At 33.0% G+C, this 59,685-nt stretch overlaps 5 protein-coding genes across 6 annotated transcripts in view; 3 read left to right on the plus strand and 2 right to left on the minus strand.

The window, feature by feature from the left end:
- The window catches only part of LOC141672528 (uncharacterized), a 4,638-nt gene extending 3,978 nt beyond the window's left edge, over window positions 1-660 (plus strand). Inside the window, exon 5 of the mRNA XM_074479145.1 lies at window positions 1-660. This exon is cut by the window's left edge and continues 1,862 nt beyond it. The gene's annotated coding sequence lies outside the window, so the exon portion shown is untranslated.
- A 12,116-nt stretch (window positions 661-12,776) lies between these two features.
- On the minus strand, window positions 12,777-15,034 carry LOC141672703 (uncharacterized). The gene is made up of 4 exons (XM_074479350.1): window positions 14,928-15,034; window positions 14,160-14,740; window positions 13,638-13,978; window positions 12,777-13,553 (listed from the first exon to the last, which is right to left on the minus strand). Exons 1-4 carry the CDS (start codon window positions 14,980-14,982, stop codon window positions 12,941-12,943), a joined length of 1,590 nt encoding a protein of 529 aa, XP_074335451.1. The 5' UTR covers window positions 14,983-15,034; the 3' UTR covers window positions 12,777-12,940.
- Window positions 15,035-31,715: 16,681 nt separating this feature from the next.
- LOC141672624 (uncharacterized) lies at window positions 31,716-34,614 on the plus strand. Its single transcript, XM_074479276.1, has 5 exons — window positions 31,716-32,280; window positions 32,407-32,966; window positions 33,052-33,234; window positions 33,329-33,533; window positions 33,641-34,614. Exons 1-5 carry the CDS (start codon window positions 31,758-31,760, stop codon window positions 34,417-34,419), a joined length of 2,250 nt encoding a protein of 749 aa, XP_074335377.1. The 5' UTR covers window positions 31,716-31,757; the 3' UTR covers window positions 34,420-34,614.
- A 1,601-nt stretch (window positions 34,615-36,215) lies between these two features.
- Window positions 36,216-38,142, plus strand: LOC141670395 (codeine O-demethylase-like). Its single transcript, XM_074476214.1, has 4 exons — window positions 36,216-36,546; window positions 36,666-36,913; window positions 37,337-37,664; window positions 37,766-38,142. The coding sequence occupies exons 1-4, from the start codon at window positions 36,316-36,318 to the stop codon at window positions 38,000-38,002; spliced, it is 1,044 nt and encodes a 347-aa protein (XP_074332315.1). The 5' UTR covers window positions 36,216-36,315; the 3' UTR covers window positions 38,003-38,142.
- A 5,150-nt stretch (window positions 38,143-43,292) lies between these two features.
- On the minus strand, window positions 43,293-54,948 carry LOC141671059 (NAD kinase 2, chloroplastic). Of its 2 annotated transcripts, XM_074477149.1 has the most exons (8): window positions 54,526-54,937; window positions 46,882-48,801; window positions 46,557-46,678; window positions 46,324-46,465; window positions 46,020-46,244; window positions 45,841-45,915; window positions 44,082-44,183; window positions 43,293-43,769 (listed from the first exon to the last, which is right to left on the minus strand). In XM_074477149.1, the coding sequence occupies exons 1-8, from the start codon at window positions 54,751-54,753 to the stop codon at window positions 43,566-43,568; spliced, it is 3,018 nt and encodes a 1,005-aa protein (XP_074333250.1). In that variant the 5' UTR covers window positions 54,754-54,937; the 3' UTR covers window positions 43,293-43,565. The 2 variants fall into 2 exon arrangements, with proteins under 2 accessions (XP_074333250.1, XP_074333251.1); XM_074477150.1 differs by lacking the exons at window positions 43,293-43,769; window positions 44,082-44,183; window positions 45,841-45,915 and having other exon boundaries at window positions 46,027-46,244; window positions 46,386-46,465; window positions 54,526-54,948.
- Window positions 54,949-59,685: the final 4,737 nt, after the last annotated feature.

The following is a 59,685-nucleotide window of genomic DNA, read 5'->3' on the forward strand; positions in this document are numbered from 1 at the left end:
CTCCCTATAACAGCTTTCACTCGTGACAAGCCCCCAGGTGTAGCCCGAAAGGACTTTAAACTGGATGCTGGATTTTTTGCAATATATCTAGTGAACCCCGACCCTAAGCATTCACACGTGATAATAAGAGTTTTTGGAAGTGGAGATGATTATTCAGAGCATGTAAACCATCCATTTTTCAGTCCGGACGGCGGGTCCATTGTCGTAACAGCAGATCTTGCTGGCATTTCTGTTGATCCCATCTCACTGCCTCTTGTGGAGCATTCGGCCAGGGTTTATGGAGACATTTTCAGTGTGGACATCGACAAGAATGACATTAACAAAAACAAGGATGTGAAGGATTTCAAACGCATTACACATACTAGATATGAGAACTCGACGGCTACTTGGACCATGTTTTCAACAGATGACCCGAATGCAGCATGGAATCTGCAATTTAAAGGAAAGTACACCCCAGGGTGCCCTCATGTACCTTCTAGTGGAGCTGAAAGTTGGCACATGACTGGCCACCTCTGCATCCCCAAACGCTGTTGTTAATTGCAGGCCAGCCTGTCTTGGTTTCTCGATATCCCGCTGTTTAATCGTTTACTCCTCTTATATGCCGGTTTCATGTCTACCACCCTTATTCGAATAAATATGCAGTTTCAATGTAAAAGCTATGGTTACCTTACTGTTTGTGCAATTTGCTGTTTGTTTCAGACATCATCTATGCAGTATCTACTCTTTTTATATATTCAAATAAACTTGTGTTTTATTGATAAGGAATTTCGGCTTTTCTTTGGAAAGAAATAACAACACCTAGATCGGCCTAGCTAGAGACTAAGTAATTGGCGCCATTGCCCTGATAATTGAGACAACATAATAAATAGAGATAAGAACTAGGCGATGGGCCTTCATCATTATCCTGTCGAAAATTGACTGAACTCTCGAAACTCGATCAATCAATTTGTGAAGAATCAAAGATGAAGTCGAGGAATCTAAAAAGAAGAAATAGATAAGAAAGGAGTAATTTAGGGGGGCGTCTTGAGAACTTTGTAATAAATCAGAAAGCGGACTCTCTAAGAACAGAGAGAAGCAATATAGCTAGCTTATATGAAATATATATGTCTCTCTATCTTTTTATTTTAATGAGCCCTCACACCTAGGGTGCATGTCACAGCGGCACGAGAATGTCGAGGGTATGTCATGACGTCAATTAGCGAGGTATGTCTTTTCATGATTCGGCATGCCTTTTTACTAATTTTTTTTATTTCTTAATTAATTATTTTAATATTAAAAATATTCAGAAATAACAAATATAATTTTAAAATATTTACATATATTTTTATATCTAAAATGTTATTAATTTAAATGAGTATTATAAGTTTATTTGGTTGTTACTGTCAACTAACTTTAATTTTATATTCAAATTCATTGTATATTAATATAATATTTATTTATTAAATTTTATTATATTTAATTGATAAATGGCATGCCATTTGGGCATGCCTTTTGACAAAAAAACATGCATATAGGCATACCTTAGGGTAGTATCGTAACAGGTACCCTACTCACATGGCCTATGTGAAAGTCATTAGTCTTTATCACTAATATATACTACTATTTATATTAACACATGCCATTGTGATATAGTTCTGCCAGTGCTGCACGAAATTACAAGAACTCTAAACGGGTCGATTTTGTATTTGTCATTCAAGTACATAAAACAGAAATATACACGACACGAAATATTTGTGAGATCTAGTATCAACTACACATCCAGTGACTTGCATTGCTTCAACCATATGATAGTTTACTCTGAAATAAACCACAAAGGTTGAAGTTCTAAGCTTCCAGCTACATTTATCACAACAGAAAAGAGACATTTCTGTTTTACTTTCGAAATAAATTTACTTTACAAGGCTTAGAACGAAAATGAACATTGTAAGTTGTAACCAGAGGAAATTACTTAGCACAATAAACAGGCACAATTCTGCAGTTGCTCAATATTGCCACAAAATGCACCTCTGCTTCTCCAAATGACACAGCTCCTAGGAAGTGCGGGTGTGGGTGTGCGGTGCAGGGCACAGAAATTTGGTAAAAATAAAAATATGGGGATTTGGATGCGGGGATACGGCAAAAAAAAATAAATAATATATATTATATATAATATTATAGAGATATCTATGATCCAAAAGTAGCATTTTGATTAAACAAAGTAGTCAAATAAACAAGTTCAACGTCCTAAATAGCAATACAGAATTCAACATCCTTAATAATTAAAAGACAAATAACTAAAAAAATTAAGTCATCTTCAATCATCATAACCTCCATCTCCGTCAAATGAAAGAGTAGCTATCTCAAGCTCTTCAACACCATCAAGTGGATCAAATCGATCACCCCCAATATCCCACAACTTTGTCTCTCCTTTCATATATAGTTCATTCTTTCTTGAAAGGATTGTAAGATTGGTATGGACATAAACCAAGTCTTCTGCCCGTGATGGTAGAATCTTATTCCTTTTAACCGAGTGAATAAAAGAATAAGTGCTCCAATTTTTTTCACAACAAGAAGAAGAACATGGTTGTCCTAATAACTTACAATCTATTTTTTTGAAGATCTGGAGCCGAAGCTCCATGAATAAGCCACCACATCCTGGGATCCTCGGTGCCTCTATCCTCTATAGAAATAGCACTATCAAAGATATCTATATGTCTAGAAAATCTAACAAACTCCGCATTCACAGCTTTTCTTGTGTCCCCATCCGAAAAATATCTTCTTATGCATTTGTTTCGTTCCACAGATAACTAAACATCTAGATGAGGAGGTTGGCGGGCTTGAGCCCCATTAAGCCATGCGACATTATAATACCTACAAATAAAGTGAGAAATAAAATTAGTAAAATTAAAGTGTTAAAGTTGTGAATGTTGCATTTGCATAATATTTAAAAGTTATGAGTTTACCTTTTATTGAGCGAATGAGCTAAGCAGTGAAGTAGTGAAGAGCTCTTATTTCATCTATCAATGAGAATGGCATAAACTATATCATAAAATGGGGACTCCTCAAAATGTTCTTTCCTCTCGTGCTTATATATGATGCTCTTCACTTTTTCAATCATTTCATCCCACATATCATATATCAAGTGAAGTGAAGGCTAGTTCGTGTCTGCAAAACGAACCATAACATATATAGGATCTGTAAACTCAAGAATATAATCAACTTGATCCCACCATAGTTCATCAAGAATTGACGTCCTTGTGAGGGATGCTTTGGCTTGATCATACTCACGATAAGTGCTCCACTCCTTACTAAGCACCAATCTCTCTAAAGCACGTTTCAGAAGTTTTAGTCTTTTGAGCATAATGATTGTTGATGCAAATCTTGTTTCAGCAATTCCAAGTAGCTTTAAAGGTGCAAAATTGTTGAACATTGTAGCCACCATATTGTGATTAAGAATGAAATTCTTAATCATTAGTGATCTATCGGCCACTTCTTTAATCCCATGACACTCAATGAAAGCATCTTTATTAGACTGAATATTAGTGGGATCACAAATATTCTTCAATGCCAAGTTGAGAGTGTGTACTACACTTGGAGTCCAGAAGATGTGAGGAAACTGAGCCTCAACAAGCATGCCCAAAAAAATAAATAAACATAAGCAACATAAATAGACATACAAAATAACATATCAAAAAATGGACAATTTATTTGACTCTTTGTTATAGTACCTGCCGCCTTGCAAACAGGAGCATTATTAGTTATGACTTGAACCACATGTTGAGCTCCCACTTGCATGATGACCTCTTTGATTAAGTCTGCCATGCAAAATTTATCTTTCACATTTCTTTCACAATTGACTGCTTTTATGAACATAGGACCAAGTTCAGTGACCGCCATAAAATTTATCAGAGGCCTTCTTTGAGTGTCACTCCATCCATCGGAAACTATAGTTACACATTTTTCCTTCCATGTTGTCTTGATGGGATCTAACAATCTTTCAACATGTGCCCTCTCCTTCTATAACAAGGTAGTGTGTAAAGCATTGTAAGTTGGAGGAACATACCCAACAAGATTGAACTCGGAAGCCATTTTGTATGATTTTATGTGATGTGGATTTCTAGCATAATGAAAAGGCAAACCCCCGGAATAAAAGTCCCTTGTAATCTCACTATCCAATAGTGCCCGTATCTCCATTTTATATGCTTTGTTGATTGGATTATTTGGATCCGCAACCCTTTTTTGTTTCTATAGGTTGCCTCTTCTCAATTGGTCCCCACTGCAAGATTGAGTTTGAGTTGAAGAAGGTAGAGAAATATCTATTGGTCTCCATCTTTCTTCCAATTCCCTTTGAAACTCTTTTAAATGTTCGGAAGTGACTTTTGCATAAACTGCAACTCTTTGCCCTTTAATCTTTAGCAAATGTGCTTTTACCCTTGAATAAGAACCCGTAAATTCATTGTTACAAAAATTGCATCTGATTGTTGTATTTCCACCTCTTTCTTTTATTTTTGCAACTTTTGTAACATGCTTCCATAAAGTACAACATCTCCAGATTGTTGGCTTAGAGAAACTCCGGCACTTGTAGCCGAATTTGTGGATGAATTAGACTCCATGACCTGGAAAAATTGAAGTAGAAAATGAGTCATTGACTCACCTGCCTAGAGCCATAATTAAAAAAATAAACAAACAAGTTTCCAAACAATACACGTTACACAGTCAATCATGTTTACACAATTGTACAAACAAAACAGTATATTATATATACAAATAAAATAGTATAACAATATTAATTAATAAACAAATAAATAAAAATTGAATTAACAAATATAATTCAAAAAGTAACAGGGGTCTTATTCCTTGGAGTTGGTAGCAACTAGCAGGTCACGTGGACACCCACAAACCAAACACTTCACCTAGACACACAGTACTATGATGGTATTATATTTAACTTTTTTAATTTCTATTCTAGTTTCTATTCATCAACAGGTCAAAAACTCAAATAAAGCTGAGTGTCACACTCACACAAAAATAAAACTGAAAAGTGAAAACACAGTTTATACTTTATAGTTTATACAATATACATACACATACAGGCTACCCGCTATAGTCTATACATACAACTATACAATATATACATACAACTATATACCTGCCTATGCCGGAGTTGTGACGGAGAAGACGATGAAGATGAAGTCACGGTTGCCAATCCTCTCTCGCCTCACAAGTCTAATTAGGGTTGCTCCTCTATTAAGATGAAACACACGTAAGTGTTTTTTATGTAATTGAAAGTAAAAAAAATTTTACGAAATATACCCTTCCCGGACCCTCCTTCCTGCACCACTGCGAATCTCGTCTGCCAATTACGAGGATATGCCGCTTGGCGCACCCCTTGTGCACCCACGCGCACCCCCGAACGCACCCGCACCCCCGAAGCTTTTAGTGCGCAGTGCTCTAGGGGTAGCGAACCCTTGCTTCTTAGCACAGCTCCTATCTACAAATTCAAACTAAGTACGTCACTTACCAAGCTAACTCATAAATACATAATCTATGACATTGAACATAAATGATAGAAGGGGATTATTTTTCATCCATATAAAGTTTGCTAAAAAAAATTATATGGATGAAATTTTTTTCTCGATGAAGACTCAGAGATGAGTTTGCAAGATGAGATGATTTGTTGATGAGCAGCGCAGAACAAGTAGAGGAACTACAAACTAATAAATTATCAACATCCCCCAAAGTAAAGATGCATAATTGTCTCTAATTTAACAATTTTAATTATTTATTTTAGATAAAAATCGGATCACCTTTCATATTTTAATCCAGCTACAAACTAAATCATCGCAACGTTTTCAAGTTTGCAACTCAACTAGATCAGACGGTCGAGGAAGAGTAGCGGTTGATAAAAAATAGTGGTTGGGCTATTTGATGAATGTATGAGATATGGATCAATTTTCTTAAAATTGCTCTGGACTGAGTTGCTCTGCGTTGACATGTTCGCAGCAGTGTCATTGAGATTGCGAGGAAGAGTAGGCTGAAAATTGACCATGATGATAGAGACTAGCACTGGAAACCTGATATCATGTAAAACTTAAGTATCTTATTGATACAAGTTGTATATATTGATATAAATGGTACATGTTACAGCTGGACATTTATAGGAGTAAAATGATAAATACAATAAGTGATAAGATAAGATTTAACTAAATGATAAACTAAAGAATCACTATATAAAAATAACTAAAATCTAGTTTAGTGATAAGGTTCGTGGAATGTAAGATATGAACTCTTCCAATCTGTTGTTATTGAGTGTGTCGTGTCCATATGTGAGTTGGTAATCCTTACATTACATAAAAAGGTTGAGTTTATGTAGCCAATCAGAATAGAGTAATGTGAAACACTCATGTTTAACTTTAAGTAATCAGGTAATCTACTATTTAACAGATCTAAACTATTTTATTATTTTCAATAATTTTTATACCAAAAAACAATTTACAACTTCATATTTGAAATTGACATTTAAAAAATCAAGTTTGAGTTTCTGTAGCCAGAGCCAATCAGAATGCAGCAAATGTGACGCACTCACGTAATCTACTACTAAATTAGTCTAAATTATTATTATTTTCAACGATTTTTATACCAAAAAAATATTTTACAACTTCCTATTTTGAACTTAACATTTTAAAAAAATCCTCTGTTGAGTTTATGCTATTGAATTATCAGTTTAAATTAAAAAAATAAAGGTAAGTAATCAAGTTTTATTTTATAACATAAAAAATTTAGAGCTATTATATAATATTTACAATTTAATATACAAAAACCATTACTTATATTATATAATCTCATAAATTAAAAAAGTAAAAGGTAAGTAATCAAGTTTTCTTTCAAATAATATTAAATTTAGAACTAATATATAATATTTACATTTTAATATTCAAAAACCATTACTTTTATTATATATTGATTTTGAATAATTTTATACTAAACAAATTTTTGCAACTTCATATTTTGAACTTAACATTTAAAATCTGTAACTAAATATTATGAAAAATAACAAAATTACAAAATTTTGCAACCTCATATTTTGAAGTTAACATTTAAAATCTATAACTATATATCATTAAAAATAAAATATACCAAAAACTATAATATAATAATCTCATCATAACTTTAAAAAATATAAAATATAAAATTTAGAACTTATATAATAATTACATTTTAATATCCAAAAATATAAAACATAAAATTACATTTGACTATTAAAAATAGTACAACACCTAAAATTATATGTACTATAATATATAAATATATTTATTTATATGATGAACACTCATATTTATTAGAATCATGTAGTCCAATATTTAAAACTCAATTTGATTCAAATATATAATAATTTTGAATAACTTTGTTATGTAATTCTCTAGAGATCTCTATAATATAGTTTTAATTAAATTGCCACCGGCTATGAATTATTTTTATATTATACATTTAAAATATTATTATTAATATTTTAGGATAGAGACATAAATATCTCTTAACATTATTCACTCTTACTACTTATTAGAGTCATGTAGTCCAATATTTAAAACTCAGTTTGATTCAAATATATAATAATTTTGATTAACTTTGTTATGTAATTCTCTACCGAGATGTTTATGATATAGTTCTAATTAAATTGTCACCACATACATACATAATACATAATATTTCAAAAATATAAGCAGTTATGAATTTTTTTTAATATAATATACATTTAAAATATTATTACTAATATTTTAGGATAGAGACATGAATATCTCTTAAATTTATTTCAAATTTCAAAATTAGAATTCCAATATACAAGATAAGTTCACATGTGCACAAAGATTTCACTCATAAACATTTTAAACTGCTTTGAAATGAGACTTGAGAAAAAACACAATACTTATAGCTTTCACAAATGGATCTCCATCAATGGATGGTCCAAGCCTCACTCCATCATCATCAGAAGATTATCCTTTATTAAATCATGTGAAAAAATTAAGCAGTACATAATTCAAAACCTACTTTTATACATGATCAGTTTTAAGTGGCAGTTTCAAATGTTACTTTCTCATCACAGAGTTACCTGAAGATAACAAGAAGACAAATAGAATTATAGCACCAAATATTTGGTCAAGTTCTTTTATAATTTGTATGAATTTTAAATTATTATGTCACTATTATTCACCAACATTATCTTTCAATTTTTCATTATCTTTCAATATTTCTTCTTATTTTCTTAGATTCTGTTTTAAGATTATTTCTTTAGTATTTTTGCACTATGTTGTAGTTTCTTAACAAAATTGTTCAATATCTCCAAATGTGCTTAGTACAACAATTTTAGGACATAATGTTCTTTGTTTCTCATTTTTTAAGATTATCGCATGTAATTTTAATTATTAATCTTAAAATTCTTCTATTAATTTTGAAAAAAATAATAAAATATATTTGTAATGTTATACAACTTAAGAATATCTCGGTTTTCAAATTACATGCCATAGAATTGTATCAATCATGATAGAAGGTAATATGTATTATTACTTTATCAAGAAAAAATATTTTAAAACTCTTCTGCTATTTATTAAATAAATAAAGCTCACTACAATCTTATATTTTTTTATATTGAGATTAGAAAATTGACAACTAAATCTTAAGAACAATGTAATTGAATTAATATACGTATAATACGATAATATATCTATATATATATATATATAATATTTGTGTTAAATTTAAATAACTCAATTATCATGTCATATAATATTTATTTTATTTTAGGTGGAAAAATATTCCTAGCCATGCTCAAAAATGCAAATAATTAACACTTACCCTTTCATTGGATAATAAAAATTATCAAGTTCATAAATGTTTATTATATTCTATTACTTTTTAGTACTAGTACAATCCATTTTATTATACATGCACACTCACGTATCTCTTTAAATTACATTTACTTAATTATTTGCTTAAAATTTAAACTTTTAATAATAAAAATGAATGAATTTGTTTCCGCATGCGTAGCACTCAGTTTTAATTTTAAGTAATCAGGTAATTTACTACTAAACAGGTCTAAACTATTTTATTATTTTTAATGATTTTTATACCAAAAAAATAATTTGCAACTTCATATTTTAAAGTTAACATTTAAAAAATCAAGTTTGAATTTCTGTAGCCAATCAGAAGGCAAAGAATTCCATCCAATTAAGGCAAATAATTCTATCCAATACTGTGGGCACTCTACTACTAAAGCAGTCTAAACTATTATTTTTTCAATAATTTTTATACCAAAAAAATATTTTGTAACTTCATATTTTGAACTTAACATTTAAAAAATCCTCTCATATAAAAGTTGAGTTTATGCTATTAAATTATTTGTTTAAATTAAAAAAATAAAGGTAAGTAATCAAATTTTATTTCATAACATAAAAAATTTAGAGCTATTATACAATATTTACATTTTAAAATACAAAACCATTGTTTATATTATATAATCTCATAAATTAAAAATGTAAAGTTAAGTAATCAAGTTTTATTTCAAATAATATAAAGTTTAAAACTAATATATAATATTTACATTTTAATATTCAAAAATCATTTTTTTTATTATATAATAATTTTGAATAATTTTATACTAAACAAATTTTTGCAACTTCATATTTTCAACTTAACATTTAAAATCTGTAAATATATATTATGAAAAATAACAAAATTACAAAATTTTACAACCTCATATTTTGAAGTTAACATTTAAAATCTGTAAATATATATCATGAAAAACAAAATATACCAAAAACTATAATATAAAAATCTCATCATAAGTTAAAAAAATATAAAATTTAAAATTTAGAACTTATATAATAATTACATTTTAACATCAAAAAATATAAAATATAAAATTACATTTGACTATTAAAAATAGTACAACACTTAAAATTATATGTATTATAATATATAAATATATATTTTATTTATTTATATATATGATGAACACTCATATTTATTAGAGTCATGTAATTCAATATTTAGAACTCAGATTGATTCAAATATATAATAATTTTGAATAACTTTGTTATGTAATTTTCTAGAGATCTCTATAATATAGTTTTAATTAAATTGCCACAGGCTATGATTTTTTTTATATTATACATTTAAAATATTATTATTAATATTTTATAATAGAGACATAAATATCTCTTAACATTATTCACTCTTACTATTTAATTTGATTCAAATATGTAATAATTTTGATTAACTTTGTTATGTAATTCTCTACCTAGATCTCTGTATATAGTTCTAAAATATAGATCTCTACCTAGATCTCTGTATATAGTTCTAATTAAATTGTCACCACATACGTACATAATACATAATATTTCAAAAATATAAGTAGTTATGAATTTTTTTTTTTAATATACATTTAAAATATTATTACTAATATTTCAGATAGAGACATAAATATCTCTTAAAGTTATTTCAAATTTAAAAATTCAAATTCCAAACTACAAGATAAGTTGATAAGACAAAGATTTTTATATAATTACACATGTGCACAAAGATTTCACTTATAAAAATTGTAAACTGTTTTGAAATGACACTTGAGAAAAAACAGCACAAAAAAATGGACCTTCATCACACAAAGTCACAAATGGACCTCCATCAATGGATGGTCCAAACCTCACTCCCTCATCATCTTAAGATTATCCAAACTCACTCCCTCATCATTTTAAGATTATCCTCTATTAAATTATGTGAAGAAATTAAGCAGTACATAATTCAAAACCTACTTTCATACATGATCAGCTTTAGGTGGCAGTTTCGAATGTTATTTTCTCATCACAGAGTTACCCAGGGGCGGAACAGAAATTTAACATGGGGGACCAAAATCAAACCAACTCTTTTGAAATCGACGGGGATGATTTTCTGGACCACAAAAGGGAGCCAAGATCAATGTATGCTTTCCTAATTAAATCTTTTTTATTTGGATGATAAGTCTCAATTTGTTTTCGCAAACCCGGAATTGAAATCAATAATTTCATCAATGTTCTCAGAATCAATACCTTCATTAACAATCTCTGGATTTTGAGGATTTTGCTCGGAGTTTCTGTTTATCCCACCAAAAATCAGAGGCTCAACTCCATCTCCAGTTACTTCAATTGAGACGGCAGAAGGTTCTTCATCTTCACAAGTAGTTGTTTGCTTCTTTTTGGGTTGAAAATAGGATGTAATCTCTTTTCTCTTACTCATATTTACGGATTAGATGCAAAGGTAGAGTAGATAAAGAGAGATGATATTAGGGATTTTAATTTTGTAACTTGTTGTATAGTGTGTATTGGGGGTTTTGGGACCGGAGCAGAACAATTGAACAAGTATGTTCTGTTTTTAGACTTTAGTTTTAAGCATCTTTTTTTGTTTCAAATTGTACTATCTTTATCTTATATGTTTATTTATTAATTATTAAGATTAATGAACAAATTTCATGATTTCCATCTAATCAATATTATTTTGAATGAAATAATTAACAAAATCAATAAAATTTTGTATAATCAATTCTCAATTTCAATTTTTTTTTTAAATCTAGGGGGACCAAAAAAAATTTTGATAGTAAATTTTAAAATTTTATAGAGTTATTCCGCAGTTGGCGGGACCGGGCTCCTTCGGTCCCCCTAATTCCTCCCCGGAGTTACCTACTATAACAAGAAGACAACAAATAGAATTGTAACACCAAATATCCTAATTCCTTCCCGGGGGTTACCTACTATAACAAGAAGACAACAAATAGAATTGTAACACCAAATATTTGGTCAAGTTCTTCTATAACTTGCATGAATTTTAAATTATTATGTCACTAAAATTATTATGTCACTATTGTTCACCAACATTATCTTTCAACTTATCTTCTTTTTTTCTTAGATTCTGTTTTATGACTATTTCTTTAGTATTTTTGCATATGTTGTGCTTAGTACAACAATTTTACTACATAATGGTTCTTTGTTTCTCATTTTTTTAAGATTATGGCATGCAATTTTAATTATTAATCTTAAAATTCTTCTACTAATTTTGAAAAAATTATAAAAATATATTTGTAATGTTATACAACTTAAGAATATCTCGGTTACAATTTAAATTACATGCCATAGAATTGTTCTAATAGAAGGTAATATGTATTATTACTTTATCAAGAAAAATTATTTTAAAACTCTTATGCTATTTATTAAATAAATAAAACTCATTACAATCATTTTTTGAACAAATTTAAGGTTTCAGCTTATGTTGCAGACTATACCACCGTCATTGAAGTTATATTTTTTTATCGTGAGATTAGAAAATTGATATCTAAATCTATGAATAATGTAATTGAATTAATGTACGTATAATACGATAATATATATATATATATATATATAATGTTTGTGTTAAATTTAAATAACTCAATTATCATGTCATATAAATTTTTTTTTGTTTTAGGCTGAAAAATGTTCCTACACTTTCACTGAATAATAAAAATTATCAAGTTCATAAATATTTATTATATTCTATTATTTTTTAGTAACAGTACAATCCATTTTATTATACTTGCATACTCACGTATCTCTTTAAATTACATTTACTTAATGATTTGCTTAAAATTCTATACTTTTAATAAGAAAAATGAATGAATTTGTTTCCCGATGCTTAGCAAGGGCAAGGTACTGGCAGATGTAATAATCACAGACAACATGTCAGTAGGTTAACATATCCATCTAACAGATACCAAAGATAATAGCTTGCATTCGAAGTTGGAAGAAACCATTTATAAAGTAGATGTAATACAAACATAAAGTACAGGTAATATTGTTCGCAGGCACCACATGGGGTCCGATGGATTTTTGAAATGCAAATACAGAGTGGAAATTATTTGATTGCCAAGATTGCACAATCATTATTGTAGCAGATGCAGTGATCAGTATGGAGTTGCTGAATCGATAATGTTTTGAATGGACATGAGAGCCTGAATGGCAATCTGAATCTGGAAATTAAGTGCTCCGGAGATGGGACCGATTGGATCAGCGAGCATCTCTTCCTTGACGTCCTCAGCTGCTGTGGGCACCGGCTCGCCCTTTACAAATGATTCGCATTGCTTTTTGTATGCTTCCATACGTGGAGTTGCAAACATTCCTGTCGACTTTTCAGTATCACCTCTTGCAGCAAAACGTTGACGTTCGTGGGAGAGCTCGGCAGATAGGATTAAAGCACGACCAATCTTTTTGTAGTCTGCAGGTGATTGCAAGATTATCAGGATGTGTTGCAGCTCTTCTTTTAGAAACTCAATGAATTTGTTAATCCCGTCGATTTCGACATCCTCAAGAAAGTTCTGGGCTTCAACAATCTTGTTTTTAGCACCATCAAAATTTTCTTTATCAGCCATGATTCTAGACTCTTTAATCATCTCTGCAGTCTTGATACGACTGGCCTCAACACTGACTTCCTCCCTCTCTACAGGTGTGGATCTTCCAATGCGCTTTACATTTGCCAATATAGGAGGGGATTTTAATACCTTCGTATTAGTTTTATTCCTGCAAACATCAGCTTCCATAAATATCCAGTTGAGTAAATCAAATGATGTATAGAGAGTTTAAAGTCAAAGAAAAAGTACGCACATGTACTTGTAACTGATTTTAAGGACTGGCAAGGTCACCTCCTTGTCAACCTTAGGGAGATCAAGTTCAACAATAATTTTTCGCATCTCTTTGTCGTACAAGTTACCGAAAGATATAGTCACAGCAGGTTCAGCGTCTGTGTTCCCCGATTGTTTATAGTCTCCTGCAAACACAGTCGTGACTTTCGTTTTGTTTTGTGGCGAGATGACTAGTTTCAAATCCTGAACAGACAAGGTAAGAAGGCCGCCCAAACACTGGGCAAATGCAGCACCCAGCCCATCAGTGTTTGGAACATCAGAGAACGTTCCCCCTTTACTATTTTTTGCGATGCTATTTAGCACCTATTAAACAAAATAAATCAACTGCCAGTGTTAGTCCACAAACTATCTAAAAAAGAAACTAGTAGTTTACTGATCATACTACAGGCTACTGAGTAAAAATATTCATTACCAAAAGTTAATTTATTAAAAATACAGAACAAGTGTATAATTTAGCACAATCATGCAACCAAAGCCTACTTACATCGGCCATTTTTTTAGGATCTCCTAGAGTATTTGTTGCTGTCCCAAAACCGAATGTGTACACAGGCACATTCCCCACCTCAACCTTGGTAGGATCTGCACCTAGGTTGGGCTCACCATCCGACATAAGCATAATGCCAACTGAACGTCCATCCTTGTATTTGCGTTCAGCAAGCACTTTCAAGCCCATCTGAAGGCCGGCAGCGATGTTTGTCCAACCATCTATATGTAGGTCATGTTTGACGAGTTGTATGTAATGAGCCTTAGATTTTTCATTCACCACTCGCAATCCGCATAGCTTGTGGGCTTCAGTGCCGAATGTGACGATTGATAGACGATCAATAGGGCTCAGTTTCTTGATGACAAATTCCATGGCTTTTTTCAGTTTTTCTAACCTGTCGTTGTTCTGCATGCTGCCACTAACATCTAACACAGTGACAAGATCAAGCCCGACCCTTTCTTTGTTCATTCCTAACCCAGTCAACTCCACCAGCACGCTCAACTTGCTTTCATCCACAGGTGCCATGGCTGAGTTGATGATTTTCAACTTTGCTTTTCCCAACGTGAACGAATCATCGTTTCCTATAAAACACAAACACAACTAGTTAAAATCCTAGTGGAAACTAAAGTAGTAAAGTACAAATTACATAGCTACAATATGCTGCAAGAACACAATAAGCATAAAGTAAACCAATTATACATTCGTATGATTCTGATGATCAGATAGTAAAGTGTGCTTTCGATAAACGAAATCGTAAATTAAATAAACCTGCAGCAGCATTAAGGACTTCAGGGATTTGCTCTTCTTCATCATGGAAAGACATTATGTTTAAGAAACTAAAACACTAAGTAGAACTACTCAAGTTTCTTGAATTTGATTGCATTTCAACACTTATAGTACAGCTATATATATATACACGAAAAGATAGTCTGGCTTACAAAACTTACAGGGTATCTTATTAATTCTTAATATTATGCTAGTCAAGTCAACATAAACTAGGAATTAAATTTTGTCTTAATTGCCTTTTTTATTCTACGTTTAAATCAAATATGTATTCACACATTCATTCAACTTAGAAAAATGCTAGAGGTCCTTGTTACAAAAATAATTCCTAAAAATTTTTTTGGCTATGACTCATGAAGCATATTCTCCTCCCTTGAGATTCGAACTCATGAACAAATTGGGTATCCCAATTTGTATAAGATACTCAACTACCCAGTTGGGTATCCCAATTTATATAAGATACTCCACTGGTAGTTGGATATTTCATATATGGGATACTTTACTGACAGTTGGGTATCTTGTATAAAGTGGATACTCCACTCTGACAGTTGGGTATCTCATCGGCTAAAGTTGGCCAACTTTTCAGAAATTATGTAAAAATAGACTAAATTTGTCCTTGACCCACTATCCTTACCGGTCCGAATATTGAATATTTTATGAATAATAACTTTATGAATTCAATTTTTGTTTTTCTTCTAGATGAATACAAAAGTTAAGTTATTACTCAACAAAAATTTTGTGCATTTATATAGGCTCGCGAATTAAATTTCAACATGCATGTTATTTTATAATGATTTTGATATAAATTTTATTTAACCTAACATTACTTTTCAACTTAACAGTAAAAAGTTATATAATAATCTAACTGAAAAGTCGAAAACCCATCCTGTTCAATTCGACCGAGTTATTTGCTGTTGCCTTATCGTCCAACTAATTAATTTTACTGTTGTTAGTACGGTGGGGATCGGGATTTGTATATTTTTCTTGTCTACTTGCAATTTAAAATCAAGATTAAGGCTCTTGGGATTACTGTTAAAAATTGTTGTACTGAAAAAAGTTTTGTTGTAAAAATCAGATGTGTTTGGTAATTTTTTTGATATGTATATATTTTGATGCAAAAAATTAAAAATAATAATGCTTTTGATAAGGTTTAATGGTGAAATCAGCATCTACTTCCCCCAAATGCTGAAAAGCAGGGACTTACTTTTTTTGGCAATAACTTGCAGGCCCAAAGCACTTTTCTGAAAAATAGTTTTTGAATTTTACCAAACAGTTTTTAAACTGTTTTTCAGCGAAAAACTGTTGTTGCTGTCAGCAACAGCAACAGCAATACCAAACACACCCTAAGACGGGATGAATGAGTGATTATAATTTATTGTTTGATATCCGAGAGATTTGCTCATGGGAGATTTATGACATTATCTATACTATATTATAATAGACAAAATATTAAAAGTTTGGTAGTCGGTTGGTACTTGTTGAAATTATTTAATTATCATTACTTAATTATTGGGTCGATCAATTATAATTTTAATTGATATTGAAGTCAACTTCCTCTTTTGCTTTACCAATTTCAATTATATTTTATATCGAACTCTATATCATTATAATTTATATTAAATTCAACTTTTTCTACCAAATTATATTTTAATTCATATCGAGTTCTATATTATTCTAATTTGTTATTTTGGGCTAAATTAAATTTAAGCAAATTAAATATAAATATTAAGATTTAGTTGATATATCATTTTAATCGGGCTTAGATAAAATAATAATAATATCAATCCTCCTAAAAAAATTATACTAATGAATTTGGATAAACAAAATAATATATTTTATTTATCCAGGATAAAAAATACATTATCCAATTGATTGAAACTAATACAAAACTAAAATAAAAATACAATTCGACCATCAAAAATAAAATCATATATATTAATTATTCAGTCTAAAACAAAATTATCTTATTGATCCAGACTTTAAAAAAAATTAAAATCAAACTAAAAATAATTAATTTGATTTGGTCGGTGTATTCTGCATGGGGCTGAAATAAAATAATATAAATCAGTGATCCGAAATAAATCAAATTAATATTAGACTAAGTATTATTCGTATCCTATTGATGTGAACTAAAAAATCAAATTTTAATTAAAACATAAATATTATTTTTAAAAAAATACACAAAGAATTATCAATAAAACTATATCGTTCAATCAGTAATATCGTCTTTTTCAAAAATCTTTTATAGAATTATAGTTAATCGATTAAGTAATCAGCATGCTAAAATAATATTTTTAAGATTTCAACAATATGGAGACATTATATTTTTACCCTCAATAAAATAATAATTTCGTTATAACAACATTTCTCTCATTACCAATGTTATCACTTTAAATAAGTTTAAATGTTCTAAAAAATTATAAACATATACGTCTACTAATATAATTATTATGAAGTCATATCATTTAAAGTTTTAGATGAACAAAATTAAAAATTAAATTCAATTTTTTTAAAAAAAAATTATAATATTAAAAAAAATATGTGTGAGACGTATCGTGGGTTTTAAGTTAGTATTAATAACTTATAACTTATGATAAAATTAAGTGTACAAAAAAGCATCATTTCGTGCTAATATTAGTAACTTATAACTTATGATAAAATTAAGTGTACAAAAAAGCATCATTTCGTTAACATTTTATAAATGCAAAATGTAGGTAATTTTATACTTTTGGGCCAGATAATGTACTTAATGTAGTGAGATAAATAAAACATAATTTTGGGGAAACAAAACAGAATAATTGGTGGAAACAACACAGAACCCTAGTTGTCTATTTGTGCTGGCCAGTTTCGGGTGCCTGCATTTACTTGGCTATTTAGATGTTTTTATAGAGCACTAATTCTTTAAAATGCTAGCATATCATTCTACCATTGTGATCTCCTATTTCAGTCAGAGTATTTATTAAAATCCAAATCATCTATTATAATTAGAGTATTTACTTGTAATGGAAATCATGAATTTGGCTAGATAAATCTCTAAAAATTCGGTCTCAACTGTGAATCTGAGGGATTGAAATATTTAAAAATTTGAAATGGGTAGTTTATACATGTGCTATGCACGGATACTTGATATATATTATTTTATTACTAATAATACTTGTTTTATTACCGTTAACTTTATTTTACTCTTTTTTGAATTTTTTGCATAAAATGTCATGTTTCTAACTTTAAAAATTATATATTATTTTCACTCTAACTTTATTATAATATATTACTCGTGATTTTTGCATTAAAATGTAAAATTAGCATATTTTTAATATATATTTAATTAATTTAAAATTTATAACTACTAATAATAAAAAGACATACTCCCTTACACCAATTATATAGTCGTGCAATGTATGTGATGATTGATTAATATTTTTATGAAAAATTTATTTTGAAACTTTAATCGATTTCCCAAAAATGCTAAATTTGTTATGATTTGATTTTATTTACTTTAAATATTATAAATGTAGTAAAATTTAGTTTAATTATTAATATTTTTTGTGTTGTTTACATCCTTTTAAATTATTACATTGTATAAAATATATTTTAGATATGTTAAGTAATATATTATATAAATATGTTTTAATTTTTTTTTATTTTTATTGGGTATATGCATGTATAAATCATGCATATAGCTTCTATATGTTTTATTTGTTCATATTTATATTTTTCTGGTTCATATGTTTGTTTCTTTTATCTCTTAAGGTTTTTATGATTTATGATATTTGTTTTATATTGTATTTACATTTAAATACTTGCATAATAATCATGAGTTTTGTTGTTAAAACTGCTATTTCTTTAAGTACTACTATTTCTTTGAGCAGCCTGCCTAGCTATATATATAGCTCAGTTTGTGGGAGTCTTTTAGTGATAATTCTTTTAATACTTGTGAAATGACAATGTTAATTCACGAACAAATTACATTAATCGGATATAACAATTATATTATATGTAGGATATAATGAAATCATCTCATGCAAGTATCCTCTGGCACGAATCAAGTGATTATTTTTCATAGTATCAATTTTTGTGTCAGTAAGAATTATTTGTAGATTGAAAATAACATTTCTACTCAAATCAGACACAATAAAAATTGAAATTACTTGATAGTAAATCCTAAGTTTATGTATCTTAACATTTTTTTATGCATAGTTCATTCTTATTTAGGATCCTTTAATTTTTTTTTATTTTACTAAATTTCATTTTATGACGCAGTTCTCAAATACTAATTTAGAAATAGATTGTAGGCACAAATTGAATAATAAATATAGTGATATGGGTAAATATTAGCGGCATTTCCTGTAGTGAATATGAAGGTATATCACGTCACTTTGTGGTAACGCGGATTAATGATTGGCCTGGGCCTAGGTGATATTTAAAAGAGCTTACAATTTTTGTGAATTTTCTAATATTGTAGTTTTGGGAACAAAAATTATGTATATAAAAAGGGGTAGTTAAGCTGCCTAAAAAACCATATATTTATCACAGAGTATTATGACGAGCTAGGTCAAAATCTAAGACCATAATTGTATATGTTTGAGTTTATAGTCCCATTAAATTCTATAAGGAACTTAAGAAAAAGTGTAATTTAATAAAAAATAATAATAATAATGCCTAAAGTACGTGGTATAATCAATATAGTGCCGTTTGAAAATTTTAAAATAAGTGATTTATAATTTAAAATGAATAAGTGTTAAATAAATGATAAGTTTATAAGTGATATAAGTGTTTGGATAAATGTACTTATAAGTCATAATTTTTTTTACTTAAATAAATTAAAATAAATAATTATTAAATAAAATTATTCTAATTCATAAATTTTCAGTTAGAAAAAAATTAAAAAACTTATATTTTTAACATCAAAATTAATAAAATAAATAAAATAATCAAAATAAGTTGGAAAAAAAGATTGTCATTCATGACTTTTAACTTATCAGATTATAAATTTTAAATTCAACTGATAAGTTGGATCCTTTCATAAGCAACTTATAGTGTTACCCAAACACATTCATAAATGAGTGTAGTGGAACAAACTAGTGGTTAGTTAATTTTTATTTTATAAAACTTTACTACTTTTAATAACTTTTTAAATATATAAAATTGAATGGGACATTTAAAAAAAATATATAAAAACTTATAAAGAGTATCAGAGAATGCATTAAAGGTTAGCAACATTCCAATTTTGAAATTTTAAAATCAAATATAAAGACAAAATTTGAGTTGTTAGATAAAAAAATATAAATTTTGTAATTTTTTATCTCAAAAATTATACTACATACACTTGAGTTGTTTGATTATAAGAAAGGATAAATCTTGTAATATTTTATCTCAAAATTATTCTAACAAAACTTGACTTTTATTATTATTTAAAAGAAAGACAAATCTTATAATATTTTATTCAAGTATCCCTAAATTTGAGTTGTTAGATAAAAAAGACAAATTTTTTAATATTTTATTATGTAAAAAGTGAAACAACCTAAACTTGAATTATTTGATTAAAAGAAAGACAAATCTAATGATCCAAAAATTATGCTAACTAACTTGACTTGTTTGATTAAAAGAGACAAATCTTGTGATTATAGTTGTTATCTTAAAAATTAGATAACCCTAAATTTGAGTTGTTAGATAAGAAAGACAAAGCTTGTAATATTTTATTCTAAAATATTACGCTACCTAATTTAAACTTGTCATGTTAAAAAAAGACAAATTTTGTAATATTTATCTCAAATAATGGTGCACTAGACATCATCGACCTGAGAACTAAGAATATATAAATATTTTATACATTCATAGGATGTATCCACATAATATTTAATTTGCATATACTTGGATGATCACATTATAAATTCATCAAGTTTAGCAGCTGGTTCAATCAGGTTGCACAGTGACAAGGAGGATAATGCTGTATAAAGTACAATAGTGTATTGTATAACATTATTATATATACAAAAAGGATAGTCGAAGACTTCTAATGACTTGTGATTAAAATATATTTTTATTACCTTTTTTATAGAAAAAATTGTGGATAATTATTGATTTTATTATAGAATCTTATCATAAATTATAAAATTTTATTTTAAAAAATATGAAATTCATGCTAATCTGAAATAATAATTATATTTAAATATAATAAAATATTTAACAAATTAAAATTTGAAAAAAAAATAATTTTGATTTTACAATAAAATAATTTTGAATAAGTGTGATTTCTAGGTGATTCTATTATAGAACCACTTTAAACTTTTTTATTAAATTAAAATGATTTTTTAAATAAAAAAATTGTATAAATTCGCTTTTTAACTTGATAACTAAAATTTGTAATTATATATGATGAAAAATAAAATATATTTTTTATTTTTTATTTTTTAAATAATAGTCTTTCACTGTCCCTGAAATGCTAGCTACCTATATAATTATTATATGTCCCCGTGAAAGTTAATTACCTCGAAAATCAACATGGAAAGAGAAGTACAGAAATAGCAAAAATCAAATATGCATGCACGTAGGCGATTCCTGGCAAAACTAGCTTAATAACCCGTGTGAGGCACGGCTTGCATCATTTAATTATAATATTCTTAGAGCAACTCTAATACTATCCCTTAAGTCAAATTTTAAAAAAATAGAGATAAAATTTCTCACCAATAAGCTCATTGTCCCCTTCTATAACAATAGAAGGTTCAAATGTTTCCTCACTTTTAATACTGAATATCCCCTTCTCAACTATTAGTATATTATATTTTTCTTAACAGTCTATTGACTTTAATGAGTAAAAAGATAGATAGAGTGTGAGTTTAAGGAGAATTGTTGGAGAAATTGTTTGATTTTGACTTCTAAATAATTAGTAGCTCATTTATTTAAATTATTTGTAGTGAAAATGTAAGGAGATTGTTGGAATTACTCTTAGTTGTTTTCTTATTTGTAAATGTTGTACAATGTCTAACGTATATCAAATACAAATTATTTGTTTATCAATGTGTATTATTTTCATACAAGACATTACCAAATTACACAACGTTTCTAATATAACTCATTAAGCAATATATATATATATATTCTTATTTGTGTTGTATAATTTGTATTTAATGAATGATTATATTTGAAACGAAATGATTAAACTTAATTTGTAGAATGTCGTTAGTATGTTTAAAAATAAAAAGCTAAAAATTAACATATATGTTGAATACAGAGTTGACCAAAAATTTGAAATTTTATTTAAATAAACTATATGTACTGGTCTATATTACTACTGAGTTCACTAATGACTTACAATTAACTTACTCAATTTAAAAAAATAAAAAATGCATAACTAAAGTCAGAATGACTTGCATTCATAATATACAATAATGTAAAATTTACATTACTGTTAATATTAAAGTTGATTTTAATGAAAAATATTAGTTTTTGAAATTCAACGTATGTATGTAAGGGAAAATGTTAGTTTTTTATTTAAACTACTGTTAACAAAGTAAGATTAAGTTATATGTATGTGTGTGTTAGCATGTAAATTATTGTATTTTACATTTTTTAGTAAATTATGATGGTTTCAATTATTTATATGCTAAATATCTGATTTATGTACATGTATAATCATTATTTACATCTATTGAGACAATTGATTACTTAAATAACATGCATTTATAATTATTCAAAAATTAAAATTATGTAATAAATAAATTGTTATAATTTATATAAGGTATTCACATTATCACCGACAAACAATCCATATCTATTTTTTACGCAATCGAGTATCAATCATGGTTGTAAAATAAAAATAAATTATATACTTTTAAGATTTATTATTGATATTCATGATTTTTTTTCAAGAATTCGAAGGGAAAATTGTAATTATATCGTTATCTAAACCGTTTTTAAGTTTTTTTCATTATGACTATAATATTTCTTCATATAATAATTTCATAACATTGTATACTATTCTCCTAAAATTAAATATTTTTCAATTCGATAAAATTTTATAAATATCAGTTGAACTGGTTAATTCCTTCAAATTATTGAATAATATATATTTTCTCTTTAAATAATATAAAATTGTTAGGAATATATGTGTATTAGTTTGATGATAGGTTAAACAAAACACTTAAGTAGAAAACTAGTGTTTGTAGCCTCAACGGATAAGACCACTTTGGCTATCTGTTGATGAAGTAGCTTTACTTAGAAATAAGTTTAGTATTGTAGCACATTTCAGTCTTTGAAATTGATTTATAATTCTTAGAAGTTGTAGGAAATTATAAGTCATGTTGACTACTAGTGGATATGCAAATAGGAGGGCTAATTGTAAATATTTCATGCCTTGTAATTTTGTATAAATGAAGTAGTATCAACTGATAAATTAAAGGCCTTCAACGGATGAGAAACAAAGCCTCAACGGATGTCTCTAAAGCTTCAACAGATAACATCCATCAACAGATGAGTGCATCAACGGATAAAGTTTCAACTGCTAAAGCATCAACGGATAAAGCCACCAACGGATGAAAGCTTCAATGGATGCTCAGCTCCATAGCAGTTGATAGTGACAGTTCATAAGCTGACAGAGGCACATGCGTTGACAGAGACAATTGGAATGTGGTAGCCTCTTGAAGGAATCAAGAAAAAACAGCATTTACATTCTGGTGCAAACAAGGAAGTATTCAAAGATTCACAGATTATTTTAGATTGCATTGGATAGAGAAATGAAGAAGAAACATGTGAAGGACTATTTTATATTGTATTTTATCTTAGTCATCACTTGTAAACTTGGTGATATATAAACCAAGTTGCAGCTAGTAATTAGGTGTGAATTTTCAAGAGTTGTTTAGAAAAATTCAGAGAGAAAATCATCTAGTTTGTACTAGGAAGCAGCTGCGTATAATTTTTTGTATCACAGATTTTCTGAAATACACATCTCTGGTGGAACAACAAATCCACCAGAAAAGTTTTAAAAGTTTCTGTGTTCTTTACATTTGTGTTTTGAATATACATCTGTCTGCACTTGCTTAAAGCAATTCACACACATCTGTTCATTATACACTTAGCCTTTGAAACTGCTCAAAACTTTAAAAAGTTTTGAGATTTACATTCAACCCTCCTTCTGTAAATCTCATTGTTACTTGAGAATAACAAAAATGCATTGAATCAAATGCTACAATATAGTATAGATATATTTATTTGAATAATTCAAATTATTAAAATAATTCAAAATATTTGTACAATATTATCTTGATCAATGAATATTGCTTATCTAAGAGAATTCTTTTTAAAAAGCTAGTTTTTTTTAAGTGAAAAATGAAAAATAAATTGATTTAATATATCATCGTAGTTTTAACAAATCTCGTGAAGTCTTATATCAAATTTCAAATATTCTTAAAATCGGGACAAATCCCAAAAATAATAATGCGTTGCCAGTGAAGTTGGTAATTTTAATATCAATAATCAATTGACTTGATCCTATAAAGACCTCAAACACATTAATTTATATCAACGTAAGATATTAAAAAAATTCACATTTTTGGTAAGATATTCTTGTCGAGCTTGTAATTTAAACTTACTAAACGTAGAATGTGACGATGTTTTTCAGTCAGGTCATGTAGTCAAATTTCGAGTATTTTTTTAACAATGAGCCAAGTTCTGATTTCAAATTCGAAATAAACTAAAATGCATTGACTCATTATAATTCGAATTTATCTAAATATGTAATAACAATATAGATTATTTATATATGAGGGATTCTATTTTCAATATTTTTTTTAAAATTATATATGTACATTTTAATTACTTTTTATAATAAAAAAATATGTTAAAAATATATAAGATATATTTTCAAACTAAAAAATGATTAATAAATAAGATAATAATTCATTTATGTACTATGCCTAACTTTATATCTGGAATTTAATTCTTTAAAATTAACTGTAAAAAAATTCAAGTAACTATCATTTTTTTGCGGAATTCAAGTAACTATCTTTAAAGTTGAATAAAATATTCATTTAGCACACATAAAAAACACGACAATATGGTGTGGTGGTATGAGGTTGTATAGGTGAATAAAATATCTCGAGTTTAGAGATATGGTGGCAATGGCATATCCAGTTAATTCAGTCCAAATGCTGCTCAATTATCATCTAACTTATTGAATTAATAACTTTTTGTTAAAATATTTGAATAAAAATAAAGTGATTGTCAAAACGTACCGAGGAAGTCTCTCAAATCTTACCAAGAAAGACTTGTAAAGCTTATCGAGGAAGACTTGTAAAGCTTATCGAGGAAGTTTTGTAATACTTAATGAAGAAGATTTGAATAGCTTACTTAGTAAGCCTTGTAAACCAACTACTATAAATAGCTCATTTAGCTAATGAAATACAACACAACTTTCTCTCCATCTTCTATTCTCTTATACTTCCTCTACATTAAACATAACTAATATTTTCAGTCAAGGTTTATAACACGTTATCAGCACGAGTCTCTGCCAACTGAAGCTTTATTCTCGAAAGAGCTACGACTTATTCTGACCCACGAGTCCCTATCAACTAAAACTATTTCATAAAAGAGGTACGTTTTCTTTTCCTCATTTTCTTCTAAATATTATTACATATTTATGTTACTGATTGAAATATCTAAAGATGGTTATGTCGTCAAGTAATACTACTATAAAGATGGCGCTGCCGTCAAGTAATAATCAAAAGTTTTCTGGTCGACTATGCCGTCGTAACTTTTGTATAAAGTTATTATTTCAACTTGACTGTTTAAATATTATGTGACATATTATATCTTATTTAAAATCTATTCAGAATGGCAAATCTTGCAAAATTAGAGTTTGTTGCCTTGGATGTTTCCGGGAATAATTATTTGTCATGGGTCCTTGATGCGGAATTACACCTTAGTGCTAATGGCCTAAAAGATACTATTGACCCGGAAAAGATCCCAACTGTTGAACAAAATGCAAAAGCGATTATCTTTCTTAGGCATCACATCCACGAAGATCTAAAATCTGAATACCTCACTATCAAAAATCCACTCACCCTTTGGAATAATCTCAAGGATAGATTTGATCACCAAAAACTTGTTCACTTGCCATCTGCCCGATATGACTGGATTAATTTGAGGTTACAAGATTTCAAATCTATAGCTGAATATAATTATGATCTTTTCAAGATAAGCTCAAAATTATTTTTATGTGGTGAAAATATTACTGATACTGAAATGATTGAAAAGACCCTCTCAACCTTTCAACCCAACACTATGATCCTGGCTCAACAATATAGGGAGCGTAATTTTCAGAAATATGGCGAGCTGATATCTCTCCTTCTTGTGGCTGAAAATAATAATGAGTTGCTACTGAAAAATCATCAGATACGTCCCACAGGCTCTGCCCATTTACCTGAAGTACATAACACGTCATTCCTGAAGAATGAACGTGGGAAAGGGCATAGAGGAGGACGGGGTTATGGACGAAACCGTGGACGTGGAAATTTTCGTGGTCGGTTTCACAATCAATATCATTCTGGCCACCTGAAGTGGCAACGTGATGGTTACAACTCTGGCCACCAGAAATCGCAACGTGAAGTGCCAAATAAAAGAAAGGCGCCCCAAGAAGGAGAGAACCGAGGCATCTGTCATAGGTGTGGATCTGAGGGGCACTGGCAACGTAATTGTCGCACACCCAAACATCTTGTTGATCTCTACGAGTCATCCAAAAGGAATAATGGAAAGAGAGTAGAAACCAACTTCGCTAATTAATGAAATAGACGACTAGACTTCAAATGAAATAGACACTGGTGCTAATCTTTATTATGGTTTAGACGACTAGACTTCATATGTATTGTCATGCTTTACTTATTTTCTTTATGTTTTACTTATGTACTCATTTTATGTACTTGTTTTATGTTGTTGTTCTATGTACTCGGTTTGTTTTTAATAAAGATGTTTTTCGTTTATATATGTGTAGAGATGGAAGATATATGCATTGTTGATTGCGCAACCACACACACTATTTTACAGAGTCAGAAATACTTCTCACAGTTGACTAAAACCAACTCACATGTCTGGACGGTATCGGGTACATCAAATATAATATAAGGTTTTGGGAAAGCTAGTTTTCTTCTACCAAATAAGACACACATACAAATACAAGAGGCTCTATACTCTAGCAAGTCAACTAGAAACCTAGTGAGTTTTAAAGATATCCGTCTTAACAGGTTTCACGTTGAAACTATTAATGAGAATGAAAAAGAATACTTTCTCATCACCTCAAACACCATTGACAATAAAAGGGTCCTAGAAATATTCCACTCGGTTTCTTCAGGATTATATGTTACAAGTATACGAGTTCTTGAATCTCATAGTGTCAACATCCCCAAAGTCATAGACACAAAACTATTTTCCCTTTGGCACGAAAGACTCGGTCATCCAGGAGTATCTATGATGCGTCGTATCATTGAAAATTCTGTGGGACATCCTCTTAAAACTCAAAAGATAATATCCCAAGATGAACTTCATTGTTCAGCATGTTCCTTAGGAAATTTATTGTCCGACCATCCCCAGTTAAGCTTCAAACCGAGTCCCCAAAATTCTTAGAAAGAATTCAATGTGACATTTATGGTCCTATACATCCATCTTCTGGCCCATTTAGGTACTTTATGGTTTTAATTGATGCGTCAACTCGATGGTCTCATGTATGTCTACTTACAACCCAAAATACAGCCTTTGCCAAATTACTTGCCCAAATAATAAAACTCCGAGCTCAATTTCCTGACCATCCCATTAAATCAATCTGATTAGATAATGCTGCTGAATTTACATCTGCAACTTTTAATGAATATTGTATGTCAGTAGGAATCTCAGTCGAACACCCGGTGGCTCACGTACATACACAAAATGGTTTAGCAGAATCCTTGATTAAAAGACTTCAACTTATTGCCCGTCCCTTACTCCTAAGGGCAAAGTTACCTATATCTGTTTGGGATCATGCAATACTTCATGCTGCAAATATAATTAGAATAAGGCATTCTACTTACCACAAACAATCCCCTCAAGAATTGGTTCTTGGTCAAGTACCTAATATATCCCATTTAAAAGTATTTGGTTGTGCTGTGTATGTTCCTATATCACCACCACAAAGAAATAAAATGGGACCTCAAAGAAGAACTGGTATATATGTTGGTTTTGATTCTCCATCTATTATAAGATATCTGGAACCATTAACTGGTGATGTTTTTACTGCTCGCTATGCTGATTGTCATTTTGATGAATCCATGTTCCCTAAATTAGGGGGAGATAATGATTTGCATAAATTAAATTCCGAAATATCATGGAATGCATCAGGATTAAATTCTATTGATTCACGTACTAATCAATGTGAATCTGAAGTTCAAAAAATTATTCATATGCAAAAATATTGTTAATCAAATGTCGGATGCCTTTAGTGACTCTAGACATATTATAAGGTCACATATACCTGCTGTTAATGCTCCGGCACGAGTTGAAATCCCTACTAAGAAATCAATTCCTGGAGAATTAATTAGTGATTCAAAGCCACGCCAGAAGCGTGGTAGACCTATTGGTGCAAAAGATATTGTACCACGAAAACGGAAATTGATTGGAATTGCCCCAGAAGTGGCAAAAGTTTCAGAAAATACCCCAGAAGTGGTATTTCCTCCTGAAGAGGTTCAAGCCCCTGAAGTGGCTGTAACAAAACTCTCAGACGTGGGATTGCCTCCAGAAGAGAATGTTGCCCCAGAAGTGGCACATGCCCCAGAAGTGGCAAATGCTTCCACAGAAGCAAAGGTACCTGAAAATTATGAGATCTCAATGAATTATGTCCATAACGCGAAATTACTGGATCGTGGGAGTATTGAGGTTGATGATGTATATGCTTTTTCCATGGCATCTGATATTATTATGAACTCCGATCCTGAACCACAAAGTGTGGAAGAGTGTCGACACCGAGATGATTGGCCAAAATGGAAAATTGCGATTCAAGAAGAATTGCAATCATTACGCAAGAGAAATATATTTTGGACCTGCAATCCAAACACCAGCTGGTGTAGTCCCTGTCGGGAATAGATGGGTGTTTATACGAAAACGAAATGAGAAGAATGAAATTATGAAATATAAGGCCCGGCTAGTAGCCCAGGGATTCTCTCAAAGACTTGGTTTTGATTACCAGGAAACATACTCTCCTGTGATGGATGGAGTTACTTTTCGTTTTCTAATGGGTATGTCTTGTATGGAAAAACTGAAAATACGTTTGATGGATGTTGTGACAGCATACCTATATGGATCACTTGATAGTGATATTTATATGAAAATTCCTGAAGGGTTAAATATTGAGGACACTAAGCCTCGACATTTATATTCTGTTAAATTACAACGATCATTGTATGGTTTGAAACAATCCGGTCGTATGTGGTACAACAGGCTTAGTGAGTACTTATTGAATGATGGATATGTTAATAATCAAGTGTGTCCTTGCATTTTTATTAAACAATCATCAACTGGTTTTGTTATTATTGTTGTATATGTGGATGATTTGAATATTATCGGTACTACTGAAGATATTACTAATGCTGCTAACTATTTGAAAAATGAGTTTGAAATGAAAGATCTTGGAAGGACAAGATTTTGTTTAGGTATACGGGTGGAGCACTTATCTTCAGAAATATTTGTTCATCAATCAAACTACACTGAAAAGATTCTTGATCGGTTCTACATGGACAAAGCTCATCCACTAACCACACCAATGGTTGTTCGATCACTCGAGGTTGAAAAAGATCCTTTCCGTCCGAGAAAACAAGATGAAGAGACTCTTGGACCTGAAGTTCCATATCTCAGTGCAATTGGCGCTCTCATGTATCTTGCAAACAACACACAGCCTGATATTGCATTTGCAGTGAACTTGTTGGCAAGATTTAGTTCTAACTCTACTAAAAGGCATTGGGATGGAATAAAATATATATTCAGATATCTTCGAGGGACAATCGATCTTGGACTATTCTTCCCAAACAATTCAAGATCACGGCTAGTTGGATATGCAGATGCTGGATACATGTCAGATCCTCATTTTGGGCGATCACAAACAGGTTACCTATTTACATATTGTGATACTGCTATCTCTTGGAAGTCTACAAAACAGACTATGGTCGCAACTTCATCAAACCACGCAGAGTTACTAGCAATTCATGAAGCAAGCAGAGAATGTATTTGGCTAAGGTCGGTCATTCAACATATTCGAGAATCATGTGGATTATCAAGTATTTCAAACAGTCCTACAGTTTTATTCGAGGATAACTCGGCCTGCATCAAACAACTTAAGGAAGGATATATTAAAGGGGATCGAACAAAACACATATTGCCAAAATTCTTCTACACTCATGAACTTCAAGAAAATGGTGATATTGATATTCAACAAGTTCGCTCATGCGATAATCTGGCGGATATACTTACAAATTCACTTCCTACATCAACATTTGAGAAGCTAAGAAATAATATGGGTATGCGGAGGTTAAAAAGTTTGCTACATCAAAATGTCAAAATGTGAGACATTTTATTTAGGGGGAGGCTGTACTCTTTTTCCTTCGTCAAGGTTTTTATCCCACTGGGTTTTTCCTTGCAAGGTTTTAATGAGGCATTCAATCTTTGCAATAACTCGTATTTGACAATCAAGGGGGAGTGTTAAAATATTTTAAATAAAAATAAAGTGATTGTCAAAGCGTATTGAGGAAGTCTCTCAAATCTTACCAAGGAAGACTTGTAAAGCTTATCGAGTAAGACTTGTAAAACTTATCGAGGAAGTTTTGTAATACTTAATGAAGAAGATTTGAATAGCTTACTTAGTAAGCCTTGTAAACCAACTCCTTGTAAACCAACTACTATAAATAGCTCATTTAGCTAATGAAATACAACACAACTTTCTCTTCATATTCTATTCTCCTATACTTCCTCTACATTAAACATAACTAATATTTTCAGTCAAGGTTTATAACACTTTTAGACTTGTTTGTAAAAAAAAAAAAATAACTTTTAGACTTGAACTCACAACAAGACATTATTCAGGAACGGCACTCGACTGTGCAGAACAAAATCAAAATCATCATCAACCATGCAGAATTAAACCGTTAGCTAGCTATTGTTTAATTATCTCCGAGTACACGGAAAAAAAACAAGTTTCTTAATTTATTTTTTTAATATCAAATTTCTTAATATATTACTGCAATATGTACGTAATAAGTTAAAATCTAACAACTCAAACTTTATCTTATTAATTAGTCTTTAAGGTGTAAAGAATATTAATTCTAATATACAAAGTTATATATAACAACATTATAAGAGCTAGGGATGCAAAAAAAAAAATGTCTAAAATGATTTGGCATTGCATTTGGCATCTTATGTGACATAAAATTAAGTATTTAATTCATGTGACAACCATTTAGTCGATTGAAGTTGAGTTGGGAAGGTGGCAAATGGGACATACACGGAGTGAAAATGAAATATTATTATTAACATCCTATGCTATAAAACAAACTGTAGGTTGTTGAGGTGCCGTGTCATATTCACACATTTTCATCATAAATTAATAAAATGACATTGCAGACTTCTGTAGTTTTGTTTGATTGCAGTTAAAAAATGAGGACACAGTAAAGGTTTAAAACTAAAGTATCTAGTTTTAACTTTAACTGATCATCAGGGTTCTCCTACTTAAAGTGACATGTTCTCCTAGTTAAGTTCACTGCAACTTCAAACTCGAGAATTGAGCTAAAACATTCAGAAACACAAAACAATATGGTCAAGAAGACTAGCATTGCCTTCTTCACAACCTATCGTCCACCCGTGGCTTTGGAAATTTACTCGTGCCCTTTGCCGCCTAATAAGTCACCACATGAAGAGCTTAGAATGACTGACGGCATATCCTACAATTTCAATGGCCATTCCATTCCACCCACAGCTCTTAAACTCATTATCAAGCGTCCTAAACTGGTTCCTGAAGGAATCAAGGATGCTGATGTAGATAATGGTACTGTTTCGGGCATGGTGTTCGTGTCCGAACGAGAGGACCTTGAAACACTTCATTTTGCTATCACCAAATCATCTCAAAATGTTACTACCAAAGTGTTCAGTTTCGAGGATGTTTACCCTCGATCAGATGGTGTTCGCATGGAAGACAGTCCATGCATTGCCGGTGCTAGACGAGATACTCTCGTCTATATCTGTACCAAGGAACCGGCTCCTCGTCGTCGTCAGCCCTGGACTGTTGTTTACAAAACTAATCTCAAGACCGGAAGAACCGATCGACTCACTCCATCGTGTAAGCATAAAGATTATTATGTAAACTTTATACTATTTTTATTCCATTATTTTCAGTTTTACTATAGGTCTAGTGTTACTGCACTTGTAATTTGATTTAATTTTTTGTCAACTCATTCATCTGCAGTGCAAGCTGATTTAAGCCCATCAGTGTCACCGTCTGGAAAGAGGATAGCAGTAGCATCGTACCAGAAGAAGGCCGGTTGGGCTGGGGAGATCCAAGATCTAAAGAATTCTATTTATGTGATGAATGTTGAGAAGCCTTTCAAGCGCCGAATGGTTGTGGAGAATGGAGGCTGGCCGACATGGGGAAGTGAAAATGTCTTGTTTTTCCACCGCAAGGTTGGTGAATTTTGGGCAGTTTTCCGTGTTGAATTCACTGATACCAATACCTCAGAACCCACCCGAGTAACCCCAGATACATCAAATGCCATGACCCCTGTGGCCATCGATGAAACAACTGTAGCAGTGTCAATGATTCGTGATTTGGCAAAATTTGGTATTGACCGTACTGCAGAACACTATCGTCACATTATAGTGTATGATTCAAATACTAGACAACCACTCATGGATCTCAATCAAGAAACAAACCCTCTAGCTGATCATTTTAACCCCTTTCTGATCATGGATGTTGGCACAGATTCCAAACGCATCGGTTATCATCGTGTCAACTCAGACCTTGTCCAGGTAAATTAGATTTGAAAACTTCAAAGATCAGTCAATTGTTTATTCCAGTACTCTGAAGTCCTACTTTCTTTCATGTGACTGACAGAAAGGAGAAAACATCGAGAAACAATTTCATAAGATCCAGAGTCCAGTTGAGGATGTTGAACTATTTAGATTGTCTGGAGCATTTCCAACATTTACGAAGGATGGCAAGACGGTTGCATTTGTTGACAATGAGTTCAAGTCTGTCTGGGTAGCTGATGACAAAGACATGCGCAAGGTTTACGAGGTATGTATAATATACCATAACCATATAACTAATAGAAGTCTTTGGATTCAGTATGATCTTAATAGTAATTTGGAATACTATCCAATATGAATAGCTGGATAAGCCCGGCAAGGTCTTCTCTACTGTGTGGAACCAGAAGAAGGATATCTTGTACATATGTGTAGGACCGGCTTTTACACCTGATCAACCATTGCATATATATCAGATCCCGAACGCAGCTGGTGCTTTTGGACATGCAAGTGCGCTCACAGATGATGAAGATAAAACCAATAATGCCTTCCCTTCTACTAATCCTGAAGGTATCTATCTAGTTGTTCATCCTTATCATTCTGTAATCACTGTTTAATTGTGAAACAGCAATAATTTATACAGGGATGGATTGGTTTTAACTTTACAATGGTGACAGGTACAAAACTAGTTTACCGATCTACAAGAGATCATCGTCATGAGTATCCTGAAGACCCAAAGGATTCTCAAGGAAAAGTGTTTGATGGATATAAAAATTTATACATAATGGATGATGTCAACGAAGGAGATCATGGTGAACAGAGAATAAGGCGGATTACATTTGGTGATTATGTGGACACACATTGCCAGTGGTCTCCAAACGGAGACTGGATCGTATTTTCTTCCACTCGTAACAAGCTCACTACAGGTGTGCCGCGAAAGGACTTTAAACTGGATGCAGGATTTTTTTCAGTATATCTAGTGAAGCCTGACTCCGACCCCAAGTATCACAACGTGATAGTTAGAGTTTGTGCAAGTGGATATGATTATTCAGGGCATATAAACCATCCATTTTTCAGTCCAGATGGGGAGTCCATTGTTGTAACAGCAGATCTTGCTGGTGTTTCTGTTGATCCCGTCTCATTGCCTCTGGTGGACCACTCCGTCAGGGCTTATGGAGATATTTTCCTTGTGGACATCAAAGACATTAAGAAATACGACATTGACAAATACGACATAAACAAAGACGAGGATCTGAAGAATTTCAAACGCCTTACACATACTAGATATGAGAACTCAACGGCTACTTGGACCAATTTTTCAACAGATGACCCGAATGCAAAATGGAATCTGCAATTCAAAGAAAAGTACACCCCAGCCTGTCCTCATGCACCTTCTAGTGGAGCTGAAAGTTGGCACATGACTGGCCACCTCTGCATCCCCAAAAACTGTTGTTGATTGCAGGCCGGCCAGCCTTTGTTTCTCTATCTCCTGCAGTTTAATCGTGTACTTTCATCGTATGCCGGTTTCATTTCACCTCATTTGAACAGTAAATTCAATTTCAATGTAAAAATCTATGCTAATGTTTGTGCAATTTACTACTTCTTCAATCATCATGTATGCTATCTACTTTAATAATGTGATGACAAAATATATAGAGATTTATACCAGGCAATGGGTCTTGATTTTTATCCTACTAGTTATGTAATAAATCAGAAAACGGACTCTCTATATCGAAATAACAGAACGAAGCAATATAAATAGTTTATATGAAATTTATAGGTCTCTATCTTTCTATGTTTATTAGACACTCCACACAGGATCGCAGGGGTTATCCGACCCCCTTAAATTTTTAGTTTAGTTAATATATATATTCAAATTATATAAAAACTAAAAATGAACCCCTTAATTTTTCTAAAAAAAATTGGCCCCTAAAGTTTTTTTTATGGCAAAAGTCTTTTCATTGGGGTAACATTTATAAGTGAAAGTTATACATTTTTTGTTTTATAAAATTATGAGTTCCAAATGAAAGTTGCAGTTAGGAATAGATGACAAAAAATAATGATGAGAATAGATATTAAACGAGCATTTCTAGTTAAACCACTTTCACACCATTAATTTTGATTTTGATATAATTATAATGAAATTAATATGAAGTTGATTTATTGCCTATCATGTCTCAATCCACATAATTCTTTATCAGTTTTTGATTAAAATTCTATCATTCAGGATTTGATCAAATACGTCTTATAATCACTTGTAGATCGGTTTTTTAACTATATAGTTGACACAAGAACCAAAGTTGATTTTCAAAATTTTGAATGGTATTCTTGACCTCGTTCAAAATATGGTTGAAAACACAAAGATAGAGGTGTAATTCGGTCCAGGTGAGCCGGGTTTCGAGTCGGGTTTAATTAAGTCGAGCCGGCTCGTTTAGTTAAACGAGCCTAAATCTCTATCGAACCCAACTCGTTAATTTTCACGAGTCAAGTCGAGCCGGCTCGTTTAGCTAAACGAGTCGGTTTTAACAAGTCGGGTCGGCTCGATCTACACTAAATCGAGCCTAAAACGCTACCCGAATTCGGTTCGTTAATTCCACGAGTCGAGTTGAGCCGACTCATTTAATTAAATGAACCGAAACTTCTACCCGGACTCGAGCTCGTTTGTGAGACGAGCCTAGTAAAATGAGTTCGAGTCGGGCGAGCTCGCGAGCTGCCCAGATCGTATTACAGCCTTACACAAAAGATATTAAATATCATTGGGTTTATATGTTGGTAAAATTGTTGGTGATTCTAACGATTGCAACTGCAGCAATTAAAAGAGGTTTTCAGTCGAAAATATTCTCAATATTATAATATATAAGATCGTATTTTTAATTTTTTTCGAGCCGAGCATGAACAGTAGAGCTTATTTCGAGCCGAACCTGAACAGAATATGTCAAATGCTTGGCTCAAGCTCATTAAAAAAAATTCCGACCCACCTTATATTGGAAAGATCCGCCACTGCACTCCAGTGTTGCTAATTTGCTATATATCATACCACCAACATGGCCTATATGAAAGTCACTGATCTTCATCACTAATATATACTGTATTTATATCAAGACACGCCATTGTGATAATGACACATTCAAGTACATTGCTTCTGATCGTTTCAAAATTTCAACAGTATGCAGATAACAAGACACAATAATCTTATTTAAATGATTTTTAACTTGTATATTAGCTAATAAGGACAATGACAGCTAACCAGACAATGAGAAGATTCAATGAAACAGTTCAAATTCCACCCCTCCACAATAATAAGAAATATTTCTAAGCTTACAACAATCCCCCAAGAGCTGCCCACATCAACATGGCCAAAACTCTTAAATCGGTTTTTAATCCAGTTCAAGAACTGGCCGTGAATTGTAACACACCTCCGGAAAGATATATTTATAAACTCAATGATGATGTCATCAGTATTAATTTTCCAGTGATAGATATTCCGGTTATTGACCTCAGCTCTCTGAAATATTCATCACCGTCTGCAGATGAAGAACTAGAAAAACTAAGAACATCTTTAAGTTCATGTGGTTGCTTTCAGGTTTGTGATTTTTAAGTTCTCTATGTAATTAACTAAAGCACGGTGTTTTCTTTAACTTATATTCGGATTTTAACGATCCCCGTGAATTTGGATTTGTGGTTTGTCTCTTCTTCTCCCAGGCAATTAATCATGGAATGACAAGTTCATTTCTAGACCAAGTGCATGGTATAGGCAAAGACTTCTTTGCACTTCCGATGAACGAAAAGCTCAAGTGCCTAAGAACTGGTGACGATATGGAAGGATATGGTAGTGATCCAGTGTTCTCAGAGCATCAAATTCTTGATTGGAATGACCGTGTGTATCTTTCCACAAACCCTGAGGACCAGAGGAAATTCCATCTTTGGCCTCAAAATCCTAAAAATTTTAGGTAACACACTTCTCATAACAATAAATTATAGATAAAATGTATAGATATACTTAATGTCTACCCTAACACCTTATAATTTTGAAAGAGCAGATCACCTAACATGATTTAGAGCTCAGATTAGCAGCGGTCTCAGGTTAAAAACCTCATACTCCCACTAGACGAGTGATTTCTAGTAAGGTTTCTTATGATGTTCCACTACTAGAACTGAGGGAATGTTTCATACCCACAATATTGTTCTCTTAGAGGATTAATTGTGTTTGTCTACACCTACAAGTTAGGGATCATGTTATAAAATCTTTTTAGTATCTTCTATTAACACGCGTTAGGGTTTGATAGAGCTGTTAAACTTTTCAAAAAGCCAACTATACAACTAGCTAGCTCAGTTTAAGTGATAATTGTGGCAACATATGGTTTCTACTGCAGAGAAATATTGCAGGAATACTCAGAGAGGTTAAAGTTGTTAAATGAAGTTGTCTTGAAGGCCTTGTCAAGGTCATTGAACTTGAAAGAAACCTGCTTTTTGGATCAGTATGGAAAAAATGCAAGCATGGTTACGAGATTTAATTACTACCCTCCTTGCCCAAGGCCTGAACTTACTCTAGGAACCAAACCACATGCAGATGGATCAGCTATTACATTCCTATTGCAAGACAAAGAAGTGAAAGGCCTTCAAGTCTTGTTAGGTGATCAGTGGTTTACGGTACCTACGGTTCCTGATGCTCTTCTTGTCAATGTCGGTGATCAAGTTGAGGTAATTCACATTAAGCTTTGTTTACAGCACAGTTTTACAAAAATGAAAACAGGAAAGCAGATACGAACATTACGATGTGTGTTTGTTTGTGGTGTGCGCAGATAATGAGTAATGGGATATTTAAGAGTCCATTGCATAGAGTGGTGACAAATTCAGAAAGGGAGAGAATGACTGTGGCTGTGTTCTGTATTCCGGATTCTAGTAGTGATATTGAACCGGCAGAAGAGCTGATTACAGAGATAAGGCCAAGATTATACAAGAAAATCAAGAATTATCTTGGTAGTTACTTTGAAAACTATCAGCACGGGAAGAGAACTATAGAAGCAGCTAAAATTTGATAGTTATGTCAAAATGCACAAATTTTAGTTGGAACCAAAAAAATTAATAAAATGCCAGCGACTTTGTTTACATGTACAACTGTATGTTATAGATCAGTTGATAAACTGGGCAGTTGCTCCTTAAAGAATATAGTTGAAGATGACTGGACTAGAGCTTCATATTTACGGTATATTTTATCTGAATTATAGCCTGAGTCTAGTATTGCGTCCGAGTATATATAGAAATCACTGTCTGGGTATTTCTAGAAATTAGAGGGGATTAGGTGTTGTGGAAATGATCAGTTTAAATTAGATAGAAATTCCCAAAATAACATTAATTCAACCATTTTTCATATATTTTTATGTTAGAGTTGTTATAATATAATTTTCACACATTGTCAATATTGTGAGCTTATAATAGTAGGATTATAAATTAGCATTTGAAATTGTATAGATGCAATTAATAGTGTGTTCCTTGCATTACCTATAAAAGTCATGCAATTGTGAATGAAAAGAATACGCCAGCAACAATCTCTTCTTTACCTGCATTCTTCTTTATCACATCTCCGTCCCTTTTTATTTAATCCAACTATTGTTATAATATAGTTAGTGTTTTACAACACGTTATCAGCACGAAGTTCTGCCGAAATTGAGAAGGTATAATTTTAATTTAAATATACATATATATGAGTAGACGTGTTTAAAACATCTACATATAATTTAAATATATATGACCGGAGTAGACGTGGTTACACCCTCTACTAATAATTTAAATATATATGACCGGAGCAAAAATTATTTTACGATACCATTTAATTTTGGGTAATACCGAAATATAGTGGTAACCTTAATTTATAAATGGCATACTTATCGGATAATAACTTTATGCCCCTAACTAACTTATGCAGGGTTGTCCACTTTAATTTATTATTGGTCGAAGATAACCTGCATACGCAAACGTCCGTATGGCGGGTGAAAGTTCATTTATCATTTTATATATATATATAGGGGAATAATCAAATACAAATTAAAATTAAAATGAAAACTAGTAATCAATCTAAGTCATTAGATCTACCTAATCTAATGATCCCCCTAAATCACCCCATCCAACTACTCTTCACCCTCCCACACCCAATTTCATCTTTTCCCCTCCGTTTTTAATTTGATTTTTCCCGTCAAACCATAAGTTTTTTTAAAAATCCTATTTCACTGTATTTTTCTACATCTCTCAACGATCGATTTGCATACCATATGTGTTATATTTCGAATTAGTTTTAAAAAAAATATTTGGTTTCTAGTTTTTATTTTAAATTGGTTTCTACTGGAGTAGCCCCTATATATATATATATATATATATATATATATATATATATATATATATATATATATATATTATTTATAATATCAATGATAATAATGATAGATACATTGATTATTGTGTACTTGTTAACGCACCCGATTAACTAGGATTTTATGTAATATTTACATTGATGAATTAAAATTTAATAATTTTTGTGTTAATTCAGATTTAGTATGACAAATATTACAAGCTTGTCGTTCGTTGCCTTGGACATTTTTAGCGATAATTATTTATCATGGGTACAAGATGTAAAGTTGCACTTGGGTTCAAAGAAATTAAGCGATATAATAAAGGCAGAAAATAAATCCACGAATGAAGAAAACTTTACCTCTATAATTTTTCTCCGACTCCGCATGTATGAATATTTAAAATCTGATTACTTAGAAGTCGAGGATCCCTTTATTTTATGGGAAAATCTAAAAAATAGGTTCGATCACCAGACACTAGTTTATGTACATGCAGCTGAAAATGATTGGGCTAATTTAAGACTTCAGGATTTTAAGAGTGTCTGAGCATATAACTCTGCTTTGTTCAAAATAAGTTCTAGGCTTATTATGTGTGGTGAGAAATTTACGAAAAAAAGAAAAATCGATAAAACACTATCAAATTTTCACCCCCAACAATATCAACTTAGTAGAAATGTACAGGGAGCGCGGATTTACTAAGACCGGGATCATCTATCAACTCTCCTCATTGCTGAACAGAATCATGAATTGGTGATTAAGAATCATCAATCTCGTCCAACAGGATCTGCCTCATTACCTGAAGTAAATAACATGTCATTCTAGTAGAATGTACGTGGAAAAGGGTATAGAGGTGGACAGGGCCAAGGTCGGTACCGTGGACGAGGTCGGAGCCACGGGCATTTTCGTCCATATAACAACGCTGGTCACCGGAAGTGGCAATCTGAATCACAGAGTAAAAGAAAGGCACCACGAGGAGGAAAACTGAAAATATTTGATATAGGTGCGGCATGGATAGGCACTGGACACGTAATTGTCATGCCCCAAATCATCTTGTTAAGCTATACCAATCTTCTCAAAATAAAAAGAGAAAATGGTAGAAACAAATTTCGCCAACAATAACATAGATGATTGTGCTAATATTATTAGGATTAGACCAACTTCCTACAACCAACATTCTCCGCTACAACTGGTACTTGGTCAAGTTCCTAATATTTCTCACTTCAAAATTTTCGGAAGTGTTGTATATGTATTGATTGCTCCACCACAAAGATCGAAGATGAGAGATCAAAGAAAAGTAGGTATCTACGTTGGTTTTAATTCCACATCTATAATTAGATATCTGGAACCTCTAACCGGAGATTTATTTACCGCAAGATATGCAGATTGTCATTTTGACGAGTCTATGTTTCCTCCCTTAGGGGGAGATAAAAATTCAAATAAAGTTAATCCTAACCTAACATGGAATGCATCAGGATTATATTTTCTAGATCCACGTATCGGTCAATGCGAACTTGAAGTTAAAAGAATAATCTATATGCAAAATATCGCAAACCAAATGCCTGCCGCATTTAATGATTCTAGAAATATAACTAAATCTCATATACCTGCAGTAAATACTCCAGTTAGAATAGATATACCAATTCAAAAATCAGATACAAAAGAAATGGTTACAGAATCAAAGCCACGCCTAAAGCGTGGTAGACCGGTCGGTGCAAAAGATGTTGCACCACGAAAAAGAAAAATAAAAAAATTTACCCCTGAAGTGGCGCATGCTCCAGAAGAAGCAAATACCCCTGAAGTGGTATTATCTCCTGAAGATACGGGATTAAACAATCATTAAATTTCAATAAGTTATGTGCATGGTATAAAATTATGGGACGACGTAAAGCCATAATCGATGATGTATTTGTGTATTCTGCAAAATTGGATGTCGACATAAATTCTGATCCTGAACCACAAAGCGTGGATGAATGTCGTTGAAGAAAAGACTAGCCAAAATGGAAAGACGCAATCCAAACAGAATTAAATTCATTACGTAAAAGAGAAGTATTTGGACCAGTTGTCCAAACACCAATTGGTGTGAACCCTGTTGGGAATAAATGGGTATTCATAAGAAAACGAAATGAAAAGAATGAAATTATGAGATATAAAGCCAGACTTGTAGCACAAGGGTTTTCTCAAAGGTCTGACATTGATTATCAAGAGACATACTCGCCAGTGATGGATGGAATTACTTTTCGTTTTATATTAGGTATGGCATCTAAAGAAAATTAGAAACACGTCTTATGGACATCGTTACTGCATACTTGTATGGTTCACTTGATAGTGAAATTTTTATGAAAATCCCAGAAGGGTTAAAAATGGATGAGTTCAAGAAACCTTGTCATATATACTCCATTAAACTTCAACGATCATTGTATGGACTGAAACAATCTGGTCGTATGTGGTATAATAGACTTAGTCGTTATTTACAAAAGAATGGGTATATTAGCAATCAAATTTCTCCATGTGTTTTTATCAAAAAATCACAATCTGGTTTTGTGATTATTGCTGTATATGTGGATGATTTAAATCTTGTAGGAACAGCTACAGAGGTTGATGAAGCTGCCATATATCTAAAGACAGAGTTTGAAATGAAAGATCTTGGAAGGACAAAATATTGCCTTGGTATACAAGTTGAGCACTTGTCATCGGGAATCTTCCTCCACCAATCTATATATACAAAAAAGGTTTTGAACAAATTTTACATGGATAAATCTCATCCTTTAACTACTCTAATGGTGGTTAGATCTTTAGAACCTGATAAAGATCCATTTCGACCACGAGAAGATGATAAAGAGGTTCTTGGTCCTGAAATCCCATATCTTGGAGCAATTGGTGCACTTATGTATCTTACAAATAATACAAGATCAGATATTGCATCTGCTGTAAATTTATTGGCTAGATTTAGCTCGGCTTCGATGGACAGACATTGGAATGGGATCAAGCATATATTTCGTTATCTTCGTGGAACAATTGATTTTGGGTTATTCTTCCCGAAAAACTCAACATCTCAGCTGATCGGATATGCAGATGCTGGATATTTGTCAGATCCTCGTTTTGGTAAATCACAAATTGAATATGTATTTACATATTGCGATGCAGCCATTTCGTGGAAATCCACGAAGCAAACTACAGTGGCAACCTCAACAAATCACTCGGAACTCATTGCAATTCATGAAGCCAGTAGAGAATGTGTTTGGTTGCGGTCTATCATCAAGAATATTCAAGAATCATGTGGATTATCGGACATCACAAGAAGTCCTACTATCATGTTTAAGCACAACACTGCATGCATTGATCAACTCAGGGAAGGATATATCAAAGGAAACAGGACGAAGCACATTTCACCAAAATTCTTCTACACTCATGAGCTTCAAAAGAATGGTGAAATTGATATACAACAAATTCGATCATGCGACAATCTTGCTGATTTATTCACGAAATCATTACCGAATTCAACATTTGGGAATTTGCGACATAGTATTGGAATGCGACGACTTAAAGATTTGTTACAACAAAACTTAATAGAATGATTAGTTTTTCCAATGGGAGATTGTACTTTTTTTCCTTCATCAAATTTTTTATCCCACTGGGTTTTTCTTTGACAAAGTTTTAATGAGGCAATCTATGATCCATAATGACAATCAAAGGGGAGTGTTATAATATGATTGTCGCACATGGTCAATATTGTAAGAGTGTAATAGTAGGGCTATCAACTAATATTTGAAATTGTATACATGCAATTAATAGTGTATTTCTTGCATTGCCTATAAAAGTCATGCAATTGTAAATGAAAAGAATACACCAGCAACAATCTCTTCTTTACTTGCATTCTTCTTTATCACCTCTCCGCCCCTTTTTATTTAATCCAGCTATTGTTATAATATAGTTAGTATTTTACAACAAGAGTTGTTTATTTCGTTTTACACTTGTGTAAAATAAGTAAGGCCAGTCACTAATATAATCGTATAAATTGTTCTATCAATTATCATGTAATGAACAGTATAGAACTATTACATTCTTGTATTGATATTTAAATAAATGGAAAAATGTATGGCAAGAAATGGAAGTTCTTTCCTTTACATTGCGGAGCCTATGGTGGGGAGTGACAACAGTAAATATCATTCTTCTAAGCTGGATGGCCTGGGTTCTACCTATATTATGTACAGTAATTTACAAGTACCTCGAGTCATAGTTGAATAGACTTCTGAGTCCTTTAAAGAGCCTTCTGGTCTAGCCTCTCATTCCAATTTAAGCAACGAATCAAGCTGCGAAACCAGTCACCAGTTTGGTCGCACTTGTTGACAGTTGGAAGTGGATGTTGACTCATATTTATCCGAACAGAATCCCCTCTTGAGAGTTGCTGTCTTCTCTTTCCATCAAATGAGACCCAAGCATTACTTCTTGCATCCTTGGGTATCTAACCAAATCAGAAATTTAAATAATTAGTAGTTTTTAATTTGTAATTGAATTTGTGGCAACAGTCACACTAGCACAAACACGCAATCCGTGGGGGAATTTCTGTGATAATATAATCATTCAAATTTTGATTTCCAATTGATCTAAATCCTGGAAATTAACTTTGAGAAGTTCATATAAGACGTATAAAATAAGTATTGATCAGCAAGATGCGATTGCAATGACCAAACAGAAATTTAAGACTTTGATGCTTTAGAATCTTAAGTATGGTAAAAAACTATTTAGGACGAGGAAATGAGAAAATAAACTACACCTTTAATTCAAGACGGGCAGAGTCCGGAAGTATAACAGGTCTGAAGGAGAGGGAGTGGGGGCATATTGGTGTAAAAAGCATACAGGGAACATTAGGATGCACCTGCATACAAAACAATCAGTAAGTTTGTTGAGAATAGTTTGGTTAATGTGGTCCACAGCTAAAAACTGAAAGATGCCAAGTTGTCTAAACTCTAAAAGATAATCTGCTTAAGTTCTTGTTTATTTTGTAAGGAACTAAATCTGCTCTGTAGAAACTAAGCTGATGAGTAACAAACTCTTTAAAGGTTGATCTACTAGATATAAGTGACAACTTGCCAACCCTCAGCCCCCCTTCTCCTAAAAAAATAATGGGAACTAAAATGTGAATTAGGTATAAAAATCTTATTTCAAGTTAACTGGCTACACTATTGAAATGTTTTCTTTCTTTCTTTTTTTGATGTCCACCACTGAAAGATGACTTACATACACTCGCTACACGAGCTTTCAGTGCTACACATATGAAGAAAAAAACTCTAAAGCATAATAAATGAGGCCTTTAAAATGGCACAAGGAAAGGTAAATTGCCCCATGAGAAAAGTACCCAAGATGTTCATTTTAAAGATAGTGAATGCAGTCTTCTCAAGAGGGGTTGCTGCTCTTTCATAGTAACAGATACATATATCACGTTTAGTAATTATAAGGTAAATAATCTATTTATCAAAATTTATCTCAAGTGTACAATAATTAAAGTGAATGCTTGAGATAATTTTGATGAATGGATCGTATATCTTAGAGATACACAACCCATAAAAATCACAAGTATGTACTTAGTATACTCAGAGAAGCTATTCATTTCTTTGATCGAATCATGCAATTTATGATAAGAACATATGCTAAGCATTTTTAATTTTTAGAATATCTAGAATAGTTGGTCAAATACTCAAATTGGGCCAAGTTTGTAGCGATGATTACTTTGAATAAGGTTTTGAATTGTAGGAGATTTTTAGGGAGATTTGATAATGTTTGCTAGCTACGTTGCTCTATAATCTATATATAGCAATAGCACATTTAAATGATTATGAAGATGCACATTCAGATTTTTACATCAATATTGTATCTTCTTCTTTATAATATGCTATTATACATTAAAAAATCAACAATTATGATCACCACAATTTTGTATAAATTGTTACATATTAGCATAATTTTCTGTACCCATCGCCTGCACAAAAATTGTTACTAGTTTATTCTTAGAGGATGATCATAAAACAGATCATTCTTTGAACTTTGGTAGTTCAATAGTTCTCAAACTGCCATCAATTAGAAAAGTATAAAGTTATCCTTGAAATTAGACAAAGACAAAAAACTGAATGCAGACTAAGAATAGACATATTAGACATTTAAGCTCCATGAACTTCAAAGGTTGCAATTTATTGAAGAAAGTTTATTAGAAGATGAAGCTTATGTTGAAGAACAGCCAAAAGTTGGGGAGAGAACTGCAGATGGTCCGATGGAATAGAAAAAAGGGAAAGTTCTAGTTAAGTATTTAGAAATCATGGAATTTATTTAATTTCTCCCAAGCCACATAATACAGTCTCCCTGTGCTCTATTTTAATCCCCAAGTGGGTTAAGAATTGTTACGGTTCCATGTTAGATTTAGGAGTGCGAGAAAACTGGTCAAGATGCAGGGTTTAATGTGCCTACTTATATCACTTAAAGTTGTAATTCAATATGAAATATTTCTATATATTAAGCACTATCAAGAACACCATACTTACCATAGAGCCTCCGGCAGCTGTAGAGTAAGCTGTACTTCCGGTTGGCGTGGCTATTATGACCCCGTCACCTTGAACCTTTAAATAATTTTAACATAAGCAACAATGTCAGGAACATGTACTAGTCTGCAGCAACTTAATTATAAATCAGAACTCTAGCAAATGTAGAAACTATGCAGCACCTTAGTTATTAAGCGGTCATGTTCATAACATTCAATTTTCGAAAGATATGGGTTCGAACCACGATCAACCACAATCTCATTGAGGACATCAAATATTTTTCCAGGCACTGATTTTCCATTTCGAAATATCTCACAGCGAAGTCGCATCCTAAGAGTTATATAAACACCATCCATCGTGTTGTTCCCGTGAATAACTTGTTTCAAATCCTTCTTGTAGTCTGAAAACTGTATGTAAAGAAAATTGTAGACTAAGAGTGATAGAAATCTACAAAAATCACATATCATATCAAAGTTAGAAGCTTACAATATGCGAAGTAAGAAATCCTAGGGAGCCAAGATTAAACGAAACGAAAGGAGGAACGGCACCTCTAAACAGATTTGATCCATGAAGTATAACCCCATCCCCTCCTAAGCAAGCTACAAAATCAACTCTCTCATGAAGATCACTACATTAAAAAACAGCTAGGATCAGAATTTTACACAATAGCATAGTAAACAATTATGCTCTTCCTTTGTATAAACCAAACGGCATAGTACCTGGTATCTTGGCTATAGAAGGTCTGAACAAATCCAAAACCAGGAATTCTGGCAAAAATGTCGTGGACCTCAGGCTCAACAAGCACATTCATTTTCTGTTGGTGATAGAGAAAAGAGGCAACCTGCTTTTGCATAAAATGTTGTTAACATAGATAAAGCTGAAAAACTGAACAATCATTGACACAAACTGTACAATGAAATAAATAACACCAAAAAAATCGATTACTGCAGATCTTGTCAACTAAAAACGATATATATATATTATATTAGACAATACCAGAAAGACATTTTTCTACTAATTTATTCCACGATTTTGGGGTAATACCTCTTTAGCTTCTTCCATGAGTTCTTCACCTAATTTCTTCAGTAGTAATACAGTCTTTGGAGTCGATTTCCACATCAACATCTGTTGCTGGGTGCTAGGATGAGTGAAGGCTAAGGAAGATTCAGTTACCTTTTCTCTAGAGCATGAGACTCCATCTGTACGTACCAAGAACATCTCTGCTTTCTTTCTTGACTGCACCCTCACAACACCTGTTGCTGAAGCACACATATTTCCTTCAATCAGCTCCGCTTCTTCATTTTGGGAAGACACAGTGGCTGTTGTCTTATTCCTTTGATCAGCAGACATGGTTAAGGAACTAACACTCTTATTTAACCCATTGGTTGCTCTAATATGATCACCAGTTTTCATTGTGGTATATAATTTGTCACTAGATGCAATTGAAATGGGGCCAGGGGACTGATATGTATTACTACCACCTCCCTTGTAAGACCCATTAGTACTAAGATTCACATGACTAACTGCAGACCCTTTTGAACTTTCTCTTTTCTGGTCTACTAATTCAGCATTGGTCTGACTAATTTCGGATCTCAGAATTGTTCCATTGTAGGTCCCTCTTGAACCGCACAGTTCCATCCATCTTTTCTGTTTACCATTAAAGTATCTGGCAGGTGAGATCTTTTTGTTTTTGAAAAACCGAGACATTGACTTTCTGGAAAACACATTAGAAGGTGGTAGCTGTGAGTGGAAAGGTTTTACAGCATGCCAATCGTCGATCAGAGACTCATTTTTGTTAACATCAACAGTCTGTAAAATAGACATGTTATCAAGAGAACCAGATACGCCATTATCAGAGTGGTTGCTATATTCAGAAGCTGAAGAGTCTTGCTTGGAAAGTTTTCCAGTGGCACTGTACATTGTCTTTGAATTAACTTCCACAATCTCATTCTTATCATCAAGTACATCTTCCTTTGACATCTGCAGATTTTTCATATCGGTAATACCGCCTAACATGATGCCATTTGTTAAGATTGCCTTGTTAGAGGGGGATTGGGATCTGTAGTGAGTCATATATTGCCTCCATCTAGAGACCATAGCAGAAGTTCTCCAAACTCCTTCCTTACTGTGGAGATATATGGGCTTTTTCCTTGAATCAGACACCAATGATGAAAACATTTCAACCTGCTCCATCGTTGGAGCAGTACCAACTTCAACTGGAAGTTTAACCAATTCCACTTTCTGAGACGCAACTGCTTCATCTAACACAGTCTGATAAAAATGATCCTTTACAGCCTCTGCTCTGAGATCTACAATTGTTTTAAATCCATTTTCTAAGAGCCACTTCAGACTTTCTTCAGTCAATTGGCTACCTCTATAAAAAGCAATCTCAGAACGTTCAGATTCGTGGTCTTCCTTTAAAGTGGACAAATAAACTGGATTCCAGTTTGCAAACAACGTATGGCATGGGGAACCATCCTGTCGTGGATAACCAGAATCATAGCAAACATTTTTTAGTCTCTGTAGCTTCCTCCATAAACCCACTCTTTCAATATCGTCAGGGGTAAGATAGTCTTCGAGAGCAACATGTAAGCTCTCACAATACCTTTTCATCTCAGTTCTGAAACTGGCAAGTGGTGGAAGCTTGTCTTCTGATATATTTACGTCAGAAATGCTAAATGATGAGGTCATAGATGATCTTCCAGAAAGAAGATCTTCCCTTCCTTTGTTCAAAAGACATATCATACAACCAAGAACAGACACAATTTTGTCTTCCAATAATGGCTTATCTTCTGATGGAAAACCATATGACACACTACATTCTCCCGTTACTGGATTGCACAGTGTTTTCATTAATGCATTATGAAGACGTTCTGCAGCTCTAAAGATTCTACAGTAAGCCTCAACTTCTGCTATATCTCCAGGAAGTGGACCAATCCATGGCAACTGTGATATGTCACTGGACTGATAATGGAATAAAAATTCAATACAAGAAGCAGATGGACAAAATACAAAACCAAAAGTAAATATATATAAAATACTATGAAATAAAAAAATATGCTCTTAAGGCCAAAAATTAATAGATTTTCCGGAGTAAATCCATGCACACAAAAAAATGGCATATTCCGGGACCAGTACACAATAGAGTACAATTATGTTCAATAAGTTAGTTCAAGTCAATATCAAGTCAAAACGTGATCTAAAAAGATAAAAACCTTATCCATAGGGGAAAAAAGCCGATACCTGAGAGTGATCACAAAGAGTAAAACAATATTCACTTTGAGCAATTACTTGCTGAAATAGACAATTCCGGACTACATAGTCATTAAATTTAAAAGGTAAAAGAATAAAAAAGGATCGCATATCAACAATATATGTAAGAGTGATACAAGATATGTATTCGTGAGCAAAGACATGTGGCAGGATCTTGGTTGGTGAGCATCAATATTTTCTACGCACTATTTTCCGGTTGAGCTCAGACTTCACAATGAACAGTATAATGTGCATTCTCTCTTTGCAGTAAATTTGAATATGATCTCAAAAAGGATGATTTAGAAGAGTCTGTGGTGTATGCTTTTTGCAATGACATTATTCTAGTTGCTGAAGTGCAGGAAGAGGTAAATGTGAAGTTGAAATGGAGGGACGCATTAGAAGTACAAGGAACGCACAGTACAAGTTAGTCTTGGAGAGTGATGCCCAAAAAAGACTGTTTGAGGTACTTGGATTCTATTCAAAGGGATGGAGAGGTTGGGGAAGATGTTATGAACATATTGAGGCACGATGAGTAGAGTGGAGGGTGGTTTCACGGATAATCAGGGACTGATCTAGCATTTGATCATTGTGGGGGGGGGGACCAAGAGTATTTGAACCAAAAACTTTAAATTACCTTGTACATTATGACCTTTTTTTGATAATCTGTTAGTATAAGTGCATAGATTTGGACTCACTAGCACATACTCCCTCCATCCCATAATTTTTGGCTTGTTTGACTTTTTGCGGTCAAATTGACCAAACTTTGACTACAAATTACATATAATTTTCTTATAATTTTGAAAATCTAAAAAATATATCATAAAGTACGTTAGATATACTTTCTAACAGTATAATTTTTATGTTTGTTCTTAACCCTTATATATGTAATTTGTGATCAAAGTTTGGTCAATTTGACTCTTAAAAGTCAAACAAGCCAAAAATTATGGGATGTGGGGAGTACATGGAAAATATTAAACGCCTTACTACTAAGCCATTCGCATTATTGATGTAGGATGGCTAGTAAAAAGATGGATAATAATAAAAAATAAAAATAAAATAAAACTTGGGCAGATGAACAGCGGAACACCCACTGACCTAAAATTCTTCAAAGCTAAATATATATAAACCAATTTAAACATATATAAAAATTCTTCAATCTCGTTCCTTAACATTCTCCCCTTGTTCGAGAAAACTCGGCCACGAGTTTCGTAAAAGTCCAGAAGCACGCGAGAATGATAAAATGAAACCAAGTTGAACTTTATGCGCTTCTTGAAAAAACGATTGAGGTGCAAAGAACTATGAAAATTGATGAGCAAACGAAGGAGGCTTAGGAAAATACTCCTGGATGATGAAGTCAATATGCTTAACCTCAATGATATCAACCACTTGTTTTTCTTTAACAAGCGAAATTCTCTCCACATGATATTCTTCATCACAAAGATCTTCGGTATCATGTTACATGCACTCAAAGTACATCAATTCTCGTAATTTACAATTTATCTCTTCTTTACCAATTAAGCATGTTATGCAGAATTATTTATTTTCACTCCCTCCCTCGATTATTAATTATTTGTCAATAACTAATAACATGATTAAAAATCTTAATCTTATCTATTGGCCAACCCAACAAATTTTGGTTAACCCATAATTAAACATAAAATCATCCATTTTGAAAATTAAACATCGTAGCATAAAAGAATATCTAAAACACAAAAAATGAAAGTAAGTGACCTTTAAATGAGTGGAATCACATTTTTGGTCAAGCAAAATAGAAAAACTTATCAATGTAAATAAACGGAAGTATTTGTATATGATGCTAAACAAGGGTAAAAAACAAGTAAAAGAATAGATATTTGTGGATTAATCGCAGAAAACCCATGACTAAGGTGATCCGACCGAAGAAGAATCACTTCCCCTAGGATTTCTCAACCGCAGAAGAGAAACTTGTTAGGATCGAAAACCCATAACAAGAGAGAAACAATTCTCAATTCAATAATCAATCAATTCTTCGTTTGTCATCATTCTGCCTTTGAAAAAAACTCGTCCACAATATTTATAAAATTTGAGAATCAACGAACAAAGAGATGATGTGTCGTGGGATAACATCAAATTCCAACTCCATAAGCAAAACCTTTGGAAGCAACATCGATTGGATATAATATCTTGATATAGCAATAGCTCCCAATATTTTGTCTTCTCCAAGACAATCAATGTGCTCCACCATAATGATGTCACTCTTCTTCATCACAATTTCTTCAATCTTGGTAACCTTATCTACCTCTTTTTAAATATTTATACACTGAACTTTTAGAGGTTCAAGGACATGCTTTTCTTAAACAATTAAAATACTTTCTTCATGACATCGAATATAATCTCTTGACACTTTATCTCCGCCCCATTACTAAGTCATCAACCATAACAAGTATACTCTTGAGTTCGTTATTGATGCTTTTGGCGTCTACTATTATATCATCAAGAAGCTCCATATTTCTGGCCATGGAATATATTTTTTCCGCTAATGAACAGTATGTTGGATGAACGGTACCAGTAAATAGTGTCTGACTGATGAATAGTAATTGTGAATAGTTTTTTTTTGTTAAATTACATAGAAGATGTTCGATAAAAGGTTTAGGCAAAGGGTTGTGAGAAAGGGCAAACAAGCACTGAAAAGGATGGTGTACTGGTGTTTGGGGAAGAACGGTGATGCAGGACAAGGGTAAAAACAATTAAAAGGATAGGCATTTGTGGATTAACCGCATAAAATCCACGCCTAAGGTGATCCGACCGAAAAATAATCACTACCCCTAGGATTTGTCAATTGCATAAGAGAAGTTTGTTAGGATCGCAACCTATAACAAGAGAGAAACAATTCTCAATTCAATAATCAATCAATTCTTCGTTTGGCATCAGTATACAAGAAAAAAAATCTCAATCAAATGAACTTAAAGCAATAGTTGTCAAGGCGAAGCCTATGCGAAACGCATAACACACAATTATTGACGGCACCCAAAATGCTTTAGATTTAGCGTCGTACATTATGGAATAACATGGACAATTATATAATTATTGAAAGCGCCCACAATGTTTAAGGTTTAGTAATGTAGCAGATTTGGAGAAACAATTGACACCATTTCGGTTCTAGGCATCTAGGTGATGCCCAGGCAGTTTATGGTCTTCACGAAAGAAAATTATATTGTTTATTTTATTTTCGGGACACTTCTATTGTATTTTAAGCTTACAATATATCTTCCCATATCACCATATCCTATGAAGCACGGGTGCGGCAGTGCGGGTGCGTAGTACAGGGATACGCGAATTCGGCAAATTTCAAAATATCGGGATTCGGATGTGGGGATACAGCAAATATTTAAATATTAAAAATAAAAATATAATATGTATATTTAGTAACTATATTTAAAAAAGAGAATAAAAATATAATTTTATCATCCTTGATATTTAAATGATGTAACAAAAAGCTGATAAAAAGGGTACATAATAAAAGGGGTAATCTGCCTAACAAATATAATAGTATAAATAGGAATAATATATAATTTCATAATTATTGGTCGGTGTCACAACACAAGTACACAACACAGAAGTACACAACACCCGACATAAGCATTAGTCACAGTCAAACACAACATATACACACATATATACACACATGCAGCTCTCTAGTACACATCTTAACAACCCCACCAAGACAGATCGGCGACGAAGACAAGTTTTAGTACCCAGATATTAACTATGGAACAACGGAGAACGGCCGGAAATAATGGCGACACTCTATCATTCCTCACAATCTTAACTTTTAATTACGATATGTGCCGTTCCCGCACCCCCCCTTACCGCACCACCACAAATCGGAACAGGAAAATACAAGGACACGCCGGGTGGCGCACCCCGTACGTATATGGCCGCACCCCCGCCCCTCGCGCACCCCGCACCCGAACGTATCGGGTGTGTAGTACGTCGGGTGAGTGTCGCACCCATGCTTTCCCGACCATATATGTTTCCATCTATTAAAAAAAGATTATGTGTGATAGTAATGTAAAATGACAATTATATTTACAGCAAAGATTTATATACAACATCCATTTCATCATGATTGCAAAATTTTAGTTTTAAGACCAATATAACAACCACATTCGATATTAAACCACAAGGAAGTTTAGAATCAAAAGAAAATTATCAACCCCATTAGTAAGTTTCAACAAAGTACTCAAACAACTCACATCATCAAATTAGTACTACCCCCGGATGGGAATAGAATTATACTATAGCCCATTAATATTTCACTACACTTTAGGACAATAGTGCATGTTCGTTGATTTCTTTCCTTACATATTTCATTGTCCTCTTCTTCATTTCCTTTCATTTTCCCCAAGTCTTAAGTTTCTCCTATTTAATAAAAAAAGGAACACAATAACTCGTGACCAGTACCTAGTTTCCGAGGAACAAAATGAATGGATGAGAGAACCGGTGACCAAAGAAAAGGCTTTGAAGAAAATTGTTCAAAGCATTTTCGTACATAATGGAGGTGTGAAAATGATCTAGAAGAGTACGCTTCTAATCCAAGCCAGGTTCAACTTCTATTCATATTTTCCTAATGTGTTTTGGATTTGAAATATTTACCAATTCACATTATTTATGGCCTATTCAGTCATGTCCTTGTTACTTGTTAGTTTCAGATTTCTTTTTAATTTCGAATTTTGATCATATCATATCTTTTATTATTATTATTAGGCCTTGTGACCTATAATACCTTTTTATAAATTATAACCTTTGATTGATCAATAGATACTATGATTTCTCTCGTACCACCTAACCTATTGCTTTGTTCTTTTTCTGTAGAATAGGAAAAAAAAATATCAATGCTGCGATGTCTCCAAGAAGATGCAGTCAAGGTATCAATCCATGTACTAAAGAAATGATTTAACAGTGTGAAATTAAAGTCATGAAACGGACTGCTCATTACGATGATTCAGCTCAAATAGCTAAATAACAAATCTATTTAATGTGTAGCGATGGGATGGCAATGTTGATCTAAGAATGCTCCAAAAAAAGTTGATTTTTACCAATGGATGTTTATATTAAATTAGAGGAAAGCCTCTGCAAAAATCGATAAATATAGGGGTACCCTCCCCAAAATTAATCCCCATCCCAAAAAAAGTTCTTGAATAAAAAAAAAAATCCTAAGCCCTGATCATCCATTCATCCTTGCATATCCACTCTCCAAAAATCCAATTTTTAAAATTATTACACTACCATCAAACACACCTTATAGCAAATAAGTAACATATTCCTCGTATAGTCGTATTAGTCGTTATTTCATCAAACTAAACCTAAACAATCAGCAAAGCAACAATATATTTCATAAAAAAATCAAAAACAGAGCATATATAAAACTAAAATAACCAAGAAAAAAAAACCCACCTTGGAGTCTAAGCCAGTAGTTGAATAGAAATGATTGGTGAGCTGAGCAGTGACAACAACCCCAAAACGACGCCGTTGAAATGACCGGCTTTCTCTGCTCCGCCGCAGTTTAAACCCAGATGGGCTGCTTTTAATATTTGAATAAAGATTGAGTGGGTGTTTTGTAATAAAAAGAGAGGGAGTTGTGTTGATTATAAGCAAGTGACATGTCCAAGAACTAGTTGCCATGCCACCATATCAAACTTAAAAAGTATGTCTATATGTGTGTATGTGTGTTGTTATGTTTGTGTAAGAAGATTAGATAATTGGTTGTTATTATTAGGGTGTGGGTTCGTTTTAGTTTTTGGCATTTAGATTTTGGTTGTGTGCTTGTTAATGTTATGTTGATGTGACGTGATCATTGTGTTCTGGTTTTGAATGAGTGGCAAGAAAGGATTGGTTATGGTCAAATATAAACAAAAGTATTCGATGCAAGTAACGAGGCGAGGCAGATTAATTGAGTCGTAATATGAGTAGAGATTAATTGATTGAGTTAAGATGTGTTCTACAATTAATTAAGTTTAGAACTCTGCCCGAGATCGACTGATTTAATTTTACAGGCTGAGTTGAGCCGGCTTGTTTTAATTAAAAAAAGTCAATTTTAACGAGTCGGAAGAGCAGTCTTATTTAATTTACACTTAATCGAATTAAAATCTTAACTCAAATTCGATTCGTTTAATTCACAAGTCAAGTCGAGCCGACTGGTTCAATTAAACGAATCAAAATCTTTGTCCCAAAATTAAGTCGTTTAAATAAATAAGCGGAGTTGAGTTTACTAAAATAAGTTTGAGCCGGGCGAGATCGCAGTCTACTTAACTCGAATTACAGTCATTTATGCCAAGTATTCTAGGCTTTTAGCCATCAAATAATGGTTATTCGATTTTTTTTAATTTGGATCCAAATTACTTGTAATTGTTTATTGTAATTATAATTATTTGTTGGTTATAAATTTTAATGAACAGGTTTAATAATGAAAATCATTCTAATAGATTGGATCAGTTTAATGATTCAAACAATAATAAAACAAGTTAAAATGGTTATTGACATTTTAAAAATGTCTGTCTTGTCAATTTTAACTAAATTTGTATTATATATTATTATCATTTGTAATTTGCCTAGACTATGTGCTAGTAGTTTTATTTAGACATTAAAGCTTGCTTAGTCTTAAAAAACACATTTAAACAATTATCCATGTCAGGTTATTTTTCGAAAGGAGATTTTTAAACGAAAAAAAGTTGAAAATTTGAAATTAATTTTGAAAAAACTTGTCAAATACCTATTATAATTGATTGTAAAAATAATACTCTGAACTCCAAAATTCACATTAATTCACAATACACATTATTTAAATTAAGATTAATTAAAATTTCGCAATTATCACCTCATTGATGATGACACCGGAAACAATTTTGATCACCCTACCATTATTTTTTTATTTTCATGACATTTGACTTTTAAATTGGTAGCAACTCTCTTGTTTCATGTTTGACTAGGTTTTGCAAGAAAGCCAGTTTTCTCATTTGCATTTTGACGGAATTAAGCGCCTTGCAAAACGGTATTCTCAGTTATCCCTGAACTTTCTATATTTGCCCAAAATATCACGTATATAACTGGAAAAAAAAAACCTAAGCTGATAGGGTATAAGTGACCCGGCTAGGATGTAACCTGGATCTAAAGGACACCAGGCTCGATCGATGATCTGAGACCCCCTCTCCCAGAACAATCAAATGGAGAGACCAGGCCCGGCCCCATCACATTACCCGGATCCGGATACGACAGGGAGCCCGGACCGAATGCCTACCCGGATCCGGATCCGGACTCAGACTGCCATGAGCGGGGTCCCAGCAAACACATGCACATCCTACAACCCGCCAAGGAGGGGTACGTGGGCACGTGACTATGACAGCTATCAACAACCAACACTCCAGAAAAGCACGGCGTGTGTCAGAGGCCGTTAGGACACTCTGGAGGTGGTCCTCCCCTGGACACGTGTAAGCAATCCGCCCAAGCCAGGCGTCCTCCGCTCCCAAGATCCAACGTCCCAGATTTAGAGGTAACTACCCCTAAACCCTACCTTGGGGCTATATATACCCCCAAGACTGAAGGGTTTAGGGGTTGGAAAATATCCACACTCACACACTCTCATACATTCAAAAACACATAGCAGCCATCACATATAAACATCCATACACACACACAGCAACCTTTACATTACTTACATAAACCTTCTTCTTCTCCAAAGTCTGCTCTCATTCTCACACCGGAGGCGCCGTGGGAGCCAAACCCCCCCTTTCCGGTGTTATTTTGCAGGCGCCCAACCAGCAGCTACACCTCACCCCCGCACAGAAGGTCCAGGAACGCCGTCGGACGGAGCCGCCCGCTCACCGGAGTTATCATTTGGCGCTAGAAGGAGGGGGCTCCATCCTTGGGTCTCGGTGCCCCTGGATTCATCTTCGTCAGCAAACTCTTGAGAGAGTCCACTTTCAAACATGTAAGAACATAAACAACCAAACCCTTTCTTGAATATGAGTTTTCATTTTAGCCACGTTTGTATGAGCTTGTTGCTTTAGGCCAAGTTTGTGTGAGCCCGCTCTTGTTTGTTAAGTTTTAGTTGTTTAGGGTTTGATAATCTTGGTAATCTTGAAGCCTGGGGTTTGATAGTCTTGGTGATTTTAAAACCCAGAACTGTTTTAGCTTGCATATTTTCTTTTGTATTCAAGAGCCTGCTGTTCTTGTTTAGTATTGTTGTTAGCAAAACCCAGAAAATTTGCTTGCTGTTATTCTGGAAATTTTTTGTAATCTTCAAAAAAGCAACCTCAGATCCACATTTGTAGCCTCAAATCTTGGTCAGTTGTTTGTACATTTGTGGTGATGGCAAGAGCAGGAAAAAGTACAGCTGGTAGGCCCTCCGCCAGTACCCATATTCAGGATCAAGACCCCTCTCAAGTTCAAGAACCTAGAGGAGACAGGGAGACCTTCCAGGAGCAACCACTGACACAGCATACCCCGATCAGGGATGCTAGAAATGTCATAAAGCTAAATCAGTACAAGTACACCAATGTTCCAGTTGCAGAGGAGCATATGGCTAATTTAACAAGCCATGAACTCGCTGAAGTAATCAGGCTCTACAGAGATGAACAAGCCCGGGCTCAGATGGAATTTGAACAAGATGATGAGCAAGAAGAGTCCGGGGACTCTCAGCAATCCAGGAGATCTGTCTTCGACCGAATTGGGGCTAAGGCAAAAAAGAATCAAAAAGAGCATAGTAAGAAGGAGACAGAAGCAACCAGAAAGAAAAAGTTAGAAGAAATCAGAGAAAAGATAAGAAAATAAGAGGAGGAAAAGCTGGAGCAAAAAATTCAGAAAAGAATGCAACTAGAGGAGGAGAGGCTCCTAGGTAAAGCAAGAGGCAAAAGAACTCGGAGGGAACCTACTCCCGAACTTATTTCTGATGACGAAGATGAGGGTCAGAAAGATCTCAAGGACATGATTTACGAGCTCCAGAGAAAAATGGAGAAAGAATCCGGGGTGGAAGTTGGGGAGACCCTCACGCCCTTCAGCCACTCCCTAGAAGCCATCCCTCGACAGAAAAATCTCAAACACTACAACTTCGATTCTTTCGATGGGCTGGGGGATCCGGAAGAGCACCTCAACTACTTCGAACAGATAGCTCAGATATACTACTACAATGACTTGACGAGATCCAGATTCTTCGCTTCGACCCTCAAAGGGGGGGCTCAAAGATGGTTCAGCAAAATCCCATCAAGAAGCATCCACTCCTGGAAAGAATTCAGAGGAGCCTTCCTTAGAAGATTCAGAGCCAACAAAACACATGAAATGCACATGTGCCACCAGGAGACAATCCGCCAGTATGATAACGAAGCACTCTCAGCCTATATGCGGAGGTTCCAAGAAGCCATCAACAAAGTTTCGAATCTCGATGAAAGGGAGGCTCTAAGCATATTTCGAAGAAACCTGGATCCGGAACACAACGAGAGATATATTGTGGAGTTGATAAACAAGGAACCCCAAAGCCTGGCTGCTGCTTATTCTATGGCAGCCCGGTTCATAAAAGAAACGGATGTTCTTCAGGCAATAAGAATGACTCAGAATGGAGGAAACAGGAACAAATCTTCTGATGACCGACCGAAAGGGGGTTACCATCAGGAGAAAAAGTTCAAACAAAGCAACCAAACCCAGCAAACAAATGTTGTACAAAATACCCCAATATTCCAAAGATTGGGCCCTAAAACAGAGTCCACAAGTGATCCCGGTCCCCCTAGGCAGCAAAGGGAGCCTAGGCAAGAGCCAGAGTGGATACAACTAAACAGGAGCCGGGAAGACATACTGAAGGAGATCAAGGGAAAGCCATTCTACTATCCTCCAAAGCCAATGCAGACTCCCCCAGAGAGCAGGCCTTACAACAGGCAGTGCGACTATCATGAAACCCATGGGCACAAGACTGAAAATTGTCTCTCTTTAAAATACTTCATTGAAGATCACGTCAAGAAAGGCAACCTGAATCAATACATCTCAAGGGAGAAAAATCAGAGAGAGGAAAGGCAAAGAAAAGGTAAGAATGTGGTAAATGTGGTCCTAGGAGGCTCACACTCTCCCCCTAGGAGCTCGGGCTCAGGAGATGAGGTATTCTCAATCCAATCCTACCCGGAGATGATGATCTCATTCAGCAGCAAGGATTATGAAGGGGTCAACCCAAATCACAACGAAGCCTTGGTGGTAACACTTGATATCTTTGACAACGAAGTGAGAAGGATGCTGATTAATAATGGATCTTCAGTAAACATACTCTTCAAGCATACTGTGGACCGGATGAAGCTAGGGAGCATGCGCTCAAATGAATGCCGAGAGGACCCTCTGTATGGGTTCGGGAAAAACTTGGTCCCGATCCAAGGAACTTTGTACTTGCCAGTGATATTTGGATCGGCCCCAAACCAAGTTACCCATGTGATTAAGTTCTACGTGATCAATACTCCCTCATCTTACAACGGCATAATCGGGCGCTCAGCCTTGACCAGGATCCGAGCAATCACCTCCATATCACATTTGAAAATCAAGTTCCCAACCCCAACCGGGGTAGGAGAAATCAAGGGAGACTATGAG

This window comes from Apium graveolens, chromosome 7, assembly GCF_009905375.1.
Source record: "Apium graveolens cultivar Ventura chromosome 7, ASM990537v1, whole genome shotgun sequence".
Taxonomy (NCBI): Eukaryota; Viridiplantae; Streptophyta; class Magnoliopsida; order Apiales; family Apiaceae; genus Apium; species Apium graveolens.

Bases quoted from the DNA above. Each gene is read 5' to 3' on its own strand.
- LOC141672703 (XM_074479350.1), bottom strand. From the start codon at position 14,982: ATGTCTTTCCATGATGAAGAAGAGCAAATCCCTGAAGTCCTTAATGCT. The intron at 14,741-14,927 runs GTTTATTTAATT...TGTGTTTTATAG, and splicing joins AGTCCTTAATGCTGCTGCAG to GAAACGATGATTCGTTCACG. The intron at 13,979-14,159 runs GTAAGTAGGCTT...TTTGTTTAATAG, and splicing joins ATCCTAAAAAAATGGCCGAT to GTGCTAAATAGCATCGCAAA.
- LOC141670395 (XM_074476214.1), top strand. From the start codon at position 36,316: ATGGCCAAAACTCTTAAATCGGTTTTTAATCCAGTTCAAGAACTGGCC. The intron at 36,547-36,665 runs GTTTGTGATTTT...TTCTTCTCCCAG, and splicing joins GTTCATGTGGTTGCTTTCAG to GCAATTAATCATGGAATGAC. The intron at 37,665-37,765 runs GTAATTCACATT...TGGTGTGCGCAG, and splicing joins ATGTCGGTGATCAAGTTGAG to ATAATGAGTAATGGGATATT.
- LOC141671059 (XM_074477149.1), bottom strand. From the start codon at position 54,753: ATGGCAACTAGTTCTTGGACATGTCACTTGCTTATAATCAACACAACT. The intron at 46,679-46,881 runs GTATTACCCCAA...ATGCAAAAGCAG, and splicing joins TCATGGAAGAAGCTAAAGAG to GTTGCCTCTTTTCTCTATCA. The intron at 45,916-46,019 runs GTGCTGCATAGT...AATTATTTAAAG, and splicing joins ATGACCGCTTAATAACTAAG to GTTCAAGGTGACGGGGTCAT.
- LOC141672624 (XM_074479276.1), top strand. From the start codon at position 31,758: ATGGTCAAGAAGACTAGCATTGCCTTCTTCACAACCTATCGTCCACCC. The intron at 32,281-32,406 runs GTAAGCATAAAG...ATTCATCTGCAG, and splicing joins CGATCGACTCACTCCATCGT to TGCAAGCTGATTTAAGCCCA. The intron at 32,967-33,051 runs GTAAATTAGATT...TGTGACTGACAG, and splicing joins TCAACTCAGACCTTGTCCAG to AAAGGAGAAAACATCGAGAA.